This window comes from Aythya fuligula, chromosome 15 (assembly GCF_009819795.1).
Source record: "Aythya fuligula isolate bAytFul2 chromosome 15, bAytFul2.pri, whole genome shotgun sequence".
NCBI lineage: Eukaryota > Metazoa > Chordata > Aves > Anseriformes > Anatidae > Aythya > Aythya fuligula.
In genome coordinates this window covers 10,588,674-10,660,762 of record NC_045573.1, presented here as the reverse complement: position 1 = coordinate 10,660,762, position 72,089 = coordinate 10,588,674, and the positions used below count along the sequence as shown (strand labels likewise).

General features: G+C 37.7%; 1 protein-coding gene and 1 pseudogene across 1 annotated transcript; both read right to left on the bottom strand.

The window, feature by feature from the left end:
- Positions 1–12,493: 12,493 nt before the first annotated feature.
- Positions 12,494–23,315, bottom strand: IL20RB (interleukin 20 receptor subunit beta). Its single transcript, XM_032197764.1, has 7 exons — positions 23,245–23,315; positions 19,130–19,267; positions 18,232–18,422; positions 15,293–15,417; positions 13,780–13,930; positions 13,315–13,460; positions 12,494–12,619 (listed from the first exon to the last, which is right to left on the bottom strand). The coding sequence occupies exons 1-7, from the start codon at positions 23,313–23,315 to the stop codon at positions 12,494–12,496; spliced, it is 948 nt and encodes a 315-aa protein (XP_032053655.1).
- Positions 23,316–27,793: 4,478 nt separating this feature from the next.
- LOC116495346 lies at positions 27,794–36,959 on the bottom strand (annotated as a pseudogene).
- Positions 36,960–72,089: the final 35,130 nt, after the last annotated feature.

Sequence of the window (72,089 nt, the reverse complement as noted above, 5' to 3'; positions counted from 1 at the left end):
GTAATGGAAATGTTACAGAAAGCAGTTCAGATGCCTGGATTAACTTGTATTTGTGTGGTATTATCTTTCATAGTAAAGCAGAAGGGTTTGAACACTATAGAGAAGTAGTTTTTGTATTTTAGCTATAAGAACTTTAAAAATATTTTTGCAGCAATAGCTCTTCTCTGATTATGTGAGAAAAACTACCTTCCTGAGTTACAGCTATCCCCCTTTTCCTTTACTATTTCTTATGAAATCAGTGCAAATTGTTATTATTCAGTATTTACTTGAGCATAAAAAGAATTTCCCAGAGGACTTAAAATAATGATAGTATTTGCAAAGGAACTCTTTCAATCAGGCTCTGTTTTTCACTAGTAGGAAACAGAAGCAGCATTCAGTAAAATGAGAGGACTTGGGTTCCCTAGTGATGATGGGGGGTTTGTTGTGCATAGTTTGTTTACTTTATACCAGTAGTGTCAACTACATGGGATAATATGCTAGTTTTAAATCAACAGTTTTTTAAAAAAAAAAAAATGTAGTTTGTCTTCATATTGTCATTTCTTACAGGCCTGTCCTTCTGGGCTTTCTCTTTTATTAGTAATGTTTTTTTAAGCAGCCACTGGACTGGGCTTCCCAGTTCTTCTTTCCACCTTGGAATGGACCCCTCCTAGTAGTTCATCTTTTCTCCTCTGGTTCAGAATCTCCTTTTCTAGTCTATATTTTCTTTCTTTAGCCTATTTATCAGCATAACTCATCCTTTCCTCGTTCTCTTACTGTGGCTGAAATGAATTGTTGGTCCTCTCCAGTATTGTACCCTTGTCCACACTTTGTCCAGCAAAATGGCATTTTTTTTCTTCACCGTAGTCAATCAATAGGATTGACTTATATATATATATATGTGTGTGTGTGTGTGTATATATATATATATAAATTAAATATATTTATATAAATATAAATTTGGAGAAGAATGTTGGGATGAAAGTACTCTACATTCTTCCCCCAGATCACTACTACGTATGCCATCAACTATGCATATTTTCTCATTCTTCCATTTCATATCTAGGCTACCTTTTGCTCCTTTTACCTCATTTTTGTCTTTTTGTTCAGTACCCACCTGACCCAAAATAGTCTGTGTTCAGCAATGATGTGCTTAGCTCTCAAAGCCTATAGGCTGAGCTATATAATTCCGTCGATCTAAGAGATGATGCTAAGAGAAAATACTGCCTTTTTTTTTTTTTTAAACACAAATTTAGCAGTCAGTAAATGGAAAGTCCCACATCCCACAATGGTATACGTGCAGGTGGGCTGAATATTGATACCATGTGAAATCTTGTTCTTCAGTTCGACTTCTTACTTTACTAAGGATGCATCTCATGTACATGGGGGTATTGAGTTGAGCACAACAAGGTTTCTAAAGAAAATTTTCCTGTTCCTAAGCTGAGCAGGTAAAAAAATCATTTCTGATAGCATGTAGCAAAGACCTTAGCAGTCCTGACAGAAAGGTCTCATAAAAAACATACATCAGAATCAACAGTTTGTTTTACTGTTTTCCAGTTACAATTTCCTTGATCCAGTGTCACTGGTCTGACAACACATTCCTAAGTGTCACTTTCAGAGTGGCTTGGTTTGATATTTTGAAAAGCTTTCAGTGTTGCTCATTCTTTCTTAAACACCAGGTCTGTGCCACTCAAAGACTAGATCTATAGGCACTCTTTCTTCTGAAAAAAATGTGGTCTCGTGAGAAGAGGACCATCATCATATGGGATATTTTGACAGTTTTCTCTCCAGAGATACCTTAGAGGTCAGAGATTAGACAATACTTCCCATCCTCTTTCTTTGGTGGATGATGTGTTCACTCAGAAGGTGTGATTGTATGGTGCTATGGACTGCAAAATGTTATTTTTGTTTAGGAACTCTTGCAAAGTATGAGGCCTAACTCAGGAGCAATCTCTTTCCTTCATGCTTCTCCATCCTTCACTGGCCAAACAATTCTCATCTTGATTATATTGTAGTGACCCATAATGCCATTGTAACCCAGCTTCTGTGTCCAGGTAATTTTTACTTCAGATGACTCATTAGATTAGTGATTTTTATAAAGATGCTTCTCCTGTGGGAAGCTTATTGTCTTTCCACTTGAAAAGAGTACATATGATGTCTCCCATATCCGTGCTGTTCACTGCATTTGACTGCTCAAAGGTGGTAGCACATCCTGCTTGCCCTTTCATAGGTACCTCTGCTTGTGACTCAGGTTTTGAATAGGTTGGTTATGCACAAAGAAAGCACACATAAAGACGCAGCAATGCATATTAGGCTGTATTTGGTGAAAACAGGACACACATATCAGCATCTGCTCACAGATCAGGGTATCTAGGTGCCATGTAGGAGCATGCTGGAGAGTATGCTCCTGTATACACACTTTGAGGGCTGTGGCTTCTGTATTCCCTGTATAAAGGGGTCTGCTTTCAGATTACTGAGCAGTTTGGCAGAAAACAGGCTGTGAAAACTCAGGTTGTGGTTTTGTGGGTGGTACAAGTGGAGTTTCAACACAGCAGTGCCAGTGCAGCTGTAGTGATTCTCTCTTACAAGTGCTTTTGTTATAGCACTGAGTAGAGTTGAAAGCTGATCCCAACAGTTGCCTCCCAGAAAGGGATTGGATGTGGTTGCACTTGGCAGTCCAAGCTGCTGACCAGGGTTGACTCCTCCAGAACAAATCAGTGCAAAGATGCACACCTGCATCACACCAAGTAGTTTTATATCCCTCCCTTTCTTGTGATGTGCCTTTTGTTAAATTGCTTTGCTCTATACAGTTATTTTGATATCATATTTGATGGGTAAATAGGAAACTTTTCCCCATTCACAGAAGGAATATTTCTAACATAAACGATGCTTGCTACCCAGATAAAACTTTCATTCTTGCTACAAGGAACCTTGGTATCCATTTCTGACCCTGAATTAGAAATTTTTCAGTCAGTAAATTACAATTGTGAATTTCCTCACAAGCAAGATGCTGACTGTTGGGTTGGTTTAAGGTGAAAGTTTAATTAATATTTGTTACTTTTTCCAATGCTAACTTTGCTCAGACATTTAAATGCTTACAAGAAGTTACAGATTCACTTAAGTGGAACTCTAGAAGCAGAATTTATGTTCTTTATTGCTAAAATTAAAGAAGCATTTTTGCACATCAAAGCCTTACTGGCAGATTGTAAGTTTTTCAATATTCATAGACTCCTTGGCCTGGCAAAATGGTTGCCCCAAAACAAAAGTACCTACAATAAATGTAGCAGTGCTGAGAAAAGTCAAACATGCTCTTTTATAGCCAAGACATCTGGCTTATACATCATAGAAAGTTTATATCTCACTATGCCTTTGGAGGTGCCTAAAACACTAATTATAGATTAATTCATTTGCATCTCTTCCATTTTTTTGGCAACATTACTAGGGTTACACTCACCCTACAATAGTTCTGCAAAGTCTTTTGAAATCATATAGACCTTACGAGCATTGCATCCCAGCCCTTGTAGCTGAACAACCAAATCTAAGCTGGGTTTAATGAAAATTTGACTTACTCCTCAAAACAAATAGCTTGGCTCAGGCTCTGAAAATAACATTTTAACTCCTGACAGGTATCATCTTGCCCTTCCATTTTCTCATTTGAATATATTTTTCCTTTTATTATCAATATGGACAGAATTTAAATGACTGTAGTTTTCAGTTTCTGCCAGGCAGAGGAGTAAACCACGTACATTTGGTGATGTTTGTGTGAAGAATAATGTTGCTTATTCATTCATATGTCCACGTATTTTATTGTCATAAATAGGATTCATCCATATGCCCATGCATTGTAAGAGGTAGAATATGATTTGGCAGTGTGATTTTAGCTCAGAAAGGGGTGGCCAGGCAAATTTGTTTGAAAAAGTTCTGTATCCTGGTTTTCATGTTTCTGTATATTCTCCCTGCAGAAATTGCGCTCTGTTGGGAAAATAGACTTTACCAGAGAGGAATAGGAAAGGCTACTTATATTGGCTATACAGGGGTGGCTTTTTGCTGGGGCCAGTATATCTGTCAGAGACGATGTCAACAAACGAGAACCAGTTCTTTGTATTATTTTGGTGCTTTCATTTTTTATTTTTACTGAAGAGAAAATAAAGTTGAGCATTACAAATGCACTTTCCAATAAGGATAAGGTCACTAGTAAGGGAAAAAAAAAAAAAAAAGACTGTCAAGCATTCAACTTCATTCAGGTTTGAGTAACCCAGGCCAAAAAGCTTGTCAGCAGGAGGGGCTGGCTATATAAGTTTTCATAAAGAAGCACTGTAGCACCCCTATTTTAATGCTTGCGATGTTAAAGACTGTAATTTAAAACAAGATTGTTGTTGGGATGTACATAATATTCTAAAGGAAAACATTTAAAAATATGGTTTGTCTTCTGAGGGATCAGAGACAGCCATTTCTCCATGCCTACAGAGCTGTGGTAGTTGTGTGTGCCCTCAGACCGTGGTAAGTGCAAGAGAATGCAGCTTCAATAGAATCCAAGCTGACCTGACTCATGCCCTGTCTGTGGTGGTCTGTAAGCTCAGTAGTGACCAGCTGCTATGGTTTGGCTCATGTGCGGGCAGGGGTTCATGTGTCTATGGCAGTCACGTATCTTGCAGATTTTTAAATATAAGTAGGTTTTCTAGAGTCAGTCAAGAGAAATTCACTCTTCCAGGCCAAATGTAAGCATCTGAAATTTATAATGTGTGCTGGTCTGCCGTTTGTCACTGTGCACTGTAAAGACGGGAATGTACTATCATATATACATCTTCTTGACTGTACTGTACTGTGCTTCTGCTGAGGAGGAAAATGGGTCTGAGAACGTGCGGTTTTAACAAAGCCATGGAGGTGTAAAAATCAACTCCATTCTACCAGCTCTCCTGGTGGAACAAAATGGATGGCAAAAATGTTTTTGATGAAAATCAGGCACTTCTTTTGATTTTAAAATGATTTAGGCATATCCTATATATGACAGAGGACAAAGTCACTGCTGGCTCATGATTCAGATAGAAAATGAAGGAGAATTCCAAGCCAATGGATCAACAGCCCTGGGGCTGCTGGCTCAGAGACAAATGGAAGTGGGGTAGTCTTCCTAAACATTAATGCAAAGTTTGGCAGCCACAGGAAGGCAGGACAGTCAGGCTAGCTCTAGAAACTGAAGCTGAATTTTGCAAAATACTGCTTGCAGTTTATATTGAGGTAGAAGCTATAGAACATGGCAAATTTATTCATACAGCAAGAAGATTTAAAACATTTCAAATCTCAATCTTTGTAGAAGTCTTTCCCTCTGGGAAGATGGGAGAAGGTAAAGCAACACAGGATAAAAACAAGAGATTGATAGCAAATGCAAAACAGAGTGGAAAAGATATGTCTTCATGGCAAAGCTAGATGCTCAACTGTTTCAAGTGGAAGAGAACAGGTCAATAGAGGGACAACAGGCTGGTGACCAGAAGACTTGTGCCTGGCAGGCGACAATATATCACAGTGCACTGGAAGAAAAATGAACAACTGTGCAGTAGTGGCTATGAAAATGCCAAATTGCACAAATAATGTGAGAAGCTGAGAAGGCTTGCATGAGACTATCCCAACAAGACACTCAGTGATGGTGAGAGGCATCTACTAAACTGGTTTAGTTTTGTGCTACATTTAAAGTACCAAATTTAGCAGTATGATAACAATATCAAAATTAACAATGAAGTTGCACCAGATGGTAGAAGAGGGAGTCAGGGCCAGGACTTGGCAAAGAGGTGGAAAAATATTAGCCATCAGTCTGTCTGGATAGTGGCAGGAGGGATGAGATGTATGAGCAACCTGAAGGGCAAACAGGATGCTATTTAACAGAATGAAAGCACAGCAGATAAGGGTTATACATATAAAAAGTGGGAGGTAGGTTTGAACACCACAATATGTAGTAATAAAACCTATAGAACTTAAATAGAATGTATAGAATTTAAATGGAATGAACTTGCAGGAGAGAAAAAGCTCAGCAGTAGCATAAGGACTGTCTGCTTAGGTTGGGAGCCTGAGGTAGTATTTGCAGGCTCACAGCTGATCATGAGTAAGTTCTTTAGAACCCTTTCCTTGACTGAGTTTTAGATGAGGAAAAGTCCTTTTTGTTCTGTTTCCTGAAACGTCTCAAGCAGGCTACAGGTCACCTCTCCACTCGGCCTCTGATGGTGCTTGCATCTTTGAAGAGATCCCCATTTCCTCCACAATGTGCTCTGCTTGGAGGCTCCATACTGTTCAGGTTTCACATAGGTCTATTATTCTGCATATGTTAATATTAACTCCATTAAACTAAATGGACTGCATAATTTAATATAGATACTCAATTAAAATAGTTCTGCCAAATGTGAATTGTTGAATATTTTTAATTAGAGGGGATCTCTGGAAGTCATTTAATCCAACCCCACACTCCAACCTAACTTCCAACCTATATCAAAACTACTGGGCCTTGGCAAGTTCAGTGTTATGCCCAAAATAATATAAGAGAGTTTCTATCACAATTTAAGGAGCCATTTATTTTCACTAATCAGGATGGTGCACAGGTTGCTGAGTGAGGTTGTGCAGTCTCTATTTTTGAAGATTTCCAAGCCCAGAATGGATAATGCCCTGAGCAACTTGGTCTGACACCAGAGCTGGCCCTGCCATGAGCAGGAGGTTGGACTAGAGCCCTCCTGAGGTCTCTCACAGCTTAAATTACCCTGGGATAGGGACCGATGCACCACAGCTAGTATTCTAATCTCCCATCCACAGGCAGGAACTCCAGGCTGAATAATATTCAGATTGTGTAATTTACTAATTTTCTTCCTAATGAACAAATAATCCAAGCACACCCACTTGTGAAAGGTAATCTTATGCTTTCAGATATAAGGACTTTGCTTGGGAGCCTTAATAAAATCCTTCACAGTAAACAAAGTTGTTACAAGTTCAGTTCATTCTTTTGCCATTGCTCTATCTTCTCTGAGATCTGCTTTGAAACATGCTCATCTGTTGGCCCTGTAGACTCCCTGGCAAGCATCCCATTTCTAATGTAATTGGAAAAGGATTTATTATTAGTTTAGATGTTTTTAGGAAGTTGTATCTCAAATTCTTTTTGTCCTGATTTATTGTGTATTTACTTTTAATCAGACAGAAATTGTGATCCCTCCTTTTTTTTCTCTTTTAACTTCAGGTTTTTGAAGGGTGCCCTGTTGCTTGTAGTATCTTCCCTCACCTTGTTATTTCAGCATACCAGGTTTTCTCTGTTCTTACTAAAGTCTTTCTTGACAGTAGAATGCATTTTTTTTAAGCCCCCGTGTCTTTAAAAAGGCCTTAAAGGGTCTATAAAAAGGCCTTAAGCCACTTGCTAAGATTTTCTGTTTGTATGCCCCTTACCTCTTCTCTTTAATAAGCTGCCTAATTTTCCCATACCACCATTGCTTGAAATTAGCACAACAATATTTGATGTTTTGTCCTTATTGCTAACACAGATGTTGATACTAAGTGTATTGTGATCATCTCTTGGATATGAACATCTCCTGAACTCATCAACAGTAACGTTAAAAATGTTTTCTGGTGTAATGTTCAAGAAAGCTAAGTTGTTTCTCTTCTTATTGACTCTTGGGCTAGCTACTTTAAGAAATCATCAGTGAGGGTGTCAAGTGACTAAGACTCAGCACACTGCCCTGGGAAATTTGCCCAGTCCCCATGAGGCAACTGCAACATCCCGTAAAAGCTGTTTTGGGCCTCAGCATCTCTCCTTATTCAGCAGGGACATTGTCAATCCCTTTGGAACAGTTTATAGCCACCCTTGCAGCACACAAGCTGTGTGAGCCATCCTGCAGCGTGTCCTGCAGTGCCCTTGCTCATCGCGGTTGACTGTTATCATAGAATCACAGAATATTCAGAGTTGGAAGTGATGCTCACTATGACCGAGATGGCTGCCAATTGCCATATCCCCCACAAGACCGTCTCTGTTCTCCAGCAACAGATCTAGGAGGGCACCTTAGTTGGCTCCCTGAGCACCTGCACCAAGAAGTTACCATCTAGGTGCTTTAGGAACCTCCTGGAATTGCTCATGTCAGCCGTGTGGTAATCCCAGTTGACATCTGGCAACGTCTGGCAACGTGAAGTCCCCCATAAGGACAAGGGGAGTTGATCTCGAGGCATCTCTTAGTTCTGCAAAGAATAATTCATTGGCATTGTCATCCTGGCCTGGTGGTCTGTAATAGACTCCCACAACAACATCCCCTTTATTTGTTCATCCCTTAAGCCTTACCCAGAGGCTCTCAACTTTGCCATCGCCAACTTGAAGTTCCACACAGTCCAGCCCCTGCTTCACGTACATCGCCACTCCCCACCTCAGTCCTCCCCCCCTTACTACCCTGTCTGTCCCTCCTGAAGAGCCTGTAACCATCTGTTGCAGCACACCAGCCACAGGACTCATCCCACCAGGTTTCGCTTATGCTGATGATGTTGTAGCTGTGGGACTGGGCCAAGACTTCTAGCTCATCCATTTTATTGCGTGTGTTTGTGTAGAAGCACTTCAAATGCGCCTCACTGCACACAGCACCTTGTGGAGCAGACCAAAGGACCTCACTAGCACACAGCCCCTCTGATTCTAGCACACCATCCCTTAGTTTATCACCGATGGGCCTGGTTTCATCCCTTTCTCCCTGGGAAAAAGGGGGGTTTTATCCCTTTCTGGGGTCTGGCCCCAGTCATTGCGTCTGGCCCTGCTCTGCTGTTCTCCTGCAGGGTCCCGGGTGGGGTCAGGGACTTTAACTCCTCAGAAGCAGCTATTTCTGTGTCAAGAGCTAAATTATAGCCCATACAATAAATGAAACCAAAGTAGGGCTCCATGTGTGGTATTTATGTGGGCAATTTCACTTAACCTTGCCATCTTCGAAGTCCTTTTATACTTTGATTTAGTAATTTATTTATTTTTAATAGTTCAGTTTATATTGAAGACCATAATAGATCTGAACTGAGTAATTTTATGTTTCTGCAGTTTGTTATTCTGATAGCAACAGAATTTCTTCTACATGAGCTCTTTAAAGAGTAAACATCTTTATCTGCAGTGCTTTAGATATTTATTATCTTTGTAGCACTTAGGATACATAACACATTCACAGAAAATTGAAAACAATTTGTAGTCAAAGTAGTGCTTTTGGATAGTTTTTGATTTTTTAAGAAAAAAAATATAACTTTTAAAGAGAAAAAATCATACTTTAGTTATACAGAAAATACTTGAAATGGTAATTTATCAAGTTATAGATCTCAATTCAATTGAAGAGTGAAATGCTGGACAGCATATTAACATCAGCAGCCCTTAAAAACTGCCAACAGTAATATACTTCCAAGGAAATATACTTCACAGGAAAAATTAAGTTATATTCCAGCCAGTTAGTGTTATGGAACAGATAATCAAGTTTCTTGCTTTCTTGTCAGTTGAGTTATAACATGTAACCCCTTTTTTAAAAGTTCATGTATTCAACAGTATCTATGCTGGTCTGCATTCAACAGACTAAATATTTTTTCTTTGAAAACAGGTCTTATCAACATTCCTTCTGTTCTGCTTTTTCAAAGTCCGCAGGAAAACATTGTGTTTAGGAATTACATCCCGCCGGTTATAAGCAGCCTAGAAAAAACAAAAACAAACAAACAAAAAACAGACTAAAAAGGTGATGCAGGTTTGTACTTTATTTTCATGCAACATCTTTTGATGAAAGTAACAAAGAAGTGAATTTAGAAAGAAATGGAGCCACTTACCACCACACCAAGGGAAAGACAGAGCAAAGTTCATTAGAACACATTGCTCTTTCCTGCAATTAGTTTTCTGATCCTGCCTTTGCAATGCATGGTCGTGGGAGCAAGATCAGTTATCAAAGACAGCCGTTGCCATGACTGCTACGGCACGATTAACTCTTTCAATGCATGGGAATGAACTAAAAGGATTGACTGATGGCAGCTCCCTTCAGCAATGTCACCATGTTACTGGGTGTACGGATGGCAAAATAATTGCTCTTGTTCTATTCCTTAATTTTCAGGCTTGGCAAAATGCAGCACGTACTTCAAAGTTGGAAACTTTCCAGGTACTTTCAATCAGCATCTCAAAATTTGTTTCAAGTCTCCACAGACACAAACAGGAATATCCTGATGTAAATGTTGTCTTGCTAAGATTGCACCAGCACTTAAACATTTCCTTTCTGTCTCCCTGTTGTAATAGTATTCCATGTCTCTTTTGTTTAATATTGTCTAGGCATTTTGGTACAACTGTTTAACCACTTTATTGGCAGTGAGGAAGGTCATAAAATCTGTTATTGCAAGTGGGAAAGAAACATATGCACTATGTTTAATATGCTGAAAATATCTATTACAATAATGTTTTAAAGGCATTCTCATTCAAATTAACAAGCCTTTTCTTTCCCTGCTTTCCTGTTTCCTTAAATAATTGCCAATACTGCAGTAATGCAACAAAGTCAGGGGGAAAAGAGATAGGAGAGGTGCAAAGGCTGCTCATGGATTGGACAAGCAACAGATCGGTTTCCTGTATGGAAACACCCTTTTGGGGCACACTAGAAACCAAGACACTGAACTCATCCCAGCCAATGGGGAATAAAATAAGGACAGATGGAAAGCACAGGAGCTCACTAACCCAGCTTTATCACCGAGACTTCGGTAAGGGGGAGCTATTTCAAAAATATGAGCGCTGGGCAAAGCCATCTGGAGATGTGTTTAGAAGAGAACCGGTAGGCATGCTCGGTTGAACACCAACTCTCCTGCTCACCTGGCCATTGCGCCCTGCCACCCGCTGCCAGCTCAGTCAGTCACTGCTTGCCTTCCCCTGCATCCTCCCAGCTCAGCCTGGCAGCAGAACTGGCTGGGCCTTCCAGCACTAATCGGGTTAGGCCATGCATGCCACCTCCTCCTCTTTGCTTCCCAGTCCTCTTGCCTGGGACTCGTTGTACGAAGTATTTGCAACTAGGCTTTTCCCCATCTATTAGCCGCAACCTGACTATCAACCCTGAGCTAGCGCACAGAACTTCATACCCTACAATCTGCTACTAATTCAGCCCTACCAACCTGATCGTTATTAACAATAATCAATAGGTCCTAGTATTGCTAGGAATGAAACAAGCAACCCCGCTGCAGCACGAAAGTGGGGATCTGGCCAGGAAGCAGGTGCGGAGGCAGGGAGGCTGTGGAGCCATAACTGCCTGGATGGGAGCAGCCGGAGCTGGGGCCGTCGCTTTCACTGTTTTCGCGGTGCTTTGTTGCTACCTGGTGGTCTGATGCAGCCTTGCAAGGATGCAATGCCTTCCCCTGCCCTGCTACCTACCACAGGTCTGCTACCCAGGTGTTAAATGACTTGTCTTGGCAGTGAGAGCCATAACTGCGGTATATGTAAAACAGCTAGAGCTGTTATCTGTATTTAGCAGGAATTTTTCTTCATCTTTTGAGATTTCCTTCCTTAACATGATGACGAGATATCCGGAAGAAAACGGTGTCATCAGGCCTGAAATAGCCACAGACATGGTAATGCTGGGCTGCTTGATAAATCCTTCCTGATATTCTCCTGCTAGCCAAGGTAAGCACTCCAGTTGCTACCCACCCTGGCCTTCATGGCCACAGAGACAGGTTTGCCCTGTGTGACATAGTCAGCATCTTGCTTCAGCTGTGGGGATGAACCACGAGACTGGCAACAGGCCAGCCCTGGCCTGAACAGCCCCGGCCACATGATTTGCACATCTTTTTGTCCTTCTTTCTGTTTCTTTTCCCATTTCTTGAGCCTACCTTTCTCTACCTTTGCTCCCTGCTAGGCACTCATGAAACCCTGCCATCCCTCATGGTGCTGTAAGTTTTATTCTCACCATACATTGCTATCTGTCACATGTAGCAAATTCTCATGTCACAACCACTCATTTTCAACATTATTTCCAATAAGCATAACCTCAGTTCAGGGTCTGATACCATTTTTTTCCCTGTTTGTTCCAGCTGTTTAGCCATCTAAGAAGCTCTTGCTGCTTATTTCATCACAGGGTAATTTCTTTGAAAAATACTGAGGCAAAAATGTTGACAGTGAAGTGGTTTGGGCTTAAGGGATTAAGGGGCTTAAGGGACCCCTACACTTATTGCTCTGGTGAACTGGTGCCTGAAGAGTGGGCTCTACCTTGGGGCCATCCATGTGGCTGAGAAAGGTGAAGGGAAGATGAGTTAACCTTTGTCTGCTCATAGGTATGGATATGAAGGGAAAGTACAGAAACTGGCAGTTGTCACCTGTGGCCTTTACTGGCTTTTCTGTAGGTGGATGAAGGTGTTATGAAGACGATGAGAGCAGGCCACATGTTTATACACAACGCTTTTTTCACAGCAGTTTTTATACACAAAGATAACGTTGCTGCTTGTTGGTACTCTGAGGACACCTGCTGAAGCATGATCTGCCAGGTCTGTTTAGAAGATGTTTCCACAGGATCAGGGATTTTTTTTGGGGTGTGTACTAAAGTGTTTCTTGAATCCAAAGTCGGAGAACCTCTTCTGAAGGCATCACACACACCATCAGATCACATTGCTCAGCTTCTTCATTCCCACACAGTATCAGCTGGGTGGGGGGCTCTACTGCTTTCTGTAAAACAAATACACTCATTCAAACACCCTCAGACTGATGAGCTAGTCTGTCTATCTTTCACCTCTCCACATAAACCTCCTCTCATCCTGCCTGCCACAACTGTGCAGAGACCCAGTGGTCAAATCACAACCACAAAAGCTCCTGCCTGCATTCTCCCTTGACCTGTACAGTATATTTAAGCTACTGATTTTGATATACTCCTCCTGGGTGAGCAAGACAAGAGGCTGCTCTTGATAACTGTTTTATCCTCGCCGAGAAGTTAAGAAGCTAGATGTTGATGCCAGAGGACATGGAGCTGTATTGCCAGTGACACAGCTGTTTTGTTCAGGGAGCAGCTGGTCAAGCAGGGTCAGCCCATGCTTCACAAGCTGCTTCCTGCAAGCACCAGGAGCATTGTCCCCACTCAGGGCTCTAGGCCAAAGGCAGTGACAGCCATGCAACCACCTCATGTGGGCTGCTTCATCCCTACAGCTCAGCTGACTGGTCATACAGACTTTCTGCTGTCCTGTTTCTGAAGTTACGATATGGCGTGCTTCTCTTTCCCCTGGACACCAGCTCTGCCATCACACTGGAACAAACAAGTCTTCATATGCATGTGTCTGCTTTTTTTTTTTTTTTTTTTTTTTTGCCTGCCCCATGCTTCTGTGAATATACATCACCCTAAAAACAATAAAGCAAAACAAAAAACTTACCAGTGTGTCTGGCAGGACAGCAATGGGGCAGCAGGAATACTGAAAGATTTTACTTGTTTTCCAGGCAAGGAAAAGCAGGGTCAAAGCTGCCAGAGCAAAGCCAGCAGAGGATATCATGGCAGTAACGAGCCACAAGGATCTGCCACCTAGAAAAAAAAGAAGCAGCAAAATTTATCAGACTGTGAGGAGAAACTACTCAATGCAACCATACTCTGCCCTCTGCAGTTGCCCTTCCCACCCCCTCTGGTGAAATTTTTTGTCAGCCCACTCCACATAAGGATACCCTTGCCACTGTAGGGGCCTGCACTCCCAAGTCTTCCTTTTTCACTTCCCCCAAGGAAAAAGTGGGTAGCAAATTTATAAAGAAGACAGGAGATAATGGCTGTAAACAAAAATAAGAGATGCTGGGATATCCTCCTGGGGCATGACTACACAAAGGGAAGAGGCAGGAAGGCTGGCTGTTACCTTGTGCCCTCACGCACTGTGTCTGGCTGAAGCTACTGCTTCTGTTGATCGTCTCGACGTATGTCTGAGCTTTTACACAATAATCATGTCCTGCCTCCATGGTGTCCAGGTGAACTGTGGAGCTGACATCTTTCACCATCTTCCAGTGCATCTGCCATAGGCCCAGGAAAGAGAATATCAGAATGTAGGGCAAGGACCTAAATAAGAGCAGGATTCCTAATATAATGCTAGCCCAGACTTTACTGGGAGAAAAGGAAGGAGAATAACAGGAGCAGGAGGTGTCACAGAGGATTGTGTGAATAAGAGGAGATAGAAAAACAGCAGACTAAGAAGCACAGCTGAGTGCAGAATGAGACCACACATGCCTGGAAGACTAGGAGGGGATGCAAAGAGAGAGTCATGAGCCAAAGACTGGTGTTCAGCCAGAACACTAGACCATGACTTACTCCCCAGGCTTGATGACTGATCTGGGACCAGGGTTTTTGTTGGGATGCCAATATCGTGCCTGTTCTAGCATGATATGAGAAGGCTGCCAGAGATACACTGTGATAGGGGTGCAAGAGCTGCACCACGATTAGAGCACAGAGAGGGGATGGACTGGGCTAGTGAGGAGTGAGTGCATTTGGTGTGCGCAACTGTAACACGTTCCAGTACAGTTTAAACAGCAGATGAACCTGACCTGAATTTCTTGTAACCTGATTTTCTTGTAGCAAATACAACTCCATGAACTGCTAGCAAGATGAAGTTGCTATTCCCAGCCTGCCCGGTCATGGGAGAACAGGTGAAAATTAGTTGCTTCTAAATCTTGGTGTGATGCAGAGGCAAAGCCTGTGCTCACAGGAGGCTTGATAAGCCTTCACCATCACATACACATTATACCTGCAAGCCAGTAAGGCTCTTCTAGCAGGGCAAAGTCTGTCTCTTCATCAAAATATCTTTCTCCACAGAAACATGACCTTGACAGCCATTAGTTTGAAAAGATCAGATATGTCCAATGTGACAATTATTAAAACATTAGAAGATTAAAAGATCTGGACATGCACTAACCAGTAAACCTCATGTTTGTGACAGTCCAGTTTGTAGAATCTATTATGAAGTTTGTAATTAATATTTAGGTGATTAATATTATATATCGAAGAAAAGTAGTGGTTCATTTGTAAAAGGAAAGTAGACACAAGCCTATAGGATGCTTTCTAATGTTTAAGCTCATGGGCTAGGTTCAACTCAGTTACTTGGATTTCCAAAAGGTAGTCAAGATTCATTTCAAAAGCCTATTAAACTAACAGCCATGGAATAAGAAAGCATTAGGGCTCTGGGTGCACTAAGCAGGCTACAATTGTCCTGGCCAGCCTGAAGCACAGAGGAATATGGCATACATGGCCTCTGGGCAGGTCCTCCAGCTTCACAGCAGCACCTTGGACTTGAAAAACAGACCCGGAGAAATGTTTGTATGCTTCCACTCTAAATCACATGGGCTTTCTGTTTGTGCCCAAAATCCAAGCGTAAAACTCACCCTACTCTCCTGGCCTTTCTTCCAGTAGAGGACACAGAACTGAAAGGCAGGCCCCATGTCTTTCAGCTCCACTAGTAAATGATACCCATCTGCTATGACCTTCATTGGAGGTGGGGTCAGGGAAGCTGCCAACAGAGAGAGAGCACTGTTATCACACCTGAGGCAAATCTTCAAATAAGTCTTCCTTTTCCTATCTAGGAGAGCAGGATAGGGTCCTTACCATGACTGTCCTTCAGCTCCACCATGAGCATGGTAATATTAATCTGGTTGCCTCAATGGGGCAGAAACATTTCTCTACACTACTCCCCGTTTGTCTAGATACTGCAGGAGATTTGGAGCAGGAGGAAGACGGTGACTGTCATTGTGAAGGGGAGTTTGGCAATAGGTGAGTTGCACAGACTTGAAAGGTTTTAAATTTTATCTGGTGGAGGAGGTGTCTGGCCTGAGGGTCCCATGTGATCAACAGCAGCAGAACCAGCTGGGCAACCAGAAATTGAGACACCAGATCAGGCCTGTTCTTCTGCTTTTGGGCATTATCTTAGCTCTAATATACAAAACAGGAACTGTGAAACCACTGCTCCTTCATGGGAATTTTGGCAGTTATTCAAAGGTGAAAGGGAAAGTACCATAGGCCTCGGGTTAATTCAGTCAGTTCACATGAATCCAGATTTTGTTTCAGTATCTATATGTTTTTAGAAATAGTTGGCTGGGCTGACTATCTGCTGCGACGTGTTTTTATAACTAGTATGCAAGTAAATCTGTTGGTGATTTGCTTAATGCTTACTCTGATATTCAAAGTTTGGTTTGGTCTGGGTTTCTGCTGTGAGGAATACTAACTAGTGAAACAATCAGAATAAGTCAAGCATGGATGAAACTACACACTGCACCTTTGTGATTCAAAGCAGTACAGAGATCATATTTGCACCACTTACCTATGTGATTCTTTACTACTCTGTTATAGCTGAAATTGGTTTCAACCTCTTTGCTTTCAAGAAAGGAAAGAGAACATACAAAACATACAGAAGAGATGTTCTTAATAGAGTTTGTTCTTACACACAGTGAATTGCCAGTAATGCTGAAGAGTAAGAACACGTAAAGTATGCTCATGATGACTGTGGTGCAAATGGGAGGCCTGGAAAACTGCTTTGTGTTTTTAAATCAAAAGCTGATAAGCTGCTTAGCATGATCATGTCTCAAGGAAAAAAAAAGTGAAAACACCGTTTGAAGGTTAAAAATAACATTGACTTAATGTATTATCAAATGAACACTGCAAGACACAAATACTAACCAAACAGGAGCATTTAATACTTATCTCTTGTGCTGGCACAATGGATGCCAACCAAATGAACTTTGACAAATGAAGAACTAAAATCAACTAAACTGCTTGTTTTAAGGAAGGTCTGTTAAAACTGTTTTCCATGTACTGCCATACTTTATGTATATCTATACCCAAGGCTTTGAGGCTAGAGCTTTTTTAGTCTAGAAGTACTGTGGTTTGTGCTGGTGCTCTGTCTGTCCATAAATCACACACACAACTTGCAGGCTGTGCTTTGAATTCCTTAGTTCCTACTAGACTCAATGCCAGTTTTACTAAGAGACACCAAAGTAAAGGCAGCAAAAACGTATAGGCACAACAACTTTATAATGCCTTTTCTGTCTCCTTTGTTCACATATTCACATTACAGCCCATTGCAAGCTGTATCTTCATAGATTTCACAGTTTAGCAAGAGGACTGTACTGGGGTCTCTTAAGATGCTGGACCAAACTGTCAAACGCTTCATTGTACTGGGAAGCCTCTGTGATGCCTTAGTACAGGGAAAGGGTATAAAGGTAGTTCTAGGTGGCCACTCTGGAGAACTCACAAATAGGCCTTGACACAATGTGCACAAACCATGAGGCATTTTTACTGTTTACCACAAAGATGAAAGGACAAGCAGGTCCCCTCAAAAGACTCATTTAAACATAAAGTGTACTTGTTATGCAAGGTGGCCACTGAACGTGTAATACCGCTGAGGATAGCTGTCACGCTTCTGGACATGGCCAGACAAGTCCACAGCAGTGTGGTGGGTTCTTCCCTTCTGTGGCTCCCCCTGAGCTCAGAAACAGCTCTGGCCACTGATAAGGGCTTTGATTGAAAACAAGTCTGAACATTACCTACAGACTGTACCTGCCTGAGATCCTACCTAGGAACTATGTCCCAAGGTTGTCTAAGTCCTAGGCCAAATAGACTCTGGGTAGCCTGTTCTCAAAGTGAGGGGAGGACCAAAACCATAGTCAGGAAAGAAAAAACTTCATTGTGCCACATCTTCCTCAGTGATGGTTAAAGGTGGGGTTTGGGTGTAGACTTGGGATCAGACTACAACAGGGTTTATGAAGGTGCCAGCTGAAGGAAACAAGTTGAGGACCTAAGATGCTGGGGAGCTGGAGGGAGGAGTTGCTTGGATGCTGATAAATGGATGTGCAGCACACCAACCTCCTTGTGGCAACCAGGATGAGAACTGCCCAAAGCCACTGTTTAAGTCCTAAAAGATGCTGATGGCTCCAGCACTTTGGGGAATGAAAAATTCTAGTCTTCTATATGAGGGTCCTCCACTGTCTGCAGTAAGTCCTTCCGCAATGCTGTAGCTGGCAGGAGCTGATCAGGTAGAGCTGCTTACAGAAAGGTGAGATGCTCCAGTCAGTGGCAGAACTATGGGGCTAAGCTGAAATCTTCAACTGTTTAAAAAAACTGCTGTCTAAATTATTATTTGCTGTAGGAAACTGTAAGGTCCCTGAATGATGGGGTCTGTTGCATTGCAATCTATACTGTAGGAACGCTACATTATCATCCTTCATGACCACTTGTCAGATAAACCACTCCACCAGTCAGGGCATTACTGAAGGACAGAACTCAGAAATGAACATAACTGATGTAGCTTAACTCAAATAGCAGGACTTACTTGTGATGCGATTGAAGAAACCCTTCAGGGTGCCCCATTGTGATCTTCGAGCACCAGTGTCTGCCCTTACACGCAGATTATAGGCCACAGTGGCTGAGATATCCTCTGTGATGTTACACACTGTAGCTGTGATGAGTGAACACTCACAGATGGGGATCCAGCTCTCATTAGCATACTCACGTTCATACTCCCTGGGGAAAAGAAAGGGAAGGGAAAGGAAGGGGAGCTGGCCTCTTTTCAGTTGTGCCCAGCAACAGGACAAGAGGCAACGGGCACAAACTGAAGCACAGGAGGTTCCAGCTCAATATGAGGGGGCACTTCTTTACTGGGAGAGTGAAAGAGCACTACAACAGGTTTCCCAGAGAGGATGTTCAGTCTCTTCAGTCCTTCTGTGGAGATATTCACAACCTGCCTGGGTGCCATCCTGCGCAAGGTGCTCTAGGTGACCCTGCTCTGTGGGGGGGGTCAGACTAGATGATCTTCAGAGGTCCCTTCCAACCCCACCCATTCTGTGGTTCTGTAATATGTTTAAAAGACTAACACTGAATACATCTCTTTCCTCTTCTAAATAAACTGTCACTTAACTTCCTAATTTTTGAATTCTTTGGTCAGAAGTACTTTTCGTATGTAGGATTAATGAATACCATGGATTACCCAGGTATCTATTAACAATCATCTCAAGCATAGCCTGTAAGCAGCCTCAGCATTAGACCATAAATTAGTTTTTTTCCACTCATGATCAACAGTGCTGGAGTATCAAACTTCACAGAACTTCTCTTAAACTTGTGATTTGAACAGTGTTCAAGAAATCTGAACTGTGCAGAACTGTAAGTCTGAGTAAATAGTGCTGAAAGAACAAAGAATTAAAAACAACATCAAAACAGAAGCCAGAAGTTACCCCTGAAATTCAACAGAGTATCTCACAGTTTCACCCTGGATGGTCACAGGACTCCATGTTAAGAAGTGTCTCATGTTGGTAGAAAGAATAGAGATATTCTGAGGTGAGGGCAGCAGAGCATCTTCACCTAAAATTCCAAGAAAATAAATAAATAAATAAAGACTAAAAAGGTACATGAATGTAGTGGGAGGAAAAAAAAAAAGGAAGAATTGTGCAAAACTGTGTTTGCATGAGAAATTCTCTGTTTCACCACTGCCACTTCAGTGTTTGAAAGTATTTTATAAAGAAATGACAACCAAAGAGCAGGTGACAGAGCAGTTAGGCTGGTACTGCTTACAGTAAGGCAAAGCATGGCTTTTCATTAATTCAGAGGTTTTAATTATATCAATAAAACAGTGAGAAAAGGTCAAGCTTTTAGAAAGCTGTCCTATTTGATTTAATGAAGACTGCTTCAATGGACAATTCCCATCAGGGTTATAAATGTACCGCTTCTTTTAAGGCTTGACTGGTCTGGACACTTGTAGAAGATCTTGGCTCTGGTACAGAGCCTTTTTTCATGTGGCAGGATTTTAATAGTGTAAGTGCTTGTAGGCTGTAATCAAATTACCTCATTAATTTCTTGGATAAACTTATTCAGTGGACTAATGAAGTTATAATGTTTCTCTCCAAGATCAGCAAAGCAGAAGTTTGGGATGGTGCCTACATTAAAGTTTATGGATTTTATCCTATGACATCTTAATGTAAAATTCTTAGCAGTGTTTGGACCAGAGTACCGAAGGCAGTCTTCCCCACAGGTGCATCCTGCACTACACTAGGGGAACAGTCTTACCTCTGTTCCGCCACTTTTCAGTCCCAAGAAAATTATGTTCTCTCTGCTCAGTGGGGAATGGTTCCCAGGGAACCACTGAAAGGGAAGAATGGATGGAGTGGTTTTAACCAATCCAGTGTAGCAGTGGTGATTTCAACACTCTTCTAGAAACAAGGTAATTACTCTGACACAATATATCTATGTTATGTAGAGATTGTTTCCTTTATAAGTCTTTTTATCTATTTATTTAATTAGATCTGTTTCTCTTAGTGAGGTCTGTCTTATATTAATCTTTCACTGTCATTAAAAGAGGGTGCCTTCTAAGCTGAGATTATAAAGTTAACCAGTTAATGTCAATTCTATCCAGGATCAAAACCAGGTTGACGAGTCCATGAGCAACATTTTCATGGTGATTACTACCCTACAGCACTGGAACAACAACTCTTCTTTCTGCCATTAGAATATTCCTCGTATTCATATATTTATAAAAGCATTAATAATATGGGGAGAAGATGCCAAATCAATTGTGATTCTTTGGCAAAAGTTATTTGAATCTGTTTACATAATGCTCGGCCATTCTTTAAACTAAATGCCAGAAATCTCTGGGATCTCCTTGCCACTTAGATAATGGAAGACTCACAGTCTGCTATGTCAGTATTTCTACCACTTCTGGCTGGGGGTCCCTGCTACTGTCAAGACACTTTGTCTCAATCACTGATTTAGTTTCTTGGTCCATTCTCTATACTTCTTGACATTTTGGTTGTATACTACTATTTTTCCTTGTACTCTTGTTTCCATGTGAATTTCTGGAGTTGGCATACTGAAGTGTGTGAATTACCTAACAGACTTTAATTACATGATTGGGCACCAGTTTGTCCACATGACTCACATACGCAATGATGTTCCAGGTCTGAACAGAGGTAGCTTGCACTGGGTTGCTTCCTAATTTTTAAACCCTTGACTTTAAGACTTTTGGGGATATATAGTTTGTTGTATTCAGTAGTACAGAATCTTATCTTACTGTATTTTCTAGATACCATTTTTAAAATAAGAGGGTATTTCTGAATTGGGATATTTACCTTTTAATAGCTGCCAAACTATTTTTATTTCTTTTATGTGGTTGAGATCAATCTTCATTTCATGGCTACGCTTACCTTACTACACTGCATTCCTAGTTTGCTGACAAAATCTGTGACAGTTCTATGTACAGTGAAGCCTGTTCCCTCACTTCACCTGAACCACAAAAGTTCATATACAGACACTAAGGTTTCTTTTTTCCTTTCATTAGGAAAAGCTCTGGGCCAAGTAACAGTTTGTGTTTCTATAAAAACTTCACTGATTTGTTTCTCTTTGGTATTAATAGTTTTAGGGATGGGCCCAAAGGCTGCTGCTGGGAAGAACTCTTCTCCAAGAAAGGAAAGATACATGAAAACCTAATACTCATTTGTGTTTTCTACAGAATACACTTGCTGATTTTTAGAGGGCCGCATACTTGTGAACTTTTCTGTGGAAACCCATAGAACACAGCAGTTGTTCAATCAGTGCCATTGAGTGGCATTTGTGCTACAGTGTCAGAAAACTAAGCTTCCAGCACTGTAGGTAAGGCAATAGTTGTGGGGAATAGTGTTATGGACATACAATTCAAACGAATGGTGCACTTGCTGGGACATCTGCCTTCAGATGGAGCATTGTATCCCTAGGGTAAGATTTCATAAGCAACACAAAAAAGATATATGTGCAGACATAACTATACATACCTTTTGTGTGTGTGCATATAGTTGTTACATGTAAAAATGATAAAATGTCATGCTTGTAAGGTTAAGGAATTAAATAACAAATACACTACAGTGAACCTTAGCATTCCTGTTTAGTATACGATTGTATATACAGACATGTTTGTAACTGCATTACCATGCCCTACTGCAACTACAGTGAACGTCCCTCAGGAACTGAATCAAAAAGGTGTAATGCTGAAACTTGAGATCTTTTCATTTTGTACACAAATTAAAAGGGGGGTCTTGAGCAATAAATGCAGTGATGCACTTCCTTCCTTTCTGCCTGAGACCCAGAGCACCCTGAATACAAAGCCTAAACCAAAGGGCTGGATGGGAACTATGCTGTTTTCTAACCTGGTGTCAGCTCTGGACAGCCACAGGAGTGCTTTTAGATTTTCAATCAAAAATGTTCTTTGCTGAGAAAGGCCGCTAGGAGGCATAAGTTTTCATGTGAAGGCCAAGGGAATGGGGGACACTCAGTGGAAAGTTCTCCCACCTTTCTCTCCCACTGTCTGTCACAACATGGAAGGCAGAATTGGATGAGTATCAGTTTGGAGAAGGCTGGTGGACTCTGCAGACACAAACAGCATGGCTTCTAGGCAGAAACATCACACAGCCTTAGTAATAAAAAACATAGTAAAAATAAAAATGGATTATCTGAAGAATAATTGACTGGTTCTGCCATCTATTCAAAAAAAAAAATACATATTTGCTACAATGGTCCCTATTCCACAGAATAAACTTTCAGAGAACATGAAAGTTAGAGCTGAGGCAATGTTTTTCCGTATCAAACAACTAAGAGTTATAAATAAGATTCAAAGTGTTTTGCTGTCCAAGCAAGCTGTACAATTACTACTTCTGAGGCTGAGAACAAAATGTGTCAAAACACAACTTGAATTCAGGAGCTGAGATGCCACCCTTAGAAGACAACCCTGAGCATAACCTGAGTACACTTGCAAGCCATGTCTCCAGAGGACTGACCACTGCAAAAGCATGGCAGTGTACTCAGGAGACCCTGCAGCAACACAACTTCTGGATGTATTTGGAGACCAGCTTTTGCTCGGAGAATCAGATTGCAAAAAGTACAGCCTCCTTCTAGGGCACACAAGCCCTTCAGTGAAGATCTTTGAGCCTGTAATTAACGCTTTATAAACCTCTCCTGCACCCACTCCACCAGTAGGGCACACCCCTGTACCCAAGGACACCAGCATTGAGAGGTGACTTGAAAGTTCAGCTTCTCACAGAACAGCAAAAGAGTGGAGGCAAATACAGCATTGGGATGTTATTTCCTTCAAACTGAAATTTCCTCTTAGATTTCAGAAATTACTTGTAGAACATAGAATTTATCGGTTGTCTTTTTCACTTACTTATTCTAGTATTAATTTTAGACAAAGAATTAAAATTCAGGATCACGTGACCATGTGTTATTTAGCTTAAGTTTTATAGAGGCAGGTTTAACGAAAAGACAAAAGAGTTTTTGTTTCTCACCCCTTGGATTTTGGCTTTGACTAAAGTTATTTTAGTGATTACCTGTGAGATTAGGTGCAATCAGAGCGCAGAGGAAGAAGCAGGCGAGATTTGGGAATGTTTTGCTCCTGCTCATCACCTTCTCCCTCGTTCATCCCCTGCTGCGCAGCTCAAAACATTCCCTTCCTAGGCAGGGAGCCCTGTCTGAGCCGGCTGGGCTGCGAGCGAAGCAGAGACTCTGGGAACCATCTCAGCCAGAGCTTCTGTGCTGCCTGAGCCAACACTGAAGATGTGTGTACACTGTTGGTGTGGGTGAAGTTACAGGGAGTGGCAGGGGAATTCGATGCCAGCATTTCTTTGCAGGTCTGCACAAATGCTTACCTAGGTGGCATGATGCCGTTTCATTTAGCAATTACATGTATTAAACAAAACAAGGAGGAAATGGGATTAATTGGATATCTTCATGTAGTTTATACATGTATAGCTGTAAATGTCTGTTTTTCTGCTCAGCCCCCAAAGTGGGTAAATCCTGATGCTTCCTAGCACCACAACAGCTCCCCAGTAAATAGTAAGGCATGCCTGTAGCCTCACACCTTGCACAAACAACTGGTGAAGGACTGCGTACCTCTGGGCTACCAGAAAGGAGGTTTTTTGTCTAATTTATCTTTGAATATTTTTAAAGCTGCTATGCTGGGATGTGCTGAAGAGGATGTTTTGTTTTCAGATCTGATTTGGTGTGGGCACGTGAATCTCAAGGTTTTCCTGTCTTTCAAGACCCATTGTTCTCTATCTTGCCAGGAGCAAAGGCAGGCTCCTTTGCAGAGCTGCATAGAAACCTAAACAGCCTGCTGGCTCCGAGGCTCCTGCAGCAGCTACCTTTGTTCTTGCAAGTCTGGTTTCTTCAGTGACCAAGGGAAAGACAATGTTCAAATGGAAGATTTTTATGTTCTGCAAAAGGCCATGTAAATTAAATAAAACCCTGACTGTACAGATGATTGGGGGGAGGGAAACTCGATCAAAAGTTTTTAGCTCTGATGAAAGTGAGTATTAGAAAACTTTCCCATAAAACCCCTTCCTCCCTCCTACTGTTTGCATTCCAAAAGTTTTTTTTTTTTTTTTCCCTTTTCTTTAAAAAATGATCTCCTTTTTGATACCTTGTTACTACAGGTGTTGGTCAAAACATGTTTAGTCCACATTTTCTTAGAAAATAAATCATCTTTATTTATTTAGTAAAGAATGAAATTAGCATTCCTTTAATCACAGGTTTTCCCATTCTCTTGCATGGAGGAAAAGCACAATTCATTAACACATGCATCCAATGTAAATTAGTAAACTTCCTCATCTTTCATGTGTTCTGACATCTTTGAAAACGATTGTTTTGTTTCATCTTAGTGCATCATAAATCTCTTCACTGGAAGAGCACAAGACCCATTTTTCTCTGTGTCCTCACAATGGTTGGCTGTACTCGCCAGGCCCCCAGACTGTGGCAGACTGGCAGAGCTGCTCACTGTCCTGAAACTCAGTGGGTGCCTCTGGCTGAAATCAGATGCCAAAATCCATCGATGCTTCTGTTTGTATGAAGAAAAAACAATGCAGCCCACTTCTTCTGATTTACTTCTAGCACAGTTGCAATTTAACATGTTTTTAATTTTGGTATGATCTTTTATTTGACTTGGACTGACAGATGGGCTGCATTGTTTTTTCTTTTTCTTTTCTTTTTTTTCCTGTCTTTTTTAGTATTACTGTTCTTCATCTGAGTAACAGTATTAAAGTATTCAGCCTGTTAAAATTTAGGTATTTGCAGCAGGTTGTAGAGTTCTTTGAGATGTCCAACCATGAAGCTATTTGTTAGTTTCCTGTGAAGCAAAGCCACATGTAATATGCACAGTCATAGTCTTAATTTATGAAGGTAGCAATCTGGTGAATGCTCTATAAAGGCATTTCTTTAAAGACAACAACAAAAAAGTTCTTTAATCAAGTTCATCTAAAAGTGGCTGTTTGAGTAAAGTTGGATAAAGCATTATTCCTGCTGTACAAACAGGAACTGAAACGAATGAACTAACTTAGCTACCATTATGTGGGTATCTTTGACAGAGTAACTAACTACAGACTAAGTCCCAGAGAAGCACCTCCTCCACCATAAGATCTTCTTTCTCATCATCTCATTTATTTGAACTTTTTCAGGCATCTTTCCAAGAAATAGGATTGTTTTAGCTCTTTTAATAGAAATAATCAACTTATGTCATTAATTTTGTGGTTTGACGTACATGTGAATGCGTTAGTACTTTGTAACTTTTGAGTGTGCCATAAATTTATGATGGCTGCTTTAATTACAACAAACCCAATCTGCAAAAAAACTATATTCTTTTTTATTTTTTTTCTGCAGTAAAAAGATTGTGGGCCATAGATTTTTTAATTTCCTACATTTGATTGTCTATTAGCAGCTACTGCCTTTGATATATGATACTCTGTGAATGAAGTGTCATTTGTGTCTACAGTTATGTGCAATAGTATCACATTTTCTTTAAAAACTCCTCTTACTAAAATTGCAAGTAATTGCATTTTTTGTTCATAACATTTTCCTGGTTAATATTTAGTAATCACTTTTTATTATTGGTAAATATTTTATCAACCATAGTGCTGAAAGTTTATAGAAAGGCAATTTGACTGAAGTTTTGCTTATACTTTCAACTGGAAATATACTCACTGGTTTTCTAAAAGGATTCATATTTATTTTCAAGTATGATTTGGTGAAACTCCTATACCACTGTTTCCATCCATAGACTGACATATAATAGATACAGTACAGTAGCAATATTTTTTATTTAGATCTGAAGTGATTTTCCATCATTCATATAAGATTTTAATGATGGGATTCTTAAATTAATAGATAAATAAACTTGGTCCTAAAATATACTGAGCCAAAAATGCAGAGATAAAAATATAAATAATTCTGGTATATCTGCTCCATTTTTTTAGCTTACATATTTCACCTCTATTAATAAAACATCACTGCATTTATTTATTTTTAAACTAGCTCAACTGTAAGAAGCTTATTTCAGGAAACTTTTTCTAGTTTACAGAGTTTCATGTCTAAACAGTAGCAAGCTTTTAGAAGAACAATTCGTTGGCTTATGGGCAATCCCTATCCTCATGGATGATGTCTGCATAGCAAATAGGGAAAAGGCACTTTAGGGTCAACTTTGAGATTTAATTTCCAGCAGTGGTGCAAAGAGTTTGAAGTTTATATTTTATGCAAACATATTCAGTATGATCATTAATCATGCAGGAATTAATTTTATGGCGTTTTGTGAGATCCACCTTTCCGATCACCAAAAAAGGTCTTTTATGAGAATATTACAGATGATTGAGGCTCTTCTTAAGTCTAGTCTTCTTATTGGCTTTATATTTACGTAGAAGAGAAACATATTAAGGATTATTTTGTTGTATCTGTAATAGCTTTACTGACTGGCATGCAGAGGGTTTTGTTTGTTAGCTGTTGGAGGTTACTTGGTGATCGCTGGAAGGAGGGAAAGTAAGAAGTGAACTCTTCTCAAATATTTCTGAGCTTTAGCACTGGTGTGAAAACTTTCTGATTCAGTGAATTAGCACTGTATGCTAGTCAAGTACATTTGGTTTGTAAAAATGACGTGCTTTTTGTTCTCTGAAGTATGATAGAACAGGCTGCTGTTGACTAATACAGGTATCTCGTCTTTTTTTAAGTCACAGGGAGCTCGTATCTTAAAAGTTGCCACAGTCCAAAAAGAATGCTGCTCGCATCTTGTTTACATCATAAACCAACAAGAGAATAGTTTAAAGTATTTTCATATTTGTTTCTTTTTAGTGCATATATTTTCATATTGTTTTATGTAATATACACAATCTATGTCTTTATCCATATGTAGATATATATCAAGATCCATACGTGGCCTGCATGTAGATTACTAAGGAAATTTCTGTTGAGGTAAAAATGACTAGGAAACACAAGCTAAATCAGATGCGTATTAAGGTAAATGTTACCGTTCCATTCAGTCCTTTGTTTCATGTAGACTGAAAACCTGAGTGAGTTTTCTAACATCTGGGGCAGATTGTCAATCAAGTAGAAATCTTCTATAGAAATAGAAATCTAACACAGTAAGTAGTAGAATCAGTTGTTTGGAGCAGTAGAAATTTCCCAAAGCGAAAGATGTAAATCAAAAGATGAAAAAAATAAAACTAAAAAATAAAATAGATTTGACTTGATATACTAAGTGGAGTTCAGGGTTCATGCTGTTTCAGATTCTAATACAGTGCTGACAACATTGAGGTAAACATCACAGTGAGACTGTTGAGAAGAGTGGAAGTAGAAGTCAGCATTTGCTGGTGTGAACATAAGCTAGCATCTTTTCTAAGGATTTGTTTGCAAGGTAATTTTACCATTAAAACAGATACTACATTTTTGTTTGTTTTTTACTGTTTCATTCTGAAAAAATGACCAGTGTGCCTTGGACAGATTACTTTCTACCACAAGCAGGTTTTATTAGACATACAGGTTTGGGAAGAAATGCAGCATTACTTGGTGTTATCAGAAATGTAAAAATTTCTATTGAGATAGCTAGTGAAAAATATTTAATTACACAAGGCTCTCCAGGAGATTAAAAATAAATTCCACATGGTGTTCATCATGAAACGACCACATAGAAAAATTAGAAACTGAATCAAACTGTTTGGTACCCATGTACAAACATTCTAAAGAGAAATAATACCAATCACTTACAAAGAGAACTTAAAACTTTTATCAGTTCATAGGCAGCTCCACTGCTGTATTGATTCACATAGGCTGATGAAGTTTGTGCTTTTATCTATGCACTATGTGGATGAGTTAACTCATTTACAGAGCAGAGAAGTAGGTGTGAATGAATTTTTAGTCTCTTAACTGAGAGAGAGAGATGCTGTCTACAAAGAGATTCATTAAGTCTTACAGTAACTGTTACAGTACCATGCCTTTCTAGCCCAGCATGTTCTTGTGCTGAAGGTTTATTTTGTTCCTCTTACTGCTGTACCTGTTCTTTGTGTAGATTGGTGATGGCTACTGTAGATGGCAGCAGAAGCTAAATAAAATACAGAGATTTTAATAATTAATAAACCCCCTCTCTGCTGCTGTCTTAAGTATGTTCTTTTCTCTTGGCGTCTGCCAGCTGTTCTTGAGGATTCAAGCAATTCTAGGCAACGGAAGCCAAGTTAAATAAATTATATATGGAATTAAGGTTTTATTTACAGACTGTAAGGTAAGCTAAGTTACCCAAGCCCTGCTTGTCTAGTTAAACCTCTGTATCAGTAGGGTTTTGCTTTTGCAGTCAAGATGTTAGGTTAGTTGGCCTGGCCTTCTGTTTATGACCAGGTTTACCTGACACTGCTAGGGTTGCATCATCTCTCTGTGTTGTCATATGCAGACTAATCTGCAAAGAGTTATATGTGTCAGACTCAGAAAGAGTTTCAGAATCTGCTGTTACAGCCACTGCTGTTTCTGCCTCAGGTTGTGGATGGTTTTGTTTTAACTCTTCAGGCAGTTCAGCAGTAGCGTGGGGAGGACTCCACAGGATACGTAACTTTGGGAAACAGTATAAAAGAGTTAGTTTAGAAGTAACATCACTACTGGAAATCTCCTGATGTAGAGAACCTTGTGGAATCAAGGAGAAAGGCTTGTTAGGATCAAATTCAATCAGAAGAGTTGGTAGCTTATAGTAATGAGACATCGAAGTGCATTGTGTGTACAGTCTTCCACTGTTTAATGAACCAATAAGATCACTGATACTTTTCTGCTCTACACAGACATCAGGAGTTAAGATGTAATCTCCAACTTCCAAAGTAACAGGCTTAATGTCAATACCATGACGATGATGGAAGCTCACTAAGAAATTCCTGCATGTCCACTATTATAGTTTGTTGAGTACTCTTCTGTTCCTGTCCACCTGAAGAGCAAAATAAAGAGTTAACCAAATTAACACATTACCTCCAACTCTTTCTATCCTGTGTGATGCCAACACTTCCATAATGGATGAACTTCACCTTTCACATTATACCTCATATTTAGTAGTACAATAAATCAAAACTTTATTTAATTTTAAACTTTAAAGACAAATGAGTTGCCACATTATATACACTATAGTTTATGGAGTATGCTCTGCAGTTTAATAGAACTATCATGTTACCTTCTATACGCTGTATAGTGACAATGAGATATATTAAACTGTAGAGGAAAATTACTTAAACTCATAAAGAAAGTGTCTAAAATGTTTCCTGCAAAGTCAGATAATGGAGCTACTGCTTTTTATTTCCAGATGTTTCCCACAGAAATACGGCATTTCATTGTAGAAGATATATTTTAACTTCTATAGATCTATCCTTCACATAGTTAAGAACTTCACCATTTGAAATGTGATCACTTAAGGGAATTATGTAAGAAATTAATAACAAAGGTTAATTTTTTTACCGAATGAGTTTTTCAAAGGCTTCCTTCTCTTTTCTCAGAGCTGTCAGGTATTGCTGTTCTTCTGTTGAGCTTCCATATATGAGGAAATACACCCTGTAGGTTTAGAAGGAAAAAAAACACAACACAAAACTATTTAGTAAATTAAAAAAAACACCAAAAAACAGTATTTAAGATTAGCAGCAGTAACTGCCTGAAAAGTGATATTTGCCTTAAAAAGGTAAGCTGAAAACATCATCTTTTTTCTGCAAAGATACTCCAGAATCAGCAACAAAAAAAATCTTATATCTTTATATATAGACATAGGATATATATATGTGTGTGTATATATATACATATATATATATATGTATATATATATAATATCAGACACAAAGCAAATATAATGGAGAAGTTACTTTCTTATTATTTTAAAAAATTTCCCAGAAGACTATGCATAACAAACTACAATCTGCAATTGTCCTGATTTAGGGGAAAACAAACAAACAAACAAAAAAAAACATATAAGACTTCAAATCATATATTTGCATGGGGATATCTTATCTTCATGAAACTGCCTTTTATAGAATGGATATTTTATTACAGGTGTTTCTGTTATTAAGGGACTAAATACCTAGTGGGAAGTAAAAATTATCTTGCAATTGCATTCTACATAGTTGTGTTAAAAATTAAAAAGAAGGCTAAACAGGAATTAAAAGGTAGCTTAAGAAAATCACTAGATGCATTTTGTGCCTTGACTGCCAGAAGTGCACAATAGATTTTCTTTTTCTTTTAAGATTAAATTAGATCAAGAACAGTCTTGATTATCACCAAGTTCACTTGCCTCAGAGGCTTTCCATGTCTGCTTCCTTGTAGATTTCCAGCTGCCAAACAAAAGATAGCTCTGCATCATGCAACACAACGTATCTTGGTTCTACTTCATGCCATACCCTGGTCAGAGCATAGGGATCATTGCAACCCTGCAACAGATGAATAATTGTGAGTGAGTTTTTGAAAATATCATAGTAAGAATCTGAAGGTAAGTCCACAGGTGAAATCTTCAGGAATGGTCTCATCGATACTGCCTTCTTGGCTGCTGTTTAACTCTGTTATCTTCCACATCCAACTCCTCTTGGTTTTCCTCCTCAGTTTTCCCTATCATTTAGATTATAGTCCAGTCTTGCTGCTTCTCATGTTTGTTTTGAAGAAGTTCCAAGTTTGGCTTTTTTGGCTTGAGGCCCTGTGTCTTGTCTGGCATTTCCTTTGGACTTGACAGTTTTTCTGTCCTTAATCCACACTTCTCCAGCTTCCTCATCCTTTCCAAAAGTTTTATTATACAGTCTCGTTAAAAAGGCTTCTTCTCCATCAGTAAAATACTCCCTGAGCTGTGCACAAGCTCAGTCATCACTGGCACAAGTAAGCACTTGTCCTGCAGTCAAGAAACAATATAATGTTTATAATCTGTTATGATGTACTTTTAATCCAGCTACAAGACATCTTGAGCAAATTGTTTTTAATGATCCTAGAAGTGTGCCTGCCAAACGCCTTTTACACTTGGTGGTCACAGTTGTTCTGGACCTCCAGGGAGTCTAAATTGCATCATATTTTGTATCAAACCAAGATTAGAGAAGGTTAACAGAAGTTTGGCATTCCTTATTCTTATATCATCTAAAACAGTAAGGTTTTTATTTTGACCATTCAAAATGAATGGTTTGTGGGCCTTGAATAACAGCTCTCTGCAAGCTGATTCAGACAAACTCCTACAACACTAGGTTAGAGAGCCAGTTCTTATCCATAGTCAGAACACTGTGGGTGAGAGAAAAGAGCACTTTTTTACCCTTACTATTTCTTGGTGAAATTTAAGGGGATGAAAAGTCCTAAAATAGGAGAGGCAGCAATGCAGTTAGTTAGAAACACACTCACCTTCTACTCTCTACCCAAGAAGCTGCACCTCCAGGAAAAGCGATTTTTAGATGCCCAAGAAAATGTATGAGATGGAATGGGCAAAAGATGAAACCTCCTGTTTTTTTGAACCCGAACCAAGCAGTACCTTAACTAATATAGTTCTAGCCCCCTGCAGCTCCATGCCCGTCCGCACTCCAAGCAAGAGGACTATGTTATGTTCCCTGAACTCTTAACAGTTCAGGAAAGACTGTGTAACAGACCGATACAGCCTGTAAAGCTATGAAGCAGTTCTATTTCTGCATTACTTTGATTGCTGTAGAAGGCTGGAACATGTACAAGTTGCCTCATTATTTAGAACAAAGACCACAGCAGATGAGATCTTTTGATTTGCACTGGGATAAACTGAATAGCTAATTGTCTTAAAACTATCTATCCTACTGGTGAGAACACATGAAACGCTTTGTCTTAAGTCCATAAATTATTGTTTAAAACCAGCTCTTTAGTATGATCACAGTAAAGAATTAGAGCTACTTCTCTCAAAAGTCAAATAGAAGAGAAAATCAGATGTACTGTGAAAACTTACATTATTTAGTATTTTCTCACCCGGACCACTGAAGTCTTCACTGTTCTTATTCTCATTTTCAATCTCATTCCATACTTCTATCAAAGCTTCCCAGTTTGGGTTACTTTCTAGAACCAATTCCTTTTTCAGTTCTGAAACAAAGTAAGATTAAACATAGCGGCTTTTACAGACAAAATACCCTTCAGAACTTTAAATTAGTGGTTCAGTGTCAATAGTGTGATGGTTGTAGGCATGTACAATTCAACAGCCTAAATACACAACTTGTTTTGCTGATGGAGTAGGAGAGCACTCTTACAGAATCATTTAAAATGGGGAAAAACACTCTAATGAAGCAAAAAGTATTGACTTGTTCATCCATTCTGAAACTCTTGAATAAAATACATATATATATTTAAAGTAATGGCAGCTTCTTATCCTTTCATATAAAATGCAAAAGATCAAGCTGAAATCTATGCAATTCAGGAACAATCCATAAAAGTTCTCCCAGTGATCAGCTGAGTAAGCTGAGAAGAATGCCTTACTTGTGACTGTTTTATGTTGTTTATTATATGCTTTTTGAACAAAGATTATGTCTCAATATATCCCAGCTACCAGATTGAGGTCTGGAAATCTGTAAGATCCTGTAACAAACCACAGCACAAGTAATAACATACAGAATCTTTGAAATCGCATTACACTCTCAAACTTAAAATTAGGAGAGATCAGTACCATTTTCCTTCTTTACATACATGTTTCCAGAGACTTTGCCTTTCTCATTCAGTTTCTCATCTGCAACGCGATAAACTCTCACTCGAGCATTTACAAACATCAATGTACTGGAGTCAAGAAACAGCCAACCTAAAGAGAAAAAGAAAATGTTAATTGTTCGATATTTGAAGTGTTCAGGCTTCAGACATTTCCAATAATAGCCTCACATCTTTCATCTAGATTACCTGTGCTACCTGCTTACTATGTAATTACTAGCTTAATAAGAGACAGAAATGTGATGCAAATCTCACACTGTTAAGTAACAGCAGTTAAGTGGGAAGATGAAAGCATTATCTGTCAATAAAAACCTACGTCCGTATGGCTGGTTATATAAAACCTAATTAGATACCTTCATATGTTTAGGAATGTTAATTAAAAATATCATAATTTCTCTGTTTCATGCATTAACTTGTATGGTTATTCAGTGTTTACCTGAATTCTCAGCAAAAGCTTTTTCACTTGCTTTCAGTAACTGCAGAAGATTGAGGAAAGTGACACAATCATACTGAGTTAGAAACTGTTGCAGTACGCAGCATTTTCAAATCCTGGACCAAAGATTTTGTCTTAGCTCCAAGCTGATGCCAGAGAGGATCTAAGTAGTGATGTATTGTCTAGAAATATAAAGTGGAAAATTCAGGATGTTAGATTTCTACTATATCAATCAAGATATAAATGCCATTTTTTCACTTACAGGAGATGCCACTTGCCACTTTTTATCCCGATAAAAAATAGCCAAGTGAAGATGTGATGGTGAGACATTTATTTTGATGAGTAACCATTTTTTGCAAAGTTACAATATAGATGCCATTATGTAAATTCATAAATTCAACGATTAACAGCTATATATAATGTAATGCTTTCAGTACATATTTTCCTTTCTATATTAAGGAAAAAAAAGGTATTATAAATATCAGTTAAAAAATAGGAAAAATCTGATTTTACAGGTACTGGCCTGTGCCTCTAGTGTTTAGCATTCTTTATTTAGCTAAAGTTGAAAACATTAAAATGTCATTTAATTTTCAAATTAAGATGAGTATGATGCAGATACACAATGTAGAAAGCCAGAGGAATAAAAGCCTAAAATTTTTTTAAAGCACAGAAAGCTTCACATCAACAGTAAATATCAGTTAATAAGTGTTTTGCTATGATGGCTGAAATATGGCTATACTGTAATTATCAAGGAGTTCATATAAACTAAAGTTATAAACAATTTAAATGTAAAGTAAGCTAAACGCAAGATGAATCCACTTCTACAGATGCAAAGACTGCGGTCTTATGAATGCTCTCATAAAACCATCTGATGATTTCATGATTATGACCGTTCTCATTCTAGGCATGTGAGCCTGTAGCTCTGGTGACTGATCCATAGAGAAATACTGCACTAGATTTCACATCAGCATTACAGGTAACAAACTGCAAAGGAAAAACAACAACAAAAATCTCATAAGGAAGAAACTGTAATAGGCTCACAAATCCCTTGAAGTCACGTGGATCTGCTGGCAGATAATTTAACATCTCCAGCTTTTGGTAAGCAGTAGAGTAGGTCCTTGTTCCAACACAGCCACAATAAGCTAATCTGACCACACAGTTACAAAGGTGCCAGCTGATTTTACAAACAGAATGAGGCACGGAGAACACTGTCTGAAGAACTCTGCAACTCAGTGAGCATTTTCCTTACTTTGTGCTGCACCCCAAGTCTTTTCATGGTTCAAGCATGAAAGGCAAGCAGCAAAATTCAGAGAGCTTTGTGTTGTTCATTTCTACATCTTTGTAATACCAAAAGGTAGAGTTTGTAACGCAGAGTGTTGAGCACACAAGATGTAAATTCTAGACTGGACAGGAAAAAAAAAAAAAAGGCAGACCTCCTGCCCAAGACAAGAGCACTGAATGGCCTATCTGCTGAATTGCCCACACAGTTAGTACGTTTCCAATATAAACGCGCATTACCAAAGCTTTAAATGAAGCACCAGGTCTGTAGAAACTGCTGTCACACTGACCTCCAGTGGCATTACAATGAGTATAACAACTCTGTGTCGTTTCAGGTCAGTAATTTAAAAAAAAATAAAAATCTTTAGTGCATTTATTCCTTTCACCCACACAAAACCCAAAGATTTGTTTTATTTTGTTTTGTATTTTTCCTCAGGATAAGGGGGAAAGGCAAACTGGAAGGAGCCAAAGGGAAGAACAGAAATTAAAAGGAGGTGCCCAGAAACTGTTTACTTTTTTTTTTTTTTTTGAAGTTGGAAAAAACAGAATTGACAAGTCTAGTGTCCTTTTGCCTTAGCATGAAGCTGTTCAATATGTTTCACAGATTTGACGTTTTAAAGGTTGACTAAAAGGAAGGAAATACAGCTTACGAAGCAAAAGCATACATTCTTCTACGTATTTAGTATTCTGTTGCATTTAAACATTATAAAGATGTTAATATTTATATACCAGTAAAATATTCCTATACTCTCATGCATCTGTTTTACTAGCTCTCCAGGCTATAAGAGGGTTTCCAGCTTAGACAAGAACATAAAAACAACTGAGGCAAGGAGAAGAGGGGGACCAGAACAGTAGAGAACAAGACAGTTGGAACATCTTTCATGTGTAACTTATATGCAACAACAAATGAAGTCACAAGCTATGTTCAAAAATCTTTGCGAAGTTTTAACAACATTATCTCATAATATTGCTATTTACATAGCATCCGAGATGTTACAAGATTAGTAAGACATTTTTATTTTATTTGATAGGAAAAGTCATCAGGACTAATTCATTAATGCAAAAACCAGCAAGTGTGCATGGTTGATAAATATGCAATCTAAAATCAGTTTCAATCACAGGCCATTTACTGAGAGTATTCTGGATACTATTTTCTCAAGAACAATCAGTTATTTTCCTTGGAAAGTAATGCAGCCACTCTGAATATCCATGTTTCTTACGTCATGGCATGGTTTAACTGCTGATTGTTTTCCAGTTTATTATTGATATCAGAAAGCCATACAGGAACATTATCCACTACCTAAAAAGAATGTGGATGTTTACAAATTGTGTGATTAAATAAAACAAACAGGTTTAGAGCAAAGATGACCATTAAAAAAAAAAAGAAAAAAGTTAGGAACAAATATGTATGTAGTTCTTTTTACCTCTGTTTTTTTTTTTTTTTTTTAAATAATTCTTCAACCTTAATATCAGTTATTTGAACTCTTTCAACAGAATTAAGCTTTATGTATTTTCAGTCACAGCTTGACTTTATTAAGCTCTTACCAGTAATGAGGTTCGCAGGAATTGTGTCAGTAAGGAAACCTACCACGAGGATTCGACTTGTTGCAGAGGTAACTCCTCCTTGTGTGTAAAATTCATAGTGAGCGTTACTTGCAACCTCGTTGGTAATGCGCTGAAGAAGATGAACAACTCCATCTGACCTCAGTTGATCAATAAAATACTCCTAAAAAAAATACAGTAAAAACACAACAGGCTTCATTCTAACAAGCAATGAAATGGATACAGAAAGAATTGTAATTGTAATTAAGTTACAATTTAATTGTAATTAAATCAAAAAACATGATAGTGTAAGATACTAGATAAGGAAGTCAGAATCCTGGTGATGTTTTATTATTAGACATCCTTTGTTAAGTTTCAAACCCTTTCAGGTAACTTAGAAACATAAGTATTTTCAATAGCAGTTAGACAATATTTAAGAAAGTACAAGCCACTGCCACTTGATAGATCTTAGCTACGCTGAAAATTTTATCTCCCGTTTTTCACGGTATTTTAACGGCTCTTTTCTTCAGGGAGCAGGCAATACTAACTTACGGCCCGAGAAGTGACAAGGGCCCCTCGCAACCCGCCAACCGACCCTGGAAGAGCCCCCAGCCGCCAAACCCCATCTCCAAGGCGGCAGCAGCCGGCGGGCAGCCGCCTCCTTCCTCCTCCTCCCCTCACGTTCTCGGCGGGGCTCACGTTCAGCACCAAGCTAGCGGGCTCGCTGTAGAGGCGGAGGAAGCGCAGCAGCAGGCGGTCGATGCCGAGTCCCCGGGCGCACACCAGCAGCCCGTCCCGGTGGAAGAAGTCCTTCAGATCCGCCTCCTGTGCTCCAGCAGCGCCGCCATCGCCGCCGGCCCCAGCCCGCCACAGCAGCGCCTGCGCCCGGCCTCGCCGCGGCTGAGGGAGCGGCGCCCCCAGGCGGCTGGAGGCGGTGTCTCATCTTGTAGTTGAGGGTCTTCTGAGGGCAGGGGTCAGGTACGGAGGTCATTTTTTTTTTTATTCCAAATGCTTCATTTTTTAGTCACTGACTAACGGCATTTCGTAACCAAGGAATCTGGCTGAACCGAGCTTGCTCTCCGCCATGAGGCAGCAGCACCTCAGCTTGGCAGGCCCCAGGCCTGCTCCCAAAATGGCTGTCAGGGCATAAATATAAAATAAAACAATAAACCTGGACATTTTCTGGGCCTGCCACAGGGCAGACAGGTGCTGCTTTGGTTGGGCCACATGGTAGCAAATTTAGCCGTTGAATGTGATCATTTAGTATAGGACATTTTCAAATTATTTTAGAAGTCATTTTAGCATTTTAACAGGTAAACATTCAGGACAAAGCATAAAAAATGTTTAAAAATGGACATAAATTAGTAAAATATTGGGACTATTCTTGAGTTTTTTTATTCACACACTTGTTGTACCATTTCAGGTATGTTGATACCTGAACAATTTTTTCTTTATAAATTGGGTCACATTGTCAACTCTTGTGCCAAGTATCGTAATTTGGTTCTCATTTTTAGCTGGCTGGTACTCAGCTCTCTGATGTTCACATTTAAACTAATTTTAGACTGTAAAACGTCAGAAAAATAGGATTTTTACTTGTGCAAAATTTCATTTTTGTGGTTTCCATGCCTTCAGTTGGGAGGTGCACTTGGTAATCCTCATGGGCCCCTTCCACTCAGGATGTTCTATGATTCTAGTGGCCAAAACATTTACACAAAAACATGATTATTATTAACATTTATTACTATTTTTAGATATTGTATGAAAAGCTGTAGTCCAATAAGGCTGCTACTTTGAAGAATTACAATACTCTGTAGAGATGTCCATAGAATTTAGGAGCCAACCATTTCCTTAACCTAATGTTTCTTACCTGAAATAGAAATAGTGATTTTTAAGCAGTCCCAATAAAATGGAATAATTCAGGCAATTTAGTAGCCCTTCCCCTCCCTCGCCCACCCCCCCGCCCCCCATATTATGTGTGTGTATATATATATGTATGTATGTATTTACTTTGGCTAAATATAGTACTAATGTAAAATTGTTGTGAGATGTTCTTCTGCTTTTATATTCATTAACCAGTAGAGGGCTGTCATTTGTAAGGGTTATATCAAGAGAGCAGAACTTAGACTTAAAAAGTATTGTGGTCCTTCATCCCTTCCTCCCTCCCTTTGTGAAACAGAGTAATATTTTAAAAAGTCTCCATAAAAATACAAGAAATGAGTTGTACAGGATAAATAAAAATTAGGAGTGATGTATAACTTTTAAGTTAGCAATAACAGGTTAGGAGAACATATATATTTCTCTTATATTATAATGCATTTCTGTATTCCACAATGACAGCTTATTTTTAATTTTAAACTAAACTTATATATATGCAGTAAACATTATGAATAACTGTAGGAGGTCCATGCCATATAAAATGGTTTGTATTTTATTTATACAAATAAAAACAAACTATAGGTTACTTTCAAGCTTATAAATGGTTGGTACAGCCTGTTACCAGCCTCATAAGAATGAAATGTACTTGCACATTTTAACAATGCATCAAATGACCTATTTACTTCATAATATTAGTGCTATATGAGAGGCAGATTAATTGTATGGTAGAGCAATAGAACAAATCATTGGACGTAGGCTTATTACTTGTTTCAGTTATTAATATAATCAAAAATATTAATATGAATCTTCTTTGTATGATATGCTTTTGACAACCAATTGTTTTAAAAATTTTAATTTTGACAAGTTATTATTAATCATTACTAGAGAAGAAAACGATGCAAGAAGCCATGACTAAGTCATTAATCTATTCATCTGTGTAATGGCAACAGCCTTGTCTGAAAACTACTGACAGTTCTTGTGCATTATGTTAACAAACCTTTGTTACTTGTAATGTAAAAAGCTGAGAACTCCCTATGAGAAGAAAACCAGAATTTAGATAACTTCTGCAAAGCTTACTTTATGTTCTTTTTAAAACATTGACATTTTGTCTTCCATCCTGTTGTCGTATTTAAGAAAAGTTCAGTATTTTCAGCCATGAAAACATGGTGAGATTTCCCATTTTGTGGATTTTTTAGTGTATATTTGACCTGGTCTGTAGTTTGGATTTCAGCCTTATCGACCCCTTTATCTACTGAGAAAAATCTTTAACTGGTTTAGGGGGTGTTTTAAGCCTTAGTTGTGCTATCCAACTAACAAGACTATAGCCAATTTATTTGAAATGGCCTGAAAATTCTTGCATTTCACAATTTCCCAGAACCAACTTCATCATAAGTAAAATCTACTATATTTATTTATCTAAAATCCTACATAGAGTTTGATGCATTATCTCTGCTTAGGTTTATCAACTATCCCCTAAACTCACTAGCTGATGAATTTTAAGAGATTAACAGCCCTAGTCCTGGTGTTTGTTACCTTGCATCATTACCTCATGGAATATATCTTTGTTCTTCTTAATGTTTTAGTAAAAACAATGATCTGCTGGAGTTTATAATGATAAAGATAAGACTGTGAAGCAAAATTCTCTAAATCAATGCATGGTTTTATTATCCAGGTTACCAAAGAAATATATTTAGTTCTTTAAAAATATGAACAAATTTATTTTCTGAGGAAAAGCATAAAAATAAAGATACTGATGTTTATCTGTACATATAAAATTACATTCAAAATTGAAAAAAAAAACACCAGTATTTTGGAGATTTATTATAAGCCATCTTATAGCCACATCTCTTCATGTTCTTACAATATTTACTTCTAAGGTGGGCACTTCCTATAGTTTGTGATGGACTGAAATAGAATTTTCTCCATCAGTCTACATGCAGAACATTCTTTAGAGATTAAAACAAAAAACAAAACAACAACAACAACAACAACAACAAAACTTTACCCCATAAAAGAAAAAAAATATATATATATTAAATGAAGCTATTGTAAAAACTAAATGTGACATGCTGCTTTTGCTGGCTTAAAAATGACCAGCAGTTAAAGAATTGATCTGTGTATAGTCCGATGGTTAGGCAACATTAGTAAGGAAAGTTAGGTTGTAATCGCAGATTGGATTTGCACTGACCAAGACCCTGGAATTACCAACTCCTTTCCCTTAATTCCCCTCTTAAATATAATTGCCATACAAGAACAGCAACTGTGTTCAGTTTACTTTGTCTTAAGTAAACTCAGAATTAAACTTAAGCAGTTGTTAATGATTTCCAGTGTTGTTTTTTTTTTTTAATCCATGATTGCAAAGCTAAATTAAAAGCTTTAAAGATATATGCAGTTTATAACAAGCACCCTGAACTGTCTTAATTTTGATTTTTTTCTCCACATGTGCATCTTAGATAAATAGTGACCATGTAGAATATTCCACTTAAATAGTTTCTGTATATAAAAGTCATGAAATATATTGAAGTTTCCTTATTGTAGCAATATATATCAGTGACAGATCTAGTGTATTAATGTGTTATATGCATGTTTGTCATATGTTTCTAAGGGAGGTGATCATATTCACTCAGAAGTGTTTAGCTGTTCATCTCATAGAAGTACTTTCACTGATTAACTACTTTGATACTAGCAAAAGAAACAGTTGGTGATTCAATGGGGAGCATTTCATTGTGGCTGGATGTAGATGGTATCACAGGTGCAGAATTGTTTGCACAGCTGTGGCCAGTGTAGATTTGTGGTACGGCAGTGGCAATACGAATCTGGATTTGCCATTTTAGTTGAAGATTTTATGTTTCCTGAGAAAAAATGTTGGAAAAACATTATCTGAGTGCTACAAGAAGTTGTTATTTGTGAAAAGAAATGATCTTGTAATGTTTTTACTTAAAAAATGTTTGTCTGAATTGCAGATATGTATCAAATAGTTGGAACGTGCAGTTCAATGAGTATTCATCCTTCTGATTCCAATGGAATAGCTATATAATGCAGGGATTAGAACATAAAAATTGCTCTCACTCACAAACCAAATATCTTATTAGATTGCTATTTCGCTAAAGAGCTGTCAAAATACCTTACAGAGGAACAAAGGTAAGGTCCTGCTGACGCAGAGCCCTGACAGGCATGTGTTTCGGCACCAGGAAGCAGCTCCTGAGCCACACAGTGCCTCAGCCCATCACTGCCATCGTTCCCCATGGGGAAAGGAGTCGCGTGCGTTCCTTCCTAAGCACAGTCGCTTTGTGGGTAGAGCAGGTTGAGTAACTGCTTTAAAAGCTGCATTCCCCAAACTATGTAACTAAAGATACCTTTGCATAGACCAGCACTATTGCTGTGGTAGCATCCTGCAGGCAAAGCACAAGAAAAGACAAAATTATAACTGCACCTAAGTTTTTCTGTTAAAATATCATTACCTTAGAAGTTAATATGAAGTTATCAGTTTTATACAGACCTTTTTCCTGAGGCCTATTATCAGATTAACTGTTTCTCCCATACAGAAGTAGTTGAGCAAGGAAACATGCTAACATGGCAATTAGAAACCTTTTCATATTAATTTGAATATTGTAAATGTGGAATTAATGTTGTTTTACATTTCTAATTAGAATGCTTGTATCCTGTTGCTGAAATGGGATATTGCTGCTGATGTAGGATCCCATCTGTAATAATTTCCTTAACCCTTGAGTAGCTGCATATAACTGCATGCTCTTCCCTGAAGAAACATTCTGATTCTCTCCGTGGGGCAGATTCACACCTCCATAACTTCTTGTCTTTTAAAGAGAACCTAAAGTTAATGTGATGAAAACTTTCCTGATATATGGAATTTTCCATTTCTCTGAGCATTTGGTTATAGAAGACACATGGCAAAGGCAGCAATTGCAGCTTTTACAGTGTCGTACAAACATAGGCAGCTCTAGCCTGAAGCCTTCCCATATGGTTTCATTTTGGGGAGATTTGTTAGGGGTTGTTCTAGGACAAAGGGAAAGCATATTTTTTTCCTCTTGGAACTATGAACTAAACTCTGTATTAATTGTATTAAACCTTTTTAAATTATAGACTGGTCTAAATAGACAACAGAGCATGCTTTTTCACCTCCTTTATAAAAGCCTTATCAAGCACCAAAACTGAGGAGAAGTCAGAATCACCAACAGCCTTTCCTGATGTCTCAAAATCAAATAGAGTGAATTTCACTGTTGCAGAGAGGGCTTCTTACCATTTCACTGCTGAGCTGCTGCTCATCTAGACTTTTTGCAAACATTTCTGTCTGATTTGGGGCCCTTATTGCTGTCAGAGTCTAGTGGAAGATGTGTTTCAATGAGGCAGTGATGGTTGTATTGTGGAGCTGTTTGTGTTCGGAGCGCAGCCAGCTGCAGAGCTCTGGTGGTGAAGCTGTCAGTTCTTTTATGGATCTCTCTTGCCCAAGGTGCAAGACATACCAGCATTAGGATTAGAAGGTAGGAGTTTGGAGTATGTTGTTGTATAGGTTGAAACTATAGGAGAGGTTTCATTTTAAAACAGATGAACTCTGGTAGTTGTGGCTGTTCTATTGCTATCTGCGAGATAAAAACTGAATTTACTATCCAAGGGTGCATATCTCTTTTCAGGGTTCTTTAGTACAGCAGAAGTACTAAGTCACCTTAATTTAGATTACTGTTTTCTAGGAAGAGAGATTTACATTTCTGAACAGAGAAAAAGGCTCATCCCTGCATCAACTGTGCCACGTAAAACAGGTCTTGTAAATAAATTGAATGGCCATCTGCCCAGCTGACCTATGCCAGTGAAATAAGGAGGGTGGTTAACAGCTTAAGGAAAGAAAAACTAAATGTCCAATTCAAAACATGGGGTATAGATGCTTAACAGTACAGCATCACTGTTTTCTTAGAATGATTTTATTTGGGGCAGTTGAAAGTGAGAAAAAATGCGAACTCCTGTCAGTGTTATATTGAAAAGGTAGTAGTTCAGGGACTGCATTACTGCCTCTTCCCTTTATTTCAGTGATTGTTGGCTTTTATATCCTAGTCTGAATGAATTGTACTTCCAAGAAACACATCAAGTAAAGGAACCTTCTCATTAGTAAAAAGTACCTGGAACATCTCCTGAGCATTTATGAGCTTGAATGAATTTCCTGGGATTCATCATGCAGTACAAAAGTCAAAATTGGGAGCTACATCTTTACTTGCATTTCAGATCAATAAGTCTTTTTCACTCTTTGCTTTCAGTAACTCTGTGCAAAAAGTTAGATATGTACCAAATTATTATACCTCTCAGAATTCGTAGTAAGATCGTATTATGAATGTGTGATCTGTTCTATTTTTAATGACAGTTTGAATTCAATTTTGAATTCAAGTAGAGAGGAAACTGTTGGCTTACGTTCTTTGGAGCCTGTAGGAAACCTTTAATTATGAAGCAGCAATAATCAGTTCATAGTTAAGACTGAAGCTGGGTACTTTGTTTAGACCTGAATAGTTAATTTTCTCTCCTGAGCTCCAAGAGTTCTCTGAATCACTTTTAAACTTCATGTTAGTCTCATAAAGTATTTTACAAATACAATGCTCAAAAATCTCATCTGACTTTTGAACATTTTCCAACTTCTTTGAAAGTGTAAGACCTGTCCCCATCATTTCATTCTTTTGCTAAGAAAACAAGTACGTTGCTTTAGAGCTACAATCTTTGTATGCTAATGAGGAATTATGCAATAACAAACTTTGTGGTATGCGAGATTCAAACCATGCTTCAGGAAAGTGAACAGATTTCTAAATACTTAAGTCCACGTAAGTAAAGATACTGTTAAAGAGGTATGGATTAATTGATTCTTGATAAAACTGCAGTTTAAACCAGCAACATAAACATAACATAAAAGACAGAACTAGAGTTACACAGGACTTCGTTAAAGAAGTCTGCAGAGATCTCAGAGATCTGAGGCAGCCTCCTGAGAAAGAAAAAAAAAAATGAAAATTTTCAGACCCAGACAAAATAGCAGATAAAGTAGGAAGCTACCCCTAATACTGGTACAAGATCAGCCTAACAACTGCATTTTTTTCTTTGATGTATTTGATGGAGGTACACATTTCTTGCTTTTTTCTTTCTTTTCTTTCTTCCCCCCCCCCAAGGAAGGCTTCAGTGTAGAAAGCAGTAGAAAGAGTTCTTGAATCCTGGGTTTGAACAGATATGTGCTTCTAGAAATCTCATGATATTTTAATTAATTCTTTCAGATTTTCCATGACTGCCTTTCACTTTCCAACTTTCAGGCTTTTTGGGGGTGCCAGGGGTATTCCCCTCTGGCATCCCACAACTGCGTGCTGTAATCCCAGTCTGTCTTTCCTATGCATTTCCTATGATTGCTTTGCCCTGACCTTTTTATTTTTTCTTCTTTTTTTTACTTTTCCATTATGTAGGAGCCTTGCTTAAATGTATTTATTTGTTTGGACAGTAAAGGTATATTTAGTAATCTAATTGGCTCTGTGGTAGAGCCAAAAGTTTACTTTTCTTTTTTATTCTATTATTCTATCAAGAATAAACACTACGTATTTCTTTTATTTTGGATATTTTGAGCAATACTGATATTTGTTCAGATTAGTCAACAAACTTTGATGATGATATCCCAGGGAAGGGTTTTAGAAAAGCAAAATCAATATCCTTGCTATACTGGTGTTACAATTTTTGTGCTTTATAAACAAATATATTTTTTTCCAAAGTAATTTTAAGAAGTAACCATTATTTTGGTTTGTACAGAAGTGTGATTAATTATAACTTGCTTTATATTTTGGTCAGTTTTTATTCTGAAAGCCCAGGATGTGGTTTGACAGTATGAGAAATCTGGCTTTACATTGGACAATCACTATCCAAAATGCTGAGATGATGTGACATGATCATCTGTAACGTTCTGCCACTTCACATTCATGAAAAAAATTGGTGGATTAATACTAAACCAAGTGACATTATGTGAGAATAATTATTGTTTGTCTTCTGATTACCAGAATAACACCAGCATAAAATTTGCATTGTGCTTTGCTTGACAAACTGTGCTTGTTTGCTCACCTCTTGCTGGATGTGTGACTGACAGCGGTGTGGAAATCAGGCATTTCCTAGGGGTTCTTTGGTTGCTAGCACTTAGAACACTCCAACTAAATGAAGGTAGGAAAGGCAAAGCTGAAGTTTGCTGAAAAAGTGAATGTGACATGGCATCAGATACAAGTTAACTGAAGATGTAACTTTGCTCCTCCTAGAGTGACCTTCTATCCCAACCTGAAAAAACATCTGGTAGGCAAATTAACTTATACTGCCATGGATCTAAACTAGAGCTGTGGGCCTTAAATAAGTAAGGATGTACATCATTAAAAAAATCATAATTGCACAAATATGGGTGTGCAGAATTTACTACTAAAGTCCCTTCTTTAAAAGCATAAGTTTGTGCATCAACAAGAATGCGAACAGCATATTACTGTAAACCTTCAATAAATTCCAGTGTTTGTGGGATTGTTCAGCTTTATAAGGCTGTAATAAGACACACCTTAATAAAGAAAAGTGAGTGGTTAGTGTTTGAAATGCAGCAGACTTCTGCAATAACACTTGGGATGATATTCTTTCTTTACATAAATTTTAGGTACATAATTTCTATACCTAAAAAGAATAAATGCTAGTTCATCAGAAATAACATCTTTTCACCATTGTTCAGAGTAATACTTATATGCATATTGCATTTGCTAGTTTTATTCAATGAATCAATATCAAAAGAGTTGCAGTGACGCTCAGAAATAGGGGCTGAGGCAGACCGTAACTGTTGTGGGATCACCTCCAGTTTGTCAGCAGGCAGGATACTGCAAGGAAGCAAGATGAAATGATCAAAAAATTGTGGGCTACTCATTAATACCTTCATGTGGTACAAATACAGTAGAATAAGCTGAGAAATTTCATATAAAATAAATGAAATCAAGGCCATCACTGATGATCTCTGACACCTTGTCCTTGCTACCTGACCCTGTTATCAGCCTGCTGGAAGCTTGAACATGAATGGCAGGGCTTGAATAGAGTTACACCAGGTTTTTCAGTTCTACTGGGAAAGGTGGGTTACAATTATGATTTGACTAAGGAAAGAGCATCCTTTTTGGCAGTACTGGTAGGGGCCGTTTGGCAAGCCCAGGCAGAAAGGGATACTGCATGGATCACCCACCTTAATATCCACCCTAAAAAGCCGGGAAGATGGGAGAAGGCAAAGGCTTTTCCTACACAGTGCTTTGATTTTCTCTTGCATTTTGAACTTTGAAGTCTTAGGCAGTATTATATTTTCTTTTCCTGTCATTGTATCATGATGTGCCTCTGATACTTAAAGGTTGAATTCCTGGAGATGGTTTCCATAGCAATTACAACTTTGAATATTCATGGCACTGCTTGCTCATTGTCTCAGTTCTTCCAAGGACTGTTGTTTACCAGATAGATGGTGGATGTTAAAACTTTATTAAGGAGCTCCAAGGGGAATTTGCTGGGATTATTATTTTTTTTAAACAAGAGTGGCTGTTTTAATCATGGCTTTGCTATGTTTGCCCAAAACATAGTGAATAATTTGGCAATTTTAAAAATACTATTGTTATTTCCCCCACCTGTGTACCCCAATGCAGCATGTAGGTGTGCCGCAGCCGTTTCAGTTCAAAAGGTGTTGCCTGCGTGCAAATCTATCACAAATTAGGTTGTGGGTGGTTGAAATGTGTGGACATGCTTCATTTTGCTGTTCTTCAGAGCAAGCCCAATGGAGTGAGAAGTGCCGTAGCTTGCAGGTGGCAGCTGTAAAGCTTGGCTCTGTATTTGTGCACTGACTTACAGCACAGGATCAAGGGCAGTCTGATCTTCGAACTCTACTGCATTATAAAATAGTGTATAGTAATACAGAAATTAAAAAGCAAGTACTGATAAGTAGATTTGATCCAATTCTCTGCTGCGTTTTGCCTTTGAATGATCTACTGACAGGATTTCTGGGTTGTGACAAAAAATTCTCCTTTATGTCTGTTGTATATGTATACATGATATATAAGCATCATCTTCTACATGATACTGTAGTGATATAGTAACAGTGAATTGTTGTGGGCAGTGAATTTTACTAAGAAGAAAAGCACACGTAAGTTGGCAGTTCAATTAATTCAGCACTGTGGTTCACTGGGAAGTTACGGAAACAAGAACAGAAGAGCATGTTTCATGCATGGAAGCTATTTGAGTTCTTCATCACAAATAAATGTCTCTCTTGACATTTTTCACACTTCGTCAAATTTATTTCAGTGGATCAGTTGTTGTATTGCTTCCTGCCTCCTGGCAGATCTGCTGCTGCAGAATCTTGCCCCATTTGTTTATTAAGAAATGAACTCAAAAGAACACTTTTTCAAACATTTCTGGGACAGGTATACTAAACTTTCTGTGGATTTTCTTAAAGTTTTCTTCCTGGAAGTTTGAGAAGCTAATATTGTCTTAGATCTCTGTAGAATCCCTGCTGCAGGTTGTCAGCACTGTTGGATGTGAGCACCTGCTTTCAGCAGACGTTTTAGACAAGAACTAAGAGATGAATTCTAGATTCTGCTACCAGATACGCATAGTGGCAGCCTGTTCTTTATAGCTTAGCAGCCACATTAGCTTAAAGAAAGATGTTGGAACCCTCCAGTTGTACGTAGATTTCTGTGCATTTTCTTACTGGAAAGTGATAAACAATGAGAGGGAGTTTATCTGTTGGAATGCGTGCAGTTAAAGGACTGAAAAATTACATTTGGAAACTTTTCTTCATATCAGACTCCGAAGAGAAGGCTTATATCAGTGTTTAGAGACCAAGATCTGGGACATTGCTGCAATATTGTGTTGCCACCTACTCCTATCCTTTCTCTTAGAGAATACTGAAAATTGTATCTTTAAAATTGCTTTATAGATTTTATTTTTATTTGTTTAGGTATAGCAGTTTGCTTTTTTTTTCCTTTTTTTTTTTTTTGTTTTTTTTAACAGTAGTTGACTAGGATTTATTTGATGTAAATAAAAAACATCTATGATAACACATATATTGTCACAGAGACTTTTATTGTGATACATAATACAAGGAAATGCATATTGCTGTAAATTTTAATAGTGACCCTGGGGCATATGAAGCCAAGAACATATATAAATATTGTAAAAGCATTGTTTACTGTAAAGAAGCTTCGCATACAATCTTTTTTGTTCTTGCATCATTTTTTGAAGTGATAGTTCTTGCAATCCTCTTTCTATAGTATCATGAACTCAAGGTTGTTTATGACACTAGAACACCTTGAAGTTTATACACACTTATTCTCTTCATAGTTAAGCAAATATATTTTTAATTATTTTTAATGTTGCTGAACAATAGTATAATGGCTGAAATGTGGATTATATTGAAGGTTACCTGGGCTAATGTTAAGAGAACCCAACTTCCTTCAGTCTTTCCCACAAAGAGTTCCAGAATGTAGAAGAGGGAGTCTGGTCTTGATGATTCTGACTTCTGAAAAGTCTTTTCCTTTTTTTCAGTATTTAATAGGTTGCATAAATACTCTTTGTTCAACAGGACAGTTTCATTTTAAATCATGCAAACATTTTATTTCTGGATTTAGGAGTTGTGTTCATGTGTTACTAATTTCTGAATTTATTTATCTGATATAAAACTCAGTATTGGTAGCAATGTCTGTATTAAATGCAATAATATCAACGTACTCCTTCATTTGAGAGCTCAGGTTATCATTTAGGTTCCAAGTATATATACCTCAGCACTAAATAAGTTTACCTGTGTAAAATATTTATTGCCTCTGTATACACACATCTAAAAAAAGGAGGGTGGATCTGCAAGATACTTTTACAAATCTACAAAACCCGAGTTGATTCAGCTTCTATTTTTTGTTCCCCTAATGAAAGGAAAGCTTCTCAGAATGGGTAATTGCAAAACTGCCAGAGAAAGGCCCAGTCTCAAGCTATGATTTTTTATCCTTGTTCCTCTGTTGCTTGCTAAGTCAAATCAGACCAACCAGTTCAGTCTTTAACGTATGTAGAGGCTTTGTTGTTTTGTTGTTTTACTTTTGTTTCTTTAGCTTTATTTTAGTTTAATTTAATTGAAAGTCTTACTTCTTGTTGCTGGATAAAGTTTTTGGATAAAGTTGTGGAGATGTAGCCACCCCAGGAAGAGAGGGGGAAGAGTAAGATCTGTAAGAAAGAAAAGATACAGCTAAAATTCACAGGGAATGCTAACACTTTAAATGTGGCAATGTACATTGGGCAGAGCCTGTGATTTAAAATGTTTTGAAAGAGGTTTGGAAAATATTCTTGATCTAACTTCTTAGCCTTTGAAGCGTTACTTTGTGACCCCATTTGCAAATGTTCATAATCCTATAAAAGAGATATATAATGAGGTTCTTAAAAACCCTTGAACATTGATTAAAGTACTTTAGGATCCAAAAAATCGTATTCATATTCATGCATAATAAAACAAGAGCCTTTATATTAAAACTGGTAACCTGCCATGGCTTCTGGGCATTTTGCTTTTTAATTCTCTCAGTCTTAAATCTGATGTTTGATTCCTTTTGCAGCCAAATCTCCCAGCTAGATTACCAGGGAGTTCAGGATTACACTTTCAATGCCAAATACACATGTATTGGAAAAGAAATAGATAAATGGATGAATAGGAAACACAGCAGATACAGGTATGTTTTTTCTATATTTTGTCCCTTTCTTTCTTTCTTTCTTTCTTTTTTTTTTTTTAAACTAGAATGACCTGCCTTATTGTTAACATTTAGTCATATCTTTTTCAGTCTAAAATAGGAAATAGTAAATTGTTTCTGATGTCATGTTTTGATAATGTTTGAATTTTAATGGTATGCAGTAAAATAATGAAAAAACAAAATACATAGGGTTACAGCTGATTAAATGTGCCAGACTGAAACTGCAGTCGGTGCATAATTACCTTCTAAACACCATACACAACACAGAGTATCATTAAAAAGTATTATTTGCAGCAGCTGTAATATTTATCACCTCTTTTGTTGTTTGATTTGTCTGGTAATACTGCTTTAATACTTTCTTAATATTTATCCAAATTAACATAATATTTAATCACCTGCTTTTGGGGAATTAAATAATTGTAGCCCTATTGAACAATTCCTTTCTCTTTCTAGGGGACTTTTCTCTTGGCACTTTCTTGCAAAGCCTAAGAGTGCTTCCAACTATAAACTCTACCACATAGCTTGTTTTAGGGTGGAAGAGGGTATTATCCCTATCTATGGATTTATATTTCAACCTGGCTAATCTAGGTAGTAAGTGCAAGCTACAAAGTCCTGTAAAAGTTCCTTAGAGGCAGATATAAAGCAGCTTGATAGTATCGGTCCGATTGCTCTTGAATAGATGTCCACATCACAGAAAAGCCTATCGTGACTGGCACTAATTGGCAGCCTTGTTGGCAGATTCTGGAATACGTTCCAAGGACTGATTGGATAGAGAGGATGAACTAGTGCATCCACCCATGTTCAGAGGTAGCTGGTTCTTGTCAGCATTGACAGATTGGGGTGGGGTATGAACCTTGGCAAATCTTTTCCTTTGATTCTTTTCCTTCATCCTTTCTGTAGTTTTTGGTTTCTAGAGTTTCAGAGTGATACTTCTCAGGGAAACAAAAACTACTTCAAAATTGAATAAAGAGAAATCTAGTTGATACTGTTCCTGAAATTTCACACAATAAAAGTGTTAGTGGAAGAGATAAGGCATTTTTTTCTCAGTCATATCTAGAGAGTTGCTATTTTGACTTCTACCACAAGAGAGGACTGCCCAAATGTTTCTCAGCAGGGAAGGCGAATTTGGTGGTCACGAATCGTCTTACAAGGGGCGTGGAATATGCTTTGCAGGGGAAAAAACAAGATGCCATTCTGCTTTTTTTTTTCTCGTGTCTTGACACGTTCTCTAAAAATAGACACTGCCTGATTTTTAGAAGATTTTTGGCTATTGCATTTCTTTGCCTGTATGTGTAGATTCAGACAGCCTCAGGCTATTGTAGTCCAAAACTATATTTTAATAAGCAGCTGGTTTTGGTTATTGTATTTGTATTTGAAGCAGTGTGTGCGTTTGTGTGTGTGTTATACATTGTTCGCTTTGTTGTGGGAATAACAAAATGTGAATGAAAAATAGTCACTTTTGTTCAAATGGAGCATGTTACAATCTTATGAATCTGCTCATGGATGTTCATCTTGCAGATCTGGCACATTGGCAGAAGCTCCTGTACACAATTCCTTACTTTTACTCTTAGGAATTCTGGCTCTCACACTGAACATTAATTTAAAACTAATTAAAAAAGATGAAAATACTTGTGATCATTTATCCTTTTAATTAAATTAGAAGACTTGAGGGAATGTTTGTGGTCATTCCTGACCACTCACGCATTTCAATTGTAAATTAATGGGAAAAATGTTCCCAGACTCATTTGCAACTAGTCCCGTGAGTCATGTTACTCACTGCTTTTTCAGAAAACTTCAGTGAATAGGGGCTGGGTTAATCTGATAGACAAATATTACATTAGACTGCAATTTTTATGGAAAATACATTCCTCTCCAAACACCAAATATTGCTTCGAACATCAAAACATGTAGCAGTCATTACACTGATTTATGTGCTAAAGACCAAGGCACTTCTTCATCATGAATCTTGGTGTGTAGACCTCTGTTCACAAAGACGTTAGCAAACTTTCCCTATGGATATTATAAAGCCAGAAGTAAAAAAACAAAAAAAGATTTTTTTCCTGATAGCATGGCACAGAAGTTGACAGAAGTGGCACAGAAGACTATATAGGTGAATGATTTAAGATTTTTCATTTCCAATTTGGTCAACCTCTATTTAGCAAGTTAGTAGTAAATTTGTAGTTCATCTTGATATTGACTTGCTGATATTAAGTAGAGAGTTTCACAACATTTGGATTATGCCTGTTAAAATTGCTTTTTTGCTGTTACTTGAAAATGTGATGGTTGTGAGCTGGTCACTGCACATACTGTATGGTGAACAAACTTAAAAGAAAAACTTGGTGAATAGTTGTCCTGAATGTGGACTCTGGAGGAAATAGTGAATATATGGGGCAGAGTAAGTGTTTGTTTGAATGTGGGAATTTTTGTTTGATGCTTACTTTTCTCTAATTTCTCATAAAACACTCCCTCAATGACAAAAGAGTAGATTGGTAAGTATTATAACACATCAGGCAAGAGAATCACCACTGTAAAGAGAGGGATAACTATGAACTTGTGTTTGCTGAAGACTTAAAGCTCTCTCTCCCTGCAATGCTAATCTTATCACAGGAGGGTGGAGGAAGTAGGAAGATACAGGCTACGCTTGGGAATACAACAGTAATAGAATCAGCATCTGTGGAGTGCACATGATAACGTGCTTATTTCTGATGTACAGTCCTTTCCCAAGTTCTCAGTGGGACAATGAGACTGCAACAAAGGAATAAGGATCACTGCCACAGTTGTCTCCAGAATCTTTAGTCATGTCCAGGAAGGCATTTTTCTTGATCTTGTGAAAAGTTACCTCGTTCATTTGAGGTTAAAGTTGTTGTGAGTTGGTTCACTTTAATAATATTAGATTATAAAAACATTACACATTTACATGGAATGAGACAAACTCTGCTGTCCTGTGCTTTCTTGCCACCTAAAATGAGTTGCTAATGCTCCCTGCTAAAAAGTACAACTAGACTGAAAATCAAATATCTTTAGTGGTAATTCAAGTTTGCAGAAGACACTTCTGTAAGGAATTTGACGTTTTATGGGACAAAGAAAGAGCACAGAAAGAAAAAGTAGCCAATTCTTCACCTGTTTGTGCAGAATATGCACCTGACACCTGATTCTGTTGGTAACACTTGGTACAAACGTGAGTTGTTAAAGTATGAACCTGTTTAGGAGAATCTTACCAACAAATAAAAACAAACAAAAGAATGTAAATAAAAATATTAGACAGATTGCTCCTGCTCTTGATGATGATGTTTAATATACACGTTAAAGAAAAATATCCATATTAGGCAAAAACTTGTAGGTAAAAATATCTAAAGCTAAAGCAATAACAAAGGAACAAGTCATCTGTAGGATGTGAACACAGGGAACCGTATCTTCCACAAGATGGAGCTGTGTGATTTCTGCTTTTGGGAGCAAGTCAGTCTATTAGTAAACAATTCTTTGATTACTGTACAAGGACAGAAGAATCACAGTTATCTATCATTGTTTTCTTACTCTTTTGCTAATAAACTTCTGCAATTTAACTCAAGATGGTCATTTGGGAGCTAAAAATACAGAATTTAACATGAAGGCCTCTGACTCTCAAAGAAAAACTATGTTTAGAAAAAGAAATCCATTACCTTTCTCTTTGAAGATCACAGTGATTTGCCTAGTGTGTGGTGTCCTATCAGCTCTCCTTTATCTACTCACTTTGATGATGACTGCAGTGCAGATTTCTTTGGAATGATTTCTTATCCTTTATGCTCTGTAACATCTGGATGAGGGAGGGATATGATTGCTTAAATGATAATTCAAACAAGTATTCTCAGTAGCAGTGATGGACCTCCAGTTCTGGAGTGTTCATTAGATCTGAGCAGATGTAAGTATGGTAATTCATCAGCAGAATGGAATACTGACTTTGAAAGCAGTAACTAGAAAAGATCAAGGAGTCTTAATAGAAAAATAATAGAACTTGAGTGCTTGGTGCAATCAATGCCTTTGCATAAGAAAGTAATACGATGTTTTCCTGAATAAGCAAGGAAAGCAACAGAAGTAAGGAGAAGGGATTGTTTTATTTTATTTGTTTTGTTTTTCTTCTTTACATGGCATTGGACAGCCTGTCTGAGGAGAATAGAAAGAAATGGTGAAGTTAAAACTTTCAGAGCCAGGGTTTGACATCAGTAGAACAGAACAGAAGCAAAGAGCAGGGAACACTAGGATTCTCTCAGCTCAATGTGGACCAAAGATCATGCAGACAATGGCCTGAAGGTAAGAGCGCTTCCACAGCATACCAAGAATCTCTTCTTTAAAAGTTCAGTTATTGAGGTGTTAATAACCTGGGCTATGCCAACTGTGTAATTACTGATCCAGCAGGTATAGACCCAGCTAAAAAGGGCATGATTAGACCAGGCCTCCTGGGTCAAGAGGTGGTTGTGCAGAGAGATTCAAGTGCACTCAGGGATACTGGCCCACTTGAATTAACACTGGCACTGCTGTTTTGTTTGCAACATTGTTAAATCACAGAAAGTCTGACATTTGTTGAGTTTTCCTGGCTTTTATTGTTTTGGATTATAGTGGGTTAATGATTACAGACTCTTTACAAACTTTATAAAATGATCCTATTACAGCTGATAAATGTAAGCCTGGTTTCCAATATGTGCACTCAAGCTACAGCTCCCTTTTTCATTCACCTTTCATTGCTAAAATCTAGCTTCTCCACTGATTCCCAAATGCACATCCAAACTACTCCTCTGATCCCTTGCTTGTGGCTGGGTTAGAGGCAGAAGACCTGTGACTGCTTCTGAATTACATGTAAGCGGATTGTGTGGCTGATACATACACAGTGATTGGCTTGCTGGTATGTCAAGCATAATAGATAATTGCTGAGCTTACACAGCAATATTTTCCTCACTGGGAAGACTCATGTCAGTCTTTGTCTCCTACTCAGCTGTCAGTTCTCATGGAAACTTGTTGGAACTTGATATCTTTGAGACCAGGTCCTTTTGTCAGATTTGATCAAAATTAGCCAATTCATTCAAAAGTTAGGAGGGAGGGGATGAAAAATGACAGGTTGGCGGTACATCTGTGTAATTTATTTCCTTACAAAACTGGCACAGAAATCAAAGTATTCTAATTTTCAAAACAGGCAATCAGAATTCAGTAGCATGCATACAACTGAAGCTTCTAGAAATTTGGATAATTTATGAGCACAAAGTACTATGTGGTAAGTCACCATGTTGAGTGTCATCATTTTGGGTTTATGTACATATCTTTGAGTTTATGGATATTTATGTCCTGTCACCTGATCACATTCACTACAGAGAACCTACCAGAGGATAAAAAGTAGATTGTCTAACAGTCTCCCTTTCAGGCTGTTTATCTAACACAGGTCACTTTGGGGAAAAAAAAAAAAAAAAAACACAAACACAATTCCAGTGATCATAATGCCAATAACAACAGTGGAGTGTTGATTGTCCACCTACTCTTTTGCGGTGAAAAATATTTTAGCCAAAGAGGAAATCTGAAGGAAATAGTTGATACTAGATGAGAACTATGTTGCCACATCTTCTTAAGCTCTAATAGGCTTTTTGTTGTAGTGAATTGATCCGCTTCATACTTTTAAAACATAATTAAAGAAAGATGCTGCTTTTATGAACATTAGGTGGACAAAGGAGATCACATAGTTACTGAATTGGCAGCCCATGGATTATAATTTTCTTGCAGAGTTTCTCTTCTTTGATTATGTGTTTCTGAAGGCAGGGAAGGTAAATGACTATTGAAGAATTTAAAATATTGCCAGCACTATGTACATGTAAGTAATAGTGAAACAATGTATCCCAAATCCATGCATTTTTTATTTTATGTGAGATAAAATGAACCACACAGGTGTTTTGTTTCCTCTACTTTACTTTTTTATACATTTGCCGTAAGACTTCTGAGCTGTGCCAGTCTTCAGTTTGTAAGAATATTCTTACATTTGAAAGAGGCAAGAGAAATGATGCTGTGGTACAAAAAAGAGATTTTGACTCTGCACAATATTCCAGCTAGATAGATTTTTTTACCTTCACACTATCTGTTGAGAAAGATATGATTATGTATATTCTGTTACTAAATCATATTTATGAAAGAATGGGAACTCTATAATATGATTCTCCCCCTCCCTCTACAGGTAGGAAATGTAGGAATCTGCTTGGTTGAGACATACTTAAAAGATTTTCAGAAATGAATAATCCACATCCATAATGTCACTTGAATTGCATCCCATGAGGGAAAGCATGAAAAGAAAAAGGCAGGCATTACTAGTCAAGCTTTACTTTTGCACCACCAATAAACAACATTTTAAGTGAAACACAAAAGCAGTTAAGTGTGTGAAATTCATAATATGAAAAGGAGGCATGTAATAACAGGGAGAGTTTCTGAAGTAACTTAAAGAGCCAAATGAAGGTGCTTTCTTTGCAGGTAAGTATAGTGCAGCCTACACACTTCAATCAAGCCAGCAGTAGGCTTTAATAAGTGATAATAAAGTGTGAAAGGTGGTTTTCTGAGAAGCATGGAAAGATGCATGTACTTATTGTATGTAATTATGTATCCAGTAAACAGACACCAAAATAGCTGTTCCATGTTGCCTTGCACTGTGGCACCCAAACAGCAGAGTAAGTAAGTATCCATGGGCTTAACTGAAGCTGAGTTTGCAGTTTTGATCTGATGAGTTTAAAGTTCATATGGTAGGAAAGGTCAAAAATGATAATCAGGCTTGAAAAACATACATGTAACTGCTTTACAGGTATCCTGCCAATTAGCAGGCTGTATAATTAAAAGATGATGAAATACTTGTGTAATTTTAACACTGTGAAACTGTGTGTATTGGAACATAACAGTTTATTTAACTAGAATGATATAGCTATCTTGTTCACTTGTAGATACAATTTGAAGTCCATTTTATCTCGGCACTCAGATACGGAATGTCTATACTTCCGGGGTTTGTTATCTGGAAAATGGAGTACTTTCTGATAAATTTAATAATTAAGAAAATACCAACTGCTTTTTCCCATAATGAAATCATTTTTCAACTTGTTTCAGCAGCAACAGAATTTCAATCTGCTGTTAGCCATCCAGCAAGCTCACTATATGTACTTATATGGGATTAAATTTCAATTTCCCTGGCCTATTTCAACTTGTTCACATATTGATTATTCTTGAAAAACATTGGAATAAAAACAAGTAAAGAACTCTTCTTGTGAATGCAGTTAAAATGCAATTTTTCTATATAAAGACAAGCCAAGATGAAAAGTACACCCAATCAATTTAAGACAAGCCTGATAAGTATTGGAGCAAATTTGTTCATATAGCCTCCACTTAAAATAAAAAGGTAACTGAGTAGTTCCTGCTGTGCTCTTTGTAGGCTGCCCATGTATGCCTATGGTCATTGGGTAACACACTCTGTATGAAGAAAGGTGCCTCAAACACTTCTATTCCAAAAGTAGTGTTACTTTAGAATAAATACTGTCACACAAAGAAAGTCGTGATTTTTAAAGTCACCTCTAGCAGAACTTTTAGAAAGCTTTTGTCTGAAGTATGCATCTACTTATTTTATTCAATGCCTTTTTTGATTTGGAGAACACACTTGATTGACAACATCCTGCCCAGTGGGTATTGAGGTCTAATAACTACTTGTATGACTTGTAATGAGAACTTCTGGGCTGGTTTAAATACTAAAGGGAGAATGAAGAATAGAGAAAGAATAAAACAGCACAATTTTAATTGTTAAATGTATGTTGAAGCCCTTGACTTTTCTGTTGTCCTTCAGCAGGAGGAATTCTGCTAAGAAATACTTTTTTACTTATACTGACCCCACAGGAATGGACTTTCCAGGCTAATGGATGAGAAGAATTTTTAGGATCTGTCCTTTCTCTCTCTCTCTCTCTCTCTTATTAAATTTATTTTTATTATTGTATTATTATTATTATTATTATTATTATTATTATTATTATTATTATTATTATTATTATTATTATTATTTTATGTTTACCAATGTGAACTCAGAGTTCCTCTTCTGCTGCTGGGGTTTAGAAGCTAGCCTTGTCCCCCTGGCATATTCTTTTGTTTTCTAGAATTTACTCTACTTATACACTTAATAGGAACTGTTTAGAAGCCATGTAGTGTACAAAATCTATCTTCTTCCCCAAAACATAGCTGTAAAATACATATTACCATACAATGGATACTCGATCAACTCAGTAGTTGAGCCGTGATGTACCCCAAATGATGTGCAAATACAATGAAGGTGTAATGAGATGTCAGCTGGAAATGGAGCGTCCTGGCTGAGCACCAGGGCCCTGTCTCTGGGAATCAGTGTGGCATTCTGTTAATATTGCAGGCTCATGAATGTTTTAGCTTGAGTAAATGCAAAAATCCTTCAAACTCTGTCTTTTATGTATCCGGCTGGCTAGAAGAATCTGCTGCAGGGTTAGTTAGCTTTCTACTATGATTCATAGATGTGCTTTCTCTCAAGTGTATTCTCTTATACAGGAAATGTTGCTGTGTTCTCCTTTCTTTGAAATGAAATGTTCTTGCCTGTTGTTTCGAGTGCTGGAACTTATATTTTGAAAAGTATAATTAATTGTCATCAAAAGAATATATGCCTTTTTTTGAGGGGTGATTCCTGCTCAACAGTACCTGTTTGCCTGTTCACTCAGCATGAATTAATTGGATCTTTATCTTCTCTCCTTCCTTTCTGTATTTTGCCTTCCTTTCTGTGGAAAGGCAAAAGCTCAGCCTCAGAAATCCATCTGAAAACTCTCCCTTCATGTAGAAAAATGAGAGTGGTATGGTGTAGAATGGGAGGGCCAGTATAAGGGAAATCTAAGATAAAAAGTACTTTACTCAGATACATTTTTACCGAATAACAGAACAGGTGTAGAAAAGTAAAGAAAAAAAAAAAAAAGGAAAAAGGACATTTGCAGGCTGTATCTTGTATATTTTCATAAACTCTTTTGTGACCTATTAGTTTTTTTGTTTTGTTTTGTTTTTTGTTTTTTTTTAAATAGTGACAATAGCACAAGAAACATATGATGATGTTTTGGACAAGAAACATTATTTCAATCCAGATTATTACTATTTCTGGATCCAAATTACTTCAAACCCATCGTGTTTGATTAAATAATTGTTTACATTACTAGGTAGCAGACTAGCTGCCACCCGTATGAAGTTTAGGCTTAGCTCATGGGCAAAAGGGAATGAAATCACCAGTTTAAGGAGATTCTCCTTGCCTTCAGGCCATAGCAATGCAGGGATACTAGCTTTTCAGGAAAGAAGAACAAGAAGGTGATAGCAGAGCTAGGAGAGGGTTTATTAGGAAAAAGTGGAATCCTGAGCTCTCTGAACATGCTGAAACTGCTTTTATGAGACGGGGGAAAATAAGACAGTTAATGAAATAGTAATGTGGGAGATCTGAGTATATTCCATTGAAGAATGATGGCACCCTGATAAGTGGATGGTCTTCCTGTGTTTATGAAGTTTAGTGTAGATGAAAAAATACATTAAAGTAGTGCCTTTTTACTCAAGTTAGAGAATCCCCTGGGATGTAAAAATACCTGTGTAGTGTACCAGTGGTATTGAAGTGATGCTGCACAGTCACAAGATCAACATTTCATTGTTTCCATGTTTCTTGATAAGAACATTAGTTGAATAACAGAGCTCTTTTTTTTTTTTCTTTTTTTCTTTCAGAAAATATTTCCAAGCCATTCTCAATTTTTACATATGAAATCATAGATGTCTTAAATACAGACTTGAGGGAAAATATTAGGAAACTAATATAACCTCTGAGTTTGAGTTTAGTACACAGAAGGAAGAAAGTACAGGTAAACAAGTATATGGCAGATGGTCAGCAGAAATATGTACAAAGACAAAATAAACATTAACACTATGCTGGTCAGTATTCAAATACATGAGCAGAATGACTGCCTCCTCACCTGCTAAGTAATCTTGTATGGCAAGTAAGGAATAACACAAACACCTGAGATGTGAGCAGTAGAACCAAAGAGTTTAACAACTAGTGTGCAGCACATTAAAAAAAAAAAAATCTTAGAGGGATAACATTAAAATTAATGATGCCACGGACTGTAAAGAAAAATTTATGGGTATTATAGATAAAAGAGAAGCCTTTGGGGGAAGGACATAAAAGACATTACACTAAATAATGTTGGAAGTAATTGTAGCATAATTAAATAACATTTGGGTATTTCCAATGTATAGTTTAAAGGAGAAATGATAGAGACGTAGAAGGAGAAAAATACAGACAGCCCGGATATCCCTGGTAAGGTTAGTTGTCTCATTCCTTCCCTGAATAGAGATAATCCTTTTACCATAAAATATTGGGATTAAGTGAAAATATTAAGCAAAACCAAGTTGGTAAATTTGTGGGTTTGGCATTCCCACATACATTTCTTTTTGCCATAGTCAAGTTTACTTTCCAGTTCATTTGCTGTTTTGACTGCTGTAACTGTACAGCTCTTTATACAAAAATTTTTGGGCAGCTGCTCTGAACAATCTAACTCAGGTGTAATATCCACTTACTTGGCGTAATAATGACTTTTGAGCCAATAATAAGAAAAACTAGTCTAGGAGAACTCCCCTTTCTTGTACATTATTGAGAGATTTCTGTTACACTCATGTTCTGGATATATCACAGATATCAGCTATAGATGGGGGACCTCCCTTTTTCCTTCAGGCATATACACACCTTCCTGTTCTGCATTAGATTAATCTTTCAAGGACACCAACAAACTTCTCTTTATGAAATTTGCAGAATAAATGCACTGTATGTTTCACTACTAAATGTAAAATATTTCACTGGAGACTTCCACAGCTTCTTGAGACTGGAAGCTTCATGGTTCTACTTAGTACAGCAAAAGTTTGCTAGATTACAGATATTATGTGCCTTCAGATAGGGGTTATTGCTTGAGTCACAAATGAGATGAATGTAGTTTTGTGTTTTTCATTAAATTTCACCCTTTTTTTGTTTTGTTTTTGTTTACAGCATAAGACTTGCTTTTTCAGTTTAACATTTCTTTTGTATATGTGCAAACCGTTGTAAGGCCTGTATTTCTGAAAATAGTGGGTCTCTTTTTAAAAAACCTTTATTTAAGCTGCTGGTGATATGAGAAAATATAATTATAGCAGCAGTTTCTAATTCTGCTACACATAAAATAAAAGTTTGGTCTGTGATAAACTCTAGAAAAAGCATGTAGTGCTATAAATGAAACAGTTTTAAGAACTAGGTACAAAAAAAGTTGTGTTTAGAATGAAAAAAAGGGTTTCATTGTATGTTCTGTTATTCTGGTATAACTTGAAGAGATAAAAATGACTTAAAAGTTCTGCAGTTTGTGTTGTCTCCTTTTCTAATCCTTTCAAAGGAAGAAAATGAAGAAGACAAATAAAGGAATCCAAAAGGCATGCATCTACAATTCCTGTTTGTGTGCTTGCATGCATGATACATATACATGTTTTAAATTTTTCCATGTTCTTGTCCTTCCATATAGAAATGATGAATATGCACTTAAGTATTGTTCTCCTTCTCCGTTAAATGGTGATGACATGCTGGTGTTCTTCCTGATGTTTTTCTCAGGCAGATACAATAGCCAGTGATGTATTTCAACTGTAATCTAACAAGCTTAATTAAAGTTGCTGACTTCTTTAATTTGATAATGTAACACAGTTTTTATAGGAGTCCTTTGTTGTATCAATGCGTGAACCAAAAACCAAACAGTTTGTACTAAGGAACGGGCTTTATGCTGTGTGAATATGGTATGGCTCTCCTTGTATGGCTTAACACTGGTGTTGTCAGTGGTCTTGGTGTATAAACGTGTAACTGATGCACTTAAAGAAAACTTGAAATAGGATGAGTGGAATGATTTCCATATTTTTCACTACCTAGTTTTCTAACAAAGATCTTTTGTCAATGTGTCTGCACATGTAAACCAGCTGAAATGTTACATGTGCACATATATAGACACTAATGAGAACAGGTATGTGCAAAAGAAATATGTATGTATGTGTTTCAAGATTACTTCCACTTCTGTAGAAGCAGAAATTTTCTGCAAAGGGTGATTAGCTTCTAGCTTGTAGGATCTGATGGTTTTTTTTCCTCCTTTTTCCTTTTTTAAAGTCTTTATGTCAGTTTTACAAGCTTAGATACCAACCTTTTCTTAGCTGTATTGGTAAGTGGTGAACAATGGTCTCCGGTGTATAAGGAAGTTCTGCAGTGAGTAAATTTAAATTTAAATTCCGGCACATTTTCTGTGACAAACTGTAATGCCTGCACATCAGTCACTTTTGTTAATAACTTTGTGATGCCCTTAGAAAGAAGAGAGATCACAGTATATTACAGAAATATTTGTTTTGATTTTTTTTTCAGTATTTCATAAGCCCGAACCCAAAACAAGTTCAGAGAATATGATGCCTACATCTTCCATCTACAGTTTACTACAAACTGGTATGGAGTTATGCATCTACGCTCAGACTTGGCCAGATACAAGTCTGCTGCAGCCAAAAAGCAGGCCTGGGTTACTGGCCCGTCCTGCTCTTCTGGGAGCTTGTGGGGCTGCTGTGGTCCCTTTTAGCTGCTGGCTTGCCTCCGGGTGGACCGTCTTGCTCTTGCTGCTCCCTTGCACTGCAGTCACAACAGCTTCTGATTTGAACGGCACTTGGACTGATGGAGTTGGTGCCTGGCAGACTGCATCTGGAGATACATAAGCATGCCATTTCTATGCAGGTTTTTTTCTTGGATCTGAACATATGCAGGGATTTGTGAGTGTTAAATACTTTTACGATGGAAACTGTGGGAAAAGCAGATAATAAGTAGCTGATTAATAATACTCTTAGAGTGTATAAACAATTAGGTCTATGTAAATTAAAAAAGTTGTTCCGAGTACCGGTACAGCAGTGGGTTTCCCTGGTCAATTTAAGAAAAATCTGTCCTGTCATCCAACCTGACTCAAACATCTTTTGTAATCAGGTTGTGTGTTTGGACCTGCATGTCAACATCTGCCTCTCACAGGCAACCTTTCTTTTCTTGAATATATACCTCGTCTTGTCCACCCCTAGTCCACAGGACTAAATGAGCTTAAAAAGAACTAACAACCCTAAGTTAATAGAAACTGCAAAAGCATGACACACCAGGTAGGAGATGGAATAGGAGCTGAGGAATGTTACAAGCCAGTTTGCAGCATCCAGAGATTCTGAAATGGATAAGCAGGAACGTCCTTTGGTAAAATGTACATACAAAATTCATGTGAAGAAGAAGGCAATGAACTCATTCCATATCCTCTGGGAACAGGACTAGAAATCTCTCAGGACGGGTTTACGTAGTGTTATCTTGTAGGTGTGGCTGGTGCCATGCAGGACTGGGGGATGGACTCTTTGTAGTGGTATAGTTAAAAAAAAAAAAAAAAAAAAATAACTACATATAAACATTAAATCTGAGCGGGTATGTAATAAGTAGAAATGAAGTAAAAGAATAATAATATGAATCTCCATGTTTTTATTGCATGAAAGGATTTTCTTGTTATTAGTGCTGCATAAGTTTTTTCCTTATTTTTTTTTTTTTCTGAAATGAGTACAATGAATTTATGTGGACAGACTGTTTCAGAGACTGAGTGGCTTGTGTGTATGAATCAAGCACAAGTATCTATAATAATAATGAAAAAAAAATCACACAAAGAAACTATTTAAAGACTGGTTAAAAAGAAGGTGCTTTTGCAGCTGAATGCATTTTCTGATGTCTTCAACTGATGTAAGGAGGAAGGTGCCATCCATATTTATGCTTCATTAAATAAGCATAAGTAGACCTGAAAAATAAAAAGGAAAACTGCAACTTTCTTCCTTGTCAGCGTGAAGGAACTTGTCAGTGCGAGATGCACTATTTAAACTTTGCCAGCCCAAAATATGGAACAGAAACAAAACAGAAAAGCTTTTATAAAACATATAAAAATAAAGTCTATTTCCCAAATTCCAAAAGAAAGAAATTGCAATTATTCAAAGTCAACAAACACCAAAAGCTTTTCTATGTGGTTCAAAATTCTGACATGTAGAATAAAATCAACAGCTACTAGACTGATTTGATATCTTCAGTATTTCAGAAAATGGAATATTTAATTGTTTCTTCTTTTATGATAGTAGGAAGCTTTTATTTTTATTTTTTTTATAATGACGGTTCTGAAAGTTCTGCTTTTGTCGGCTTTGCAAATATTGTTGCTAAAAATGTTTGCAACTGCCCCTGAACATGATTATGATATATCATAAATATGTATATTTATGATTCCATCATGCATGTTTTGCTGTGATTTTATCATCAATTCCATAACTGTGGTGAAACTTCATGGTTTCCTTGATCTCCTAAGGTTTCAGGTGGTAGAGGCATTTTATATTTGTGTTGAAAAATAGCATTTTCTTGGTAGATATAGACAAACTTCAATGATGGTCAATATTAATATTAAAATATCACAGAAGAGGTTTAGCTTTAGTATTCATGAATGATTTTTTTCAAACTTCGGCAGCATTATACCTTTCTCTATAGTGCTAGAGTCCTGCTGCACATTAACAGGGTTTGACCAGAGTTCTATAAAACAATTTTTCTACAGTGGCAGTGGTATGTATGCTTAGTGAATATCAATAGAATTGTAATACATAGCAGCAACTGATGATGCTAACCCCTTAGCTCTTTCAACACAGGCTTTGTATTTTGTTCCTGCTGTCAGTATTGCAGGTCTCCTAAATTTCCTTTAGTGTAATTTTTCTTCAAAAGTTCTATTGGCAGAGTTTATCTTTTAATTTTTCAGCTGAGTGAATGTCAAGCTATCTTCTTTCATATCCGTGTGCCCTCTGGTTTGGAAAGTCCTTCTCTCAAGCACCTAGATTGGTTATAGGTTCTTCTCTGTTAACAGAAGTTTGCAGCTAGCTGTTTCCCAGCTTACCCTTTCCTTACTATGATTTAGAACTTCTCACTCAGGTCTCTGCAGATTATCAAAATGGCAACTAATGGAAGAGGCAAACCTAATAAGCAGGATTTTCAACCCTTGAGTGTTATAATACCTTGTTGTATTGTGTGGTAGTAGCTGCTTTAAGATATGTAACGTTCAGAACAAAAGATGAATTTGCTCAAGAACTGAAATGTATATGAATGTGTTTGAACTTTGGGGTCAACTGTGGTGTGGTTTGGTGTGGAAATACCTTTTGTATTCAGTATTCTGGTGATGGTTACTTGGAAATTCAGAAAATGCTTATAGTTGTTACAGGTTTTAAAATAAAATTGTGGGTTACTGCAACATGCTGATGTTGTTCAGTATATTGAAGAAGAGGGAAAGGCAGGACAATATATCAGGAAGGAGTCTCCTCTGGTTTAATCAAATAAGCTATTGTCATATAATCCATTATTGGTTGTTGCAGTTCAGGTATCACCACTTCCTTTTGTCTTAGCCTGGAGCTGTATTGAATTAAACCGCTACTAAACATACCTCAACTCCAGTTATATAAAATGGCTTCAACCATTCTTTCTTATATGTGTTGCTATATTAAGTGTCTCAAAGCTTCTTACCTATAGAGTTGCATTAACTATTCAGAGAAAATTAATGTAAGTACATGCAGAAGATAGCTCTGTAAGTAATGTTAAAAAGCATTCTTTAAAAATTACTGTATAGGGATTTTTTTTTTCTGTTTGGACATATTCTTTCTGTTGCACTTGCTAGAAGTCCCTCTTGTAGACTGTCACCACCATCATGTTATCCTGCTGTTGGGAAAAACTAAAACAAGAGGTAACATCACCTGTTGTTTTCTTTGCTGGTTATATATACTTTTAGTTGATATAGTCTAAGGCGTGTATTTGTGTGTGTGCTTGCATATCAGTTACTCTACTTTTTACATAATTCACCTAAGGTGTCTTACTCACTGCAAAGTAATCCATTACCCCAATGATTTTTAGCTTCTTCTAGTATCTACATTCTGTATGTATCCTTGACAACTGATTTTAGGACAAGCTAACTTTTTTAAAAAAACTGCCTATTGATTTTCTTTTTTTTTAAGAACAGTATGAATGCCTTTTGAACATTCAAATGGAAATACATTAATAGCTCTAGTGCTATGACATATATACAGGAAGAGAAGGTTTAAAGTAATGCATCTATTAAGAGCTGTTGGAAATAGCTCTTATCTGGAGCAGTCTGATCAGCATCCACCAGAGCTTTTGGGCATGGTTGGTCTACAGACAGTTAAACAGTCCTTCTCTGATTTTCCCAACTTCCTTGCAGTTCATTCAAAAGCACTGAGATTTCTTCTCCTGCGATGTTCTGTTAAACCTCTCCTTTGTCAGTTTTGCTCCTTTGTCCAATTTGGTGACTGTGCTCTTCTACTCCCTCTGCAGAGAAGCTGGAGGAATTTGAAATGCTTTCAGTTTTAGCCAACTAATTGTCCTGATATGTTCCTGATTAAACCAGTCTGAGCTAGATAATGGAAACACCTGCTTCATTTGTTGTCAGGTTCTAGCTCCTTATACAAGCTTGTTTAAAGTACATTTATCCACACAACCAAAATCAGTTTCAACTTAGCAGTAAAGGCAGCCATTGTCAGTTTTACTGTTTTGCAACAGATTTGCTACATACTGTGAACCTTCAGCACATTTCAGCACATAATTTTAACCAGAAGTTGTAGAATACATGTAACAAGAATATAGGCTTGAAATAAAAAACAGTTTTGAAATGAGTTTGATTGGCGTTTTACACTAATTGAAATTCCTTTGTACATTATTCAGAGCAGATAACCTAACTTTCCCAGATACTCATGTCAATTTAATTTCAAAATTTCCAACAAACTTTTTGTGTTGTTCTTATTACCCTCAAAGACAGATATTAAGCTTTTTGTTTAAAAAAGAAAAAAGGAAATACTCCAGGGAAACACCTTCTCTCTGCAGTTTCCCATGCAGAAATGATGATGGTCTGAAAGACAGAAGTTTGGGTTATTATGATGCCTGAGTTGTAAATAGCCCTGTGTATTAAGTATTGTGTATTTAGCTCTAAATTGTTCAGATGCTCAGATGTCATTATTTCTTCAGTCATAATAATGCCTCTTTATTCTCTTTGGAGAAAAAAAAAAAACACACAACAACATTTTCATAACAAAAAAAAAAAGGAAAGAGGAAGTTATTGCAAATATGCATTACCCATGTCATGTGTGATTAAGTGTTTTGCAACAACTTAACAGTGTATACTGGGAAATTAGGTTTCAGTAGTAAACTGGCTAAGCAATGAGAAACAATACATCAGAAGCTTAAGATCAACTCCTTTGTTCCACTGCTAATATTGTTTGAAAGGAGTAAATTCTTGTACTGTATTCTGTGATAAAGGAGAACACTTTATGCCATGGTAAAGATTTTTTTTTTTTTAAGAAATAAGAAATGGTTTGTATACTACTTTTTTTATTTTTTTCCCTCTCATTAGCAGGACCAGTTCCAGGAATCTAAACCAACAGTATTTTTAACATAATTGAATGTGAACTCTTTCCTCTCTTCCTTTGACAGCGCCCCATATCTTACTGTATACTGAGCTACTCCAGAAAATCTCAGCAGTGAAAAGCACGGACGTGGTACACCATACTGGGAGAAAAGTTCAGTTGCCAGCTTGTAGTAGGAGGGATGCATATTCAAAAAGGCAGACTGTAGCTAGTTGCTATTCTTTATAACTTTCTTTAACTTTGCCTTTTATTGTAGTATGCTTTCCTCAATACAGTTTCACAGAAAACTCAATTCTGTCATCTGGTGTGATCTAACATTGCACATGTTTTTACCTTTCTACTAATGTGCTGTGGGTACATCAATGGTATCCAACTCTTGTCCTCAATTGTTACGGCCACCTAAGGTCTGTTCCCCATTACCATGTGAGTGTATATGCTTATCTCATGGAGTCACTGTGCTCACTTGCCCTCATGTGATGCAAAGTATGTTCATCACTATGTAACCCAGTAACTGCAAAAAGACACTACACTATGTGGCATAGTTCAAGCACCCACTTAATGGAAAACAGGTACTTGGGATAGAGATACCCCAGAAAAGTTTATGGCAAGAACCGAAAGTTCATAAAAGTCCATATGAATTGTCTTGATGAGTTCTTCCTGGGCAGGAGAGTGGCAAATCTTATATGTTTTACAGAAAGACCCTTATAATATCTACTACCATATTACATATACCGTTTCTTGGAGAGTTTATCTATTTATTTATTTATTTATTATTTTTAAACAAAGTTCACTATCCCTTTTATGTGATGATTTTACATTTACATCCCACAATACTTGTTTTACTGCTACAGTTAATGTCCAACTGAAAAATAAGGACTCTGACCAGTTTGGGAGGTCCACTGTCATTATGGAAACTTGTGATGACTACAATTTTGGTAGACAAAACAGTCTGTGAAAGGAAATGGAGTAGCGACTTACCTGAGGTCTCACTGTATTTCAGTGGAATCCAGGCATTCTGATTCCCAGTGCAGTGGGTCATTTGATGGACTGCTGCATGACCTCAAAATTGTGTTCAAATAGTCTACTGAAAAACTGCAGTTTAAGGATTTTTGTGAAATACTCCCCTGCAGAAATCTCTGGTGTTTTTGAAATGAGGCAAAACTTTTCATTAAAGTTCAAGAATCTGAATGTTTGTATCTGGGAAGTATTTACATCTTTGAATATTGTTCTGCTTAGCTAAGAAATGTTGAGTTACATTGTTACATTATTGATCGTACTACAGGCTTTTTTTTTTTTTTTTTTTTTTTTTTTTTTTTTTTTTTTGGGCAGGGGGGATAAATTAATCATCCTAAAACTATTTCTCTGTGAATCTTCGCATCATGTTTTCTCAGTTACCAATTTTAAGACACGATTTTATCTGATGTCCTGACATTTAATTTCCATAAGTCTAGGCTGAAATTAGGAGTTGCAGGTAGGCAGTGCCTCAAAAGAACAGATTTTTGTTTGACAGATGTATGACAGTGAGACCAGGAAAATAAGCAGGTGGCCAGACAAATCAAGAAGGTCTTGACTGACAGTAACATGGGACTCAGTTCAATTCTTCTTACTTATTATTAAAATATTTGATATTTATAAAATATTTAATAGCATTTTGAACCCTTGCCCAGAAACCTAGGGGATTTTCCTTTTTCTTGCAGCTCAGAAATAAGCACTTTTTGCCATAACAAGCAAGAGAAAGGAACTACAGTAAAATACCAGTTTAGAAATATAGAAAAGGCCAAAAAAGCCAGGTTTCCTCGTAAACGTCCTTGCAAGCCGTGCTCCCTGCTAGTTATTCTCACTTGCTTTTACTGGATTCCCCTAGTGCAGTTAATCACTCCATCTGTTAGACAGCTAGCAGATTTTCCTTTGCTCTTTTGTGACTCTGATCTGGTTGGCTGTAGTTCACAGCAGCCTCTACGCTTCTCCAGTACATTCAGGACAAGATAAATTACAACTGAATACTTGGCTGAAGATTGGAGCCTTTCCTTTAGCTGTCTTTGAAGAAATCGTTGAGCTTGTTTTGCTTATTGCGTCTCTTATTAAATTTTCAGGATCTACATTTAGTCAGAACAACATCTTCCTGGTAACACTTTATTGCTGGAAAAATGGGTGCAGTTTGGTTCCCCTTGCTAGAATGATCCTGCATTGTGTCTCCATCTGCTTTGCTTTTTAGCTGCTATTTTAAGGAGAGGTTCTGAAATACCGTGAGTATCAATTAGGCCTGCTCTGACCCAGTCCTTTGTCCTACTCTAGTCAACGCCGAGTGCTTTCATGGCTTTTCAGATTTGCATGGAGTGCTCCTACCCTTCGGAGCTCCTCCCTGGTTTTCAGCAGTAAGTGTGATTAACCGAATGGTGTGCGGTAGGCAATGATGGCATGTGGAGAACACTTCAGAGCTCACTGTCTACAAAAAAAGGACTTTCTCTTCTGCTCCAGACAACTCATGGCACCTTAACACGGGAACTCTGCTTCTGATCTGAGATATGCATTTTGATGAATCAGTCTTTTATGTTGTGTCCCAAATTATATATAGTGCAAAGGGAATCAGTAGGCATTTGCATAATGGCACGAGATGGTATTGTAAATCGTGATCATTAGACCAAGTAGATTTTTAAAAAATGTTTGAAGCAGTTAAGTGTTTTTCTTTTTTCTTTTTTTCTTTTTTTTTTTTTTTTCTTTTTGGTTCAACATTCCAAGCCTTTACAGAAATGAATTAAACCACTGAGGATTTGGATTTTAGTTTGGATCCTTACCACAGCTTTTGCTTTTAAACTGTAATGGTAAAAACCCTCCTTCCCCAACAAAAAACCCTTTCTCAAGGCTGTGGCTATTAAAGGTTTGCCATATGAAAATTTGTCTAACTACCATGCTGTAGCAGAAGAAAATTTATTTGGCTTAATTTATGTACCTGGTTATCTCTTAGAGTATGCAGAGGGTTCACTGAAGTTGGTGAGCAGCTGTGAGAGGAGCAGGGAGAATGGTTGGGCTAGGCTGGAGCTTGCTGTTAGGGGTAAGGGAGCAGAGGCAGAGCCAGCACTGACAGCGAGATGGGAGCGTAATTGGAGAGAGGCTTGAAACAGCAGTGCTTCACGGCTGCCGTGGAGCACGGTGAGCGGGCTTGCAGGCCAGGGCTGAGCAGATAAATTTCCTGTGCTTGTTACAGAGCAGTGCTTCTCCTCTCCTTGCCTTGAGCCTGAGGGATTTTCATGACCAAATTTGAATCAAACTTTATCTGTTGGCCTCATGCTGAAGTCCTTTTCTTTAATCATATTCAAACAAGTTCTCCTTCGAATTATTAATGTCTTTATGCGCATTGGAAATGATGCTGTCAGGAGGGAAAAAAAAAACTTATATGAAAAATCTTTTCAGGTAACTTTCATGTGTATCCCCTTCTGACTGCTCTTCTGAAACTGCTCTTATTCCAAAGTTGTTTTTTTTTTTTTTTTTTTTTTTTTTCCTGTTCAGTTGGTAGAAGCTGTATTTCTACCTCTTTCCTCCGTAGTGTTTTTGGTAGACTTCAAATTCTTATCCTTGAATTCTGGCACAACCCACAAGGAGAAGGTTGTGCAGTTCAGATGGGAGGGCCATTTGAGATATTGTTTTCACTGGGAAAACTGGGAGGGATTTTGCAGCTTGCAAAGAGAGAATACTTTCAGCCAGTCAACAGCCTGTGGCACCTCCATCAGTAGAACACAGCAGCCCTTGCTTATAGGCTCTTAGTGGGAGCAGCAGTAAGAGAGAAGCATCCTGACAATAAGTAGTGGATTTTTGACATATGGGAAATGATGACGTTGCTGACAACAGTTAGGAAATGGGGCAATTCCTGTGGTCCTAACTGTGTGAGGACAGGCTCATAACAAAAGTAGTTGGTACTTTGGTATAAAATAAAATCTGAGTTTTTTTTGTTGTTGACTATGGTTTTTAAGGGTCCAGAATTCAAACCAAATTGAACGCACACAGACAGATGAAATAAAGAGGTGGCAGGCTGGGGAAGTTCGTTTAAATTTACACTTGAGCCGGGAAATGCTGATGCTCTTTACTTGAACATGCATCAGCCACTTGAATAACTGCATTATAATTGCCTAATGGAGAACACTGTAGATTTTATTTATTGCTCAGTAAAAAAAAAAAAAAAAGACAAATCCAAATCATTAAATACTTGATGTCTCATCTCATTGTTTCATTGGGAGCTCTTATGTATCACTGAGCAGCAAGAACATACCATGCTTGCTTACATTAGGGGGCTATTGTAAAGCTTAAGAGTGTCACCAGCCAGGATAAATTATTTTGATTCTACACATTTCCAACTATTATGTTTTTTAATCAAGAGAGGGAAAAAGAGAAAATTGAGTCCTTACAATGTTTTGCATCAAAACCTGCATTAAAGTTCCAATTACATGTTCATAAAAAAGGCATAACAGAGAATTAGATTTTTGAAATAACATGATCTTGCCATTTTTCCTTTCCTCCCCATCTTCCCCCAAGTCTGGTAGAAGAGCTGATATGTTTCTGTTGGTTTCTTCTGATTTTGCATGGTTTTGTCTTTTTACCAACGACGTAGTTTTCAGAATTGATATCACTTCTCTTTTTCAGCTGCACATCTGGTGACTGCAGGACTTAATTAGAACATTTCTAATGATCAGCTCTGTCATTTCTTCTTACAATATATAAAAAATGGGACATGGATGCCAAAGAGTCCTTTTGTAATTTCCTGTTTGATCATTCAATAGCACTGAAGCAGAACATTGCAGAAGAGAAATATTGAATCAGAGAGCATCATAAGGAACTACAGTTTTTCTTTAGGTTGAG

What these genes read in the sequence shown, in the direction of transcription:
- IL20RB (XM_032197764.1), bottom strand. Translation starts at nt 23,315, where the DNA reads ATGAGCAGGAGCAAAACATTCCCAAATCTCGCCTGCTTCTTCCTCTGC. An exon ending in TTTCTTCAATCGCATCACAA is followed by an intron (nt 15,418 to 18,231) that starts GTAAGTCCTGCT and finishes CTCTGTTGGCAG; the next exon opens with CTTCCCTGACCCCACCTCCA. An exon ending in AGAAAGGCCAGGAGAGTAGG is followed by an intron (nt 13,931 to 15,292) that starts GTGAGTTTTACG and finishes GGCCTATGGCAG; the next exon opens with ATGCACTGGAAGATGGTGAA.